Genomic DNA, 70,738 nt, shown 5'->3' with positions numbered 1-70,738 from the left:
TTTGTAATAGCCAGAAGCTGGAAACAACCCAGATGCCCCTCAACTGAAGAATGGATGTAGAAATTGTGGTACATCTACACAATGGAATATTACTCAGCAATGAAAAATAAGGAAATCATGAAATTTGCAGGTAAATGGTCGGATCTGGAAAGGATCATCCTGAGTGAGTTGTCTCAGAAGCAAAAAGACACACGTGGTATATACTCACTCATATAGACATACAACATAGGACAAACCCACTAAAACCTGTGCATCTAAAGAAACTAAGCAAGAGAGAGGACCCTAACTAAAACGTCCAATCCCCATCCAGAAAGGCAAAGAGGATGGACATCAGAAGAAGAAGAAAACAGGAAACAACCTAGGAACCTACCACAGAGGGCCTCTGAAAGCCTCTGCCCTTCAGACTATATTTTTCTTTTTAAAGATTTGTTTATTTATTATTTATGCAATATTCTGCCTGCATTTCTATCTGCATGCCAGAAGAGGGCACCAGATCTCATTATAGATGATTGTGAGCCACCATCTGGTTGCTGGGAATTGAACTTAGGACCCTTGGAAGAACAGCCAGTGCTCTTAACCTCTGAGCCATCTCTCCAGCCCCTATTTGTTTGTTTTCTAAAGAGAGACTGAAAAGATGTGGATCCAAAGGGAGGGAGGGTGGGGAGGGACTTGGAGGAGTAGGAGGAGGGGGAAATAATCAGAATATATTGTATGAAAAAATATTTTTAATGAGAGAGAAAGTGAGAGAGAAAGAGAGAGAACTATTTGAGAGCCCAGGCCCTCTTTAGTCACGGGGCCTATTTCTCAGACTCATTCACAGTGTCCAGGAGTGAGGATGTATTTGCTCATTCTTAAGGATTTCCGCTACTCAGCCCTGCGGATCCACAGCAGTGTGCTCACTGTTGTACTGTCAAGGTTCGCATAGGAAAGGCCCACCACAAGCCTGTGTGTTGAAGCCTAGCTCTCTGGTTAGTGCTACTGTTTTGGGGAACTGGATTTACAAATGCTTGTGGGTGCCATGTGGATGCAGGAACTCAAACCTGGGTCCTCTGGAAGAATAGCAAGGGCTCTTAGCCGCTGCTCTATTTCTCTGGTGTCACTCCCAATGATGTCCTGACACAGTTGAACAAATAGCACACCTGTCATTTCACCTAACCACCCTTTATTTTGTATGCGGTTTAAAAAAAATATATATATATAAACACATTCACTTAGCATATTTATAGTATATAATAATTGTATACAAGTACACAAATATCGCCCCTTTGGTAGTCTGAATAAAAAGTCCTGCGTAGTCTGAGCATTTGGACATTTGGTCCCAGCTGGTGGCTTTTTGGGGAGGTTTAGGAGGTGTGACCTTGCTGGTAGAAGTGTGTTAGTGGGGGGTGGGCTTTGAAAGCCTCACACAGCTCCTGCGCGCTCTCCTGCTTCCTGCTTGCATTTGGAGGTGTGAATTCTCAGCTGTTCCTGATGCCACGCCTAGTGCTTCTTGGCTGTGACAGTTATAAACTCTCATTCCTTTGGATCTGTAAGCCCCAAAGGAACCCTTCCTTCCGTAAGCTGCCTTGGTCATGATACTTTATTACAGCAATAGAAATGAGACCGTCCTCAGGCTGCAGCGTGCAGCTTCTGATTTCCTCACCTGAAAGACCTGCCTTGTAATATCTTTGACAAACACTTCCCCATTTTATTTCCCACTTCTAGCCACCCCCACCAACCACCATTTTATTCTAGTTTTATTTTTTTAATTTCAGATTCTGGATATTATTGAGTATGTAGGGTTTTTTTTTTTCCATGTCTGATTTATCTCAGTTAACATCATGTCCTCTGAATTCATTTATATTGTTGCGAATGGAAAGATGTCTTTTTGAGAGACTAAATAGCACTCTGTCTGTACAGAGTGCCACGATTTCTTTTTCCATTTGTCAGTATATCCTTAGCTTATTTCTAGAGGTTAAGCCCATTTTCAGTTGCCAGGTATATGAGAAAATACTTCTTTCATGTGTATGTGCATTTACGTGTGCAGGTTCATGTGTCAGTGCACCTGTGTGGGGGAGGGGAAGCTGACGTGGATGGAGAGCCTTCCTTGGGCACCCTCCATTGTATGTACTGAGTCAGGAGCTCTCATTTGGACCCAGAACACACCTATATGACTAGTCTAGCCAGCTAGCTTGCTCCAGGGGTCCCTTGTCTCTGTCTTTAGAACACTGGAATTACAGGAGTGCCCCCTCCTCCACGTGCCACCCCCCCCCACTTTTATGTAGGTCTGGGGATCTGAACTCTGGTCCTCAGGTTTTCATGGCAGATGCTTTATCCACTGAGCCATCACCCCCCCCCCCCCACAAATAAATAAATCTTTAGAGTTGTTTTTTTTAATCTGTTACTCCCCCACCCCATTAATTTACACCCACATGATTTCAATCCCACTTAACTTCAAAGGAAGGAGGGGTGACCTGTTGTGCTGAGGTCACACAACAGCAGCTTTTTGTTTTGCTGTCTCTAGTCAGGCCGGGAGCTCCTCCCTGTCGCGAAGCTGCTGGGCTTCTCTGTGATAGAGCCGGGGAAGCCTGGGACAGCTTGTTTTCACAGCTGTGCTGTACTCCAGCCCCTGAGCTGCCCGTCCCACTCCGCACTCGCTCGGAAAGAGGAAGAGCACAGAGTGTAGATCCGGCTCTTCTGCCGCGTGCCCAGCTCCCACCTCCCGTCTCACCCAGGGGCCTCTCAAGCTGGTTTGCATAGCGAGCCAACAGTCAGCATAACAGCTAGGTCTCTCAGCCCCCGGGGTGAGGGGCAAAAGGACTGTGGTGCGTGCAGGTGTGCCTGGCTTCTTACAATGAGGGCATTGACAGAACCTCAGACTGATGGGACCGCACGCTGATCAGGGCCATCGCCTCTTGTCATGGGAGAGCAAAGTGCTCCTCTCACAAGTTCAGTAAATAGGTGGTCTCCAAAGATGACTCCAGCTGTGACAGCATATGATTTACCAAGATGTAGAGACTTGAGATTTTTAAATGCCCTGTGGGAACAGTTCTTCCTGTAAACCAGAGAGTGCAAAGTGCTTGTCTTTGTTCTTTAGAGCAGCCTTTGGAGTTGGGCGGTCTTTCCCTGGCTCCACAGAGAGAGTCACCCCCACTTAGCAAAGCGAGCGCAGCTAGTGAGAAGCTGTCAGGCCGGGCATCTGGCACTCACACAAGGCTGAGCTTTGGTCACTTCCTAGGACCGACAGAGAGCTGATGAGGGGCAGTATTCTCCCGCACCCCCGACGTGAACGTGAGGGACTAGACTGCCGCAGCCTCTGGTTTGCGCGCTGCGGCCCTGCGCAGCATCTGCAGTCCGCAGGCTGGGGGTTACCCCGGCCTTGGCCACCGATTAGTGATAGTGAGGGAGCCGGTGTGCCACAGAGCACTTTCTGGAAACAGGGCCAGCTTCTCACAGGGGAGGAGGTGAAGGGTTCCGGTTCAAAGAACGCTCGCTGTTCCCAGATCTTCCCTTGAGGAAACTTGGGCAACATGCTGTCTTTATTTCTCTGCAGAGGTCTTGCTGGGTCTGTTGCTCATTTAATGAATGTAGGCCAAAGGGAGGCCCCACAAAGCCCGCTTTTACGCTGCTCTTCCTGACAAGCCGGCAAGCAGGCAAAGATCTGTTCCTGTGCTGTTCATTTGTCTGATACCTTTTCTCTGCCTCCCCCTCTCCCACGTTCCTTTCTTCTGTTTCCTCCTCTCTCCCAGAGCTCTGTATAGTCAGAGTACTGAAGTCAACAAATGTACCAACACCTCACGTATGTCCAGTTATCAGAGGTAAGTGTCCTAAATTTAGATCCTTCCAGGAAATATGTGGGCGTGGAGGACAATGCATAGCCAAATGGGTAAACGGACTGTAGTGCTCTACTCCAGTTAATTTTATTATTTTATTTCACGGTTTTACAAAGTTTTTTCTTTTTGAAACAACATTGCATATAGCTTAGATCAGCCTCAGACTCACCGCTTAGCTGATGACGACCTTGAATTCCTGACCCTTCTCCCTCCAACCTCTAAGTGGTACAAGTACAGAAATGAGTACCACCCCATCCAGCTGATGCAAAATTTAAGCAGTAGCCATAGGCCTGAGGTCAGTGGATGTTTTGGATATTCATTTGACATGAAGTTCATGAAATCTCTGTTTTATGAATTGTCAAGCTGTCTTAGTCAAAATCCTATTTTTATAACTGTTAGGAATTGTAAAAAGAGATGTAGAGGTTACAGAGGTTACACAGATCACACCACGAGATCGGTTCCACGCGGGAGGTTTATTAGGTAGAGGGGGGGTTACAGAGAGGGAGGTAGAGAGAGAGAGAGAAAGAGAGAGAGAGAGACAGACAGACAGACAGAGAGAAGGAGAGAGAGAGAGAGAAGAAGAAGCGAGAAGGAGCGCAAGGGGAGGGGCCCTTATAGGGGGTCCAGAGCATGCCCGGTGGTTCCAGGTGGTCAGCAGGTGGTCTGGGTGTCTTTCCAAATGCCTGATACCTGCCGGGTCTGCCAGGCCCCAGGGGCTGCCTGTAGAAATGCCTGCTTGCTGATCCCAACAATAACAAAATACATAAAGCTGTGTTTTTTTAAAGAGATTTATTTTTCTTATAATTACAAGGCTCAATACATGCTGACCTTGGCTTACCTGGCCTGAAGGCCTGCAGGTAGATATATATCACATGGGCAGAAGGATGTACAAGACAGGATGGTGTGGTGGGACGGGTCAAGTTCTCTCTTATAGCCACTGGTTCTTATGAGAACTTCCCAGGGTCCCAGGAGCCTTAATTTCTATCAACGCTGGTGTACCAAATGACCTATCTAATTTCTATTAGGTTCTCTCTCTTAAAGGTCACACAATCTGTTAGCATTTATGAACCTCTGAAGGAACAAATCCTACCCAAACCATAGCAAGAACTACTTAAGCAAAGTCCTTTTAAAGACTGATTTTTAAACTGTGTGTGTGTGTGTGTGTGTGTGTGTGTGTGTGTGTGTGTGAGTGTGAGAGAGCGAGTGAGTGTAGTACCTGAAGACGACAGAAGAGGGCAATGGTTTCTTAGGAGCTGATTTACAGACCATGGTTTGCTACTAAACGTTGAGCCAGCTCTCTATCCCCTAACCAAAATCTTAAAATTCCACATAACATACTTTTAATACACAGCTGGCTAGAATCAGCTTTCTGTTTCTGTTTTAGAATGCATTATGCCTGAATGTTTCTGAACCGTGTGTGTATGTCTGAATGTTGCTCTTGTTCTCCTTGTTTGCTGAGCACAGCTGTCCAGGACTACAGTGTGGACTGATAAGATTGGATCTCAGTCTTATTCTGTAATAAATAGCTGTGTAGCCTTGCTCACATATCTCTTGCTTTGATTTAAAAATCTTTTTCTATGAAATGAAGCTCTTGGGGAATGAATCCTTAGGACTTCTTCTACTTCCAAAATATCTGTGGCTCGAATTTCGTACTATTTTGTTTGTGTTTAACGTATCCAGACTGAGTACTTAGATTCCAGGCTTACTCTGTCTCCTGGAAACATAATTGGTTGTAAGTTTTAAAGAAATCTTTGAAGGATGTTTTTTGTTTGTTTGTTTTGTATTTTTCCAATAGGTTTCTTAGAAGGAGAGGCTAAATAACAGTCACCCTAAGATTGAATGCCACTATGAATCCCCAGTGGCAAATGCCACCAGGGATTTCATCTGAAATCTGGGGAGAGTGGAAGGAAGGATGGAATTCCTATCAAGAAAGCACGACAAGAGTTGCAGCGGTGTGGAGGGACTGAACCCTTAGCTGTCAGCAAGGCGGTACAGACACTTTCAAAACTTTGTCGGTTCTTCAGAATGTTAAGCACAGAATTACGACACGATCCAGCAGCTCTATCTCTAGTGAAATATGTGTTTTTAGAATGCCTTGTGCCCAAAAAGCACTACTCGTCGTGCCTCCAAGGCAGAAAAACCTCTGAGTCCTGTTTGAGTGAATAGAGGAAATGTGGCTGCGTGTGGTGGTGCATGTCTATAATGTCAACACATGGGGCTGAGGCTTATTGTGAATTTGAGGAGGAGTGAGTCTGTGGCTAGCCTTGGCTACACAGCAAGACCCTGTTTCAAAACAAAACAAAACAAAACAAAACAGCCAATTGAGGACTGCTGAGGCGGCTCAGTGGGTAAAAGCACTTGCTATACATGTCAGAAGACCTAAGTTCAATACCCAGAATGCACTGCACAAGGAGAACACTAATTCCAAAAGTTGTCCTCCGACATCTATCCATACTTTCCAATATAGCTAGCCTCACCATGCTCCTGCCAGTCAGTCTTGAAAGCCCGGGGTAATCTCTGCAGGGAAGCCTTACAATTTCATTGGTCCCTCAGGGTGTGCTAGGTTAAAACCAAGAAACCAAAGACAGATGGACAAACGGATGGATGGACGGAAGGAAGGGAAGGAAGGAAGTTAGGAAGGAAAAAAGAGGAAGGAAAAAGAGACCTTAATTCATGCTCAAGCTTTAAGCTCAAACCCCACTGAACTGCAGTCTTTTAGGGGATACACTGCATGGAATCTAAACCGTATCCCAATAAAGCTGTTTAAAAAGAAGTACAAGGATGAAAAAGAATACCTAAAAGAGGCAAGACATAAAAAGATAACGGCTAGTGAGAAACAGGAAGGAGTGCTATGGATAAGGAGCCTGGGCGCAGGGATGGGAGGTGAGAGCACTTGCAGTTGAATCCCCAGCACCCACATAACGAGCCAGGCATGGCTGTATACCCACTGTGACCCCAGTGTTGTGGGAGGCAGAGACAGCAGGACCGCCTAGGCTCCATAGCAGCAAGCTCAGCTCTAGGTTCAGCAAGACTGAGCCTCAAGGGAATAAGATGGAGAGCAGTGGAACAGGACACCGGCATCCTCCCTTTCCTTTGGCTTCCATGTATAAGTATGGGTGTGCCTCCCCCACCTGTGCTCACCCCCACGTGTTCACATATCACACACGCTCACCATTATTTCACTAATATATATATATATTTAGGGGTACCCAGTTTGTTTCAAGAGGGGGCTTTTATCAGGAAAATTGTGATCAGGGCAAGTGATGGTTAATAATGAGAAATGGTGATTTTCATTCTTGGATGTGGGCCTAAGTCCTAAACAGTTTTATTTTTCTGGGTATTTTAATGCAGTGTTCTGAAGCTCAAGCAGCCCGTTGGTCTGTTTTTCAGCTCCATTTGTTTGTTTGGCTGGTTTGGGTTAGTGACGAGAATTCATATGGCAAGGGACACTCATGACATCAGTACCAACAGAACTGCCAAAATTCTGCCAAGTCCCAGTGACTTGCCCCAGGACTTGAAAAACCAAAATTGCAAAATAGCAAGAGTGGAAGACTTGTTAGTTGGTGTTAAGTTAGGAGGAAGTTTGTTCAAGTGCCAAAGGTGACAACATTCTGGCAAGAAGTTGTTTAAATCGATTGCAAGGACAATTTCCGTGGAGTTGAAACCCAGGCCGTGTTTTGTTAGATTCACTGGGAGGAGGAAGTCACAAATAATTGAGCAAAATGTGGGCAGGTAAAGATTGGCAGCCCACTTACCAGATGGAGGGCTGCCCGCCTCATCTTTGGGGGAGGGGTTGCTCCTTGCATGCTGCCTGAGAGTGAACAGGGGAAGGGTAGCGTCGCCAAACAACCTGAGTTCTCAAAGGAAGCTGAACATAAGCAGACTTAGATATCGAAATCTGCCTTTTAAAGTGCTGCTGTTTAACCAGAATTTAAAGATTTATTTATTGACTTTGTGTATGTATGTATGTATGTATGTGCTCCATGTGTCTGCTGGTGTCTGTGGGGGCCAGAAGGGGACACAGATGCTCTGAAACTAGACTCACAGGTAGTTGTGAGCCCCCTCAGGTGGCACTATGAACCAAACCCAGGCTCTCCTCAAAGTAGCAAGTGCTCTTAACTACTGAATCATCTCCAGCCCTCTAATCAGAACTGGAAACGCAATTACCTTCAGCGGTTTACGGGAGCACAGACACAGCTTCCTGTGGGGATACACAAATGATGAATAAGCACATGAGAAAAATGCTAAATATCATTAGTGTCAGGAAAATAGAAATCACACCCACCAGGCTGGCTAGAAAAATGAGTGTTGGCGAGGATAGAGACTGGAGCCCTCCTGGTGATATTAGGAATGTGAAATGACCCAGTCGTCCCTGAAGACAGGATAGCAGTTCCTCAAGGAGTTAAATGGAATGACCATGTGATTAACATTTTACCTCCTAGCTATCTACTCAAAGCCATGAAAACATAAGGGCAAGTAAAAAGCTGTAGTGAATTTCGGTACCAGCTTTGTTACTTTTCTATTGCTATGATAAAATGCCGTGACCAAGGCAACAGTTCATTCAGGTGGAGGGTATCATAGGGATTGGATTCCATCGTGGCAAAGAGGCGGCAGGCCTGGTGGCCGGAGAGCTGAGAGCTCACAACAAGCAAGAAGCAGAGGAGGGCACTGGGAACTATGTGAGGCCTTGAAACTTACAAGCGTTCTTCCAGTGGTGAAAGATCATCTCCCATTACATGGGATGTTATTTAGCACATTTGAAAATAAAAAGGAATCAAATGCTGGTACATGCTGCAACATGGATAAGCTTTAAAATGCCATGTTAGGGTGTTCACAGACACCTGAAAGCCCAGCTCCAGGAGATCTGATGCCCTCTTCTGGCACCTGCACTAAAGTATACATATCACAACACAGACAGTTAAAGTAGTTAAAGTAAAACTAAAATCTTAAAAATTACATATTAAATTAAAAGGGCCAGTTAAAAGTCTCATGGTATCCAAATTCATGTACATGCAATATACATATGAAGCAAATTTATACAGAAAGATTAGGATATGGAAAATCTAGGTTATAGAAGATGAGGGTGGGGGATGGAAAGTGAATACAGAGTATGGATTTCTTTCTGAGAAGAAGAAAATTGCCTAAAATTGACTGTGGTGATGGCTGTGAATATTCCAAGCCCGCTGAGCTGCACAATGTAAACAGGCTAATTGTATGGTATGTGACTATTTCCTCAATAGAGCTGTTACATAGGAGCCCAGTAAGGGCCACACAGAACGTAGCGCGCAACTTCAGATTCTCCTCATAGGTCTTGACGGCTGCACAGGTCTAGAAGGAGTAGACCTCTCAGGGAATCGGGAAGAGAAGTGCTGCTGCCTGCTTTAAAGCTATCTCTCCATTCAGTGGCAGAAGCAGGGCTGCAGATTGTCTCCTGATCTCCTCCCCTTGGCATACTCTCCACAGCCATATGCTCAAGCCTGACCAGGAAGGGACTGTGTAAAGTCGACATCATGAACAGCTGGATATGCTCTCTTCCCTATCTCTTCTTTGGCAAAGGTTCTCCCTCCCTCCGCTCGAGGCTTCTTGAGAAGAGGATGAGGTATTGTAAAGAAGGATGCTCCCCAGAGGAACAGAAACACCCTCCTCCCCAGACCCCAGCAGTGTGGGAGGGTTGTGTGCTCCAGAAAACAGTGTTTGGGCCTCACTCACACTGAGCTCATCAATATGCTGTTTGCGCAACAGCCATTTGAAGTCCAAGGAACCCTGTGGGCCTCATAAGGTTTAAAATTTTTTTTATTTGAACCAGAGAGCTTAAACTTTGCCAAAAGCAAATGGAACTCAGATATCAAAAGGTCTGAGTTCAGTTTTCACTGAAGACAAAGGGTGAGTAGATTGTGAACTGAGCCACCCTTAATTTACAGTACATTGTTTTGGCAGACTCTACAATTCTGAAAGTTGGCTTTCTTTTCCCATTCCTCTTTAGGGTGTAACCATAAGCCTATCTTTTAGTTAAGTTTACAGAGAAAAAAAAAAAAGGTCATATTATATCAATTTACGAATCGAGGCGCTCACTCATCATAGTTCCTATAACTATCAATTTCACTAGAAAACAGAGAAACATTTGGAAAACTTAAAAAACTCTCCTCAAAAGTTGTATTTTCATTTGCATTACTGCAAATATTTCATTATCAAAGTCTCTTCACATGGGAGTTTATTGAAGGAATTCTGTTGTAGCCCACATCTCAGTACCTGTAGAATCACTATTTATTGGAATTCTTAGATTTGGAAGATGCAAAGTTCTCCCATTCTGCCTCCCAAAGAGGAGAGCAGAATGAGAGGTACTTATCTTTTCTTTATTTTGACAGCAATGGAGATTGAACTCAGGGCCTTGTGCACACAAGGCAAATACTCTATCACTGAGCTAAATTCTCAACCCTTTACTTACAAAAAAAAAAAGTCTAGGTATGTGTGAGCGAGTAGCTGAGTTGAGCGGAGGTCAGAGAACAGCTTAGAAGGGTTCATTTTTCCCTTCCATCAGGTTGAGCCCAGGGATCAAACTCAGGTCTTAGAGCTTTGAGGCAGATGTTGTCATGCTTGGTTCACAAACCCCAAAAGACCAGGAATAAAGAGACTCGCTGTAAATACATGAGGTTTTTTAAATTGTATACACGTTCAAACACGGGACACAAACCTGTGGAAACAGAAGAGGAATGCGGCTCCAAGGTCTAGGGGTACAGAGATTTTAAGGGAAAAAAACGTAAGCAGTGATGTACATGCTTTGGCATTATATGATTGGGTAAAGGAAATTGACTTTTGAAATGATTGGTCCACTTTAGGTGCCAAGACTACAAACAGTTCTGGCCTGGTCATATGGGCTGGTTTCCTAGCAACTGTATAATTGGAAGGCAGGAAAGAATGCAGTAAAATGAGTTCTTTCCCTCAGGGCATTACTGGACAAGTCTGCACCCAGGTAGCCTTAGATTAGGCCTTAACCTTTAATAATAGCTGCTAATTTTTAATCTTTTGGTCTCTCAATGTCTTCATGAACTATCTCTCCAGTCAGACTGCCAGACTGTCTCTCTCCTCCTCCTCCTCCTCCTCCTCCTCCTCCTCCTCCTCCTCCTCCTCCTCCTCCTCCTTCTCCTCATCCTCCTCTTTCTTTGAGATAGAGTTTCTCTGTGTAGCCGTAGCTGTCCTAAACTCACTTTACAGACCAGGCTGGTCTCAAACTCACAGCAATCCTCCTGCTTCTGCCTCCCTGAGTGCTGGGATTAAAGGCATGCACCATCATGCCCAGCTTTTTGTTTTGTTGTGTTTTGTTTTTGAAAATAGGTTTTCTCGGAGTATCTCTGACCATCCTGGTACTCACTCTGTAGAGGAGGCTGGCCCTGAACTCAGGGATCTTCCTGCTTCTCCTCCCCCAGTACTGAGATTAAAGGTGTGAGCCACCTTGCCCAGCAGTTAGGAGCCTTTTTGATGGCAACTGACAGAAAACCCATGTCAAAATGACTTACGAACAAAAGGTAATTTTTGGCTGACATCCGAAAGATGCAGTGGGAGATGTGGTCAATGCCCAGCAGGATCAGGGCTCAGATTGTCATGACGTCTGTTTCTCTCCTCTGCCCTTGCCTCCCTTTGCTGCCTTGCTACCAATGGAAGGTTGGATGCAGAGCCAGCAGCTTAGGCTGGCAGACAGAGCAAGGTCTCATTCCAGCCTTATCATGCAAACCTTACTGTGTGCACCAGTCCCTGAGCAATCTCTGCACCATTGTTGTGGTTTTGTGTCTGAGCCACACAGTCCTCTCGGAACTCAAATGTCTCACCTGGACCACACAGACTGAAAACGGAAGGAGGGAGGAGGGCAGGAATGACATTGGGTTCCACGGATAGCGTGGTTATCAGAGTGAATGGGGGCAGCCAAACACCCACTTAGACTTTTAGAACTTGCTTTATGTTAGTTTCCTAGAACTTTCATAACAAACTGGCACAAATTGGTGGCTCAAAACCCAGAAACTTATTGTCTCAATGTTTTGGATCTGGACTTGTAAGAGCAAGGAATCGACGAGGTCATTTTTTATTTTTTTCACTTGAGAGATACTCTGTTCTTACTTCTCTCTCAGCTGTGTGGTTTGCCTGCAATCTTTGTTCCTGGCTTGCAGATGCATGATGCTGATCGCTCCTGTCACGCTAGCATGGCATTGTCCCTGTTTGTACCATGTGTCCAGATTTCTTTTTTAAAAATAAGGACATTAGTCATGTCAGAGTAGGAAACTGTCTGTTCTGATACGATGCTGTTTTAGTTAATCATATGTCCAAATAAGATCAGAGGAACTAGGAATAATCTATAATTTTTTGTGGGGGGGTGGGCACAATTCAATTCAGAATGTTTTCATGCACTTATTGTTTCTGCTTGAGTCTAAGACTCATCTGACCTGCATTCAAATGCTACAAACCTGTTGCCCCCCTCTTTCCACTGAGAAGGCTAGAAGTTCAGATGAGGCCACTTCAAGGGTCCCTTACCTAGAACCTGGTAGTTCTATGTATGGGAGCTAAGAACATCCTAAGGCCAGAGTGTCTTACACTTTTCATTACATATGAGCTCAACAACTTTGGGGAATGAACTTGACCTCTGAAAACCTCAGTCTTCAAAACCAGTAAAATGAGCACAAGTAGTTGCTTGGTTTATTATTGGGTTGTTGTGGGCCAGACAGCATTCAGTCCATGTCAGTGTGTCCACCTACAAGGACACTACGTCTACAGAAAAACAAAAATCATACTTAACCCTGATCTCACCCTCTCACAATGTTCTCAGAGTTTCCTTCCTAGGATTTCTCAAAGACCATGAAGGATGCTTTGTTGTCTTGCAAATGGGAATTTAGTGTAGTTCAGGCACTACCCAGTGCTTTTCCTCTCCCCTCTAAGGCCGGTGACATGCATTTTGAGCCAGCTCCTGCTTTTTGGCAATTGCACTAAGAATTGCTTGCCGCCTTTTGGTTTCACTTACAACTCTTCCCGGTACTTCCAGCTTTCTCTCTTGTTATCCTTTTGGGCGTGGGCAGAAGCCAGTCACTTTGTTTACAGTCTCTCTCTTTTTTGGCTCCATAAACTTGAGGAAATGAACAGACCTGCTGTGCCACATACGTTCTTTTCCAGCTTGTCCCGGTGCTATCTCAACACTACCTGGGACCTTCAGGCCTCGAGGTCAACGCAGGAGGGGGTAAGGATCAGTGTTTAAAAATGTGGTCACTTTCATTTAGTGCCAGGTGTCGTTCTAAGTACTCTAGGGAACAACGAACAAGAGAGCCGCTGTCCCTGCTCCTGACAAGTGTGCAATCTGGGGACATTTCATTTCTGCAGCAAACGTGTGAGGAGGTACTACACGTCAGCTCGTTTTAAACAGCAAACAACTCCTTCACCGAGGGCTATGGTACGTGTGTGGGTTGGAGAGATGGGGCGAGATAAACTCTAAAATGATAAACTCACGGGAAAGAACAGTAAAAGCTGTGCGGGAAATTGCAGGTGCAGGGAGACCGAAACAGTTTCATTGAGGGGGTGACACTCGAAGAAGGGTCCTCAAGGCCAGCAAAGGCCAGCTTAGATGGAGTAAAGTGAATTTTCACCCTGAGTAAAATCGTAAATAAAATCATTTCCACCGATTTATACGGATGAGGATCCTCTGCCCAGGGCGTGGCTCTGCCTGCAGGTTGAATGGGCCTTCCCTTATTAATTAACAGTCAGGACAATCCTCCCAGACAGGCTCAGGGGCCTTGTCTCCCAGGTGATTCTAGAGTGTGTCAAGTCCACTACAGTAAACACCACAAGATAGGATAGGCTCGTTCTGGCTGCTGTGCAGGCGTCAGACAGGTGAGGTGTCACACAGGTGAAGTGATGATGACATCAGACAGGAGACAGTAGAAACGATAAAAAGTGGGTGGGCTAGGGATCTGTTTTGAAGCCAGGACCAAGCAGATTTTGGGCAGATGGGTCATAGAGTGGGAAAAAAGCAGAGATCATTTTAAGATTTTTGCCCTTAAAACATGGAATAGCCACTGACTGAAATGAAAAAGCCTTAGTTGGAAAGCGTTTTTGTTTGTGTACGGAGCTAGGTTTGGACACTTTTACCATTGAAGGGCCCAGTAGTTACCCAAGCGCAGGGAGCAGCAGGTGTTGAAGCTGTTTGGAAAAATCATTTGGGGGACATCTTTCAGGTCTCAGCAAGTTATATCCTGTCCCCAGTTATATCAGTTATACCAGTGTCTCCAGGACCCTATAATAGTTCTTACGGAGCTGGCATGACTCGTCTTAGCTGACCTGAAGTCTGGAACAAACCCAAGAAGCACGCAGCCTCGTTAGCTGGCAAAACTCTTTTTTCCTCTTACGGTGGGGCTGGGGGAGGGACGAGAAGTGCTGACGCCCACGGACACGACCCTGCCGCTTCCTAACCCGTTGCACAGGGCACCGCCCTCTCCAGGCAGCAGCTCCGAGAGGGTCGGAATTCTGAAACTCGGCCACGCCCCTTCTGCGAGTGGGCGGGGCCCACGCCTGGGCGGAGTCTCTGGTGACACGCCACAGAGGGGGGCGTGGCCTGCCAGGTGCGCGCGCCTTGCCGCGGGTGATCAGCTGGTCTGCGCTCCCCTGACGTGGGCTGGGGCACGTCACCGCCGAATGGCAGCCTCCAGAAAGCCACCGCGAGTAAGGTGAGGGGACTGCGCCGGCCGGCTGGCCGGCGTCCGGGCGCGCGAGCTGCGCACCCGGGAGGGCAGGGAGCTGAGGGCGAGGAGCGGCGGGCCCGCGGCCGTCGGGGGATGGCCACGGCCGCCGGGATCTGCCCGAGCGGGAGCCGGGGTCCGATCGGTGCAGCCCGGCAGGACTCAGCTCGCTTCCGGCGGGGCAGCGGGCACCTCCGGGCGGCCGGAGCCCGTCCCGGGTCCAGTGTGCCCGAGGAACTGCCGCGGCCGCCCGCGGCGGACGGCGATCTTCCATCAACCCGACCCTGAGGGAAGGCCCTGCTGTTGCAGGAAGTTGGTCCCTCTGGGATCCATCCCGGGTACCCAGAGGTGGTGTGTCCCTGCCCTCACCCTTCCTCCACCGCGGCGATATAAAGTTACACCCCTGACCATTCTGATGTCTGCATTTTACCTCTTAATTCAACTCCTCCACAGAGACCGGCAGCCGTGCGGCCCTCCCCACCCAAATGTTCTTAGGTGCTGTATCAGGAAATAGATTGACATAACCTTCCAGAAAACCCCACCAGAAGTCTGCTCTGGGTTCTCCTTGGACACAGGAAGTGAGGAGATAATTCTCAGACTCACGTTGAAAATGTTTTAGTTTATTTTCCACCAACAGCCAAGCACACTTAGTTTTATAAAGTGGGTGATGATAGGTACACAAAACCAGAATGGCAATCCACAGAGGGGGCTCACCCATCCTCTAAGACCAGTTGAGACTCGAACGAACACTCGAGGCATCGCAGCCCTATTTGTTTGTGGAATTCCGACCATGTTATGCTTGTTCTAGCGAGTGGACAGATCTCAAGCCTGCCTTGACCTGAACATGGTCTTGTGACGGCCTGTTAAGTGCACGTGGATAGCCCTTTCTGGAAGTTTTCTGCTGGGAGTAAGGTCAGGCAAGTGGATAATGATGTGATGCCAAAGCCGAGAGGAAGCTTTGAGGACCATACCATAGTCATTGCTGGATCCCTAGAGTCACAGTGTGGGGGGGTGGAGGTGGGGCAGTCTTTGAACTTCAGTTGGTAGGCTGAGGGAGGGAAGCCTTTTGTTCTGGGTGCCTTCCTGAAGTGGCAGAATTTCAGTGCCATCCACTGAACACATGAGGACTCTCTTCAGTTTAGAAGCTAAAACTGAACTCCTTGAAGGAGGTAAAATGGAGGTGGGTGTTAGTGAGGCTTGACAGAACCAATCCTGGCATCAGACATGTCTTCCTCTTTTTATTTCCAGCTCCAATTTGTTTCCCTCTTGCTTGGGCAGACTCTTCCCTCCTTGTAAGTGATGAGAGTTGTAGGCTGACAGTCTCATAGAAACAGCCCATGTCATGGTTGGAGCAGAGGTTAGATCTTATTCTCCCTGGACTGACTTGATTGTCAATGTTTTCTGAACTAGTTATGGCCAGAGGAGTGCACTATGGAAGCCTGCACCCACGATGGTACATTAGGGACAGGCACTCATCCTAAACCCTTGGACTGAAATGGATAAGGGGCTTCTCAGAGTGAACACCAAGGGCGGTCATCCGTCGGGAGGGGTGGGTTCTGCCTCCTTTCCCACCTTCCTCATTTCACTGGGCATAGCTTAGCACTTGGTTCTTACTTGGCTTGAGCACTAGAGATATGCGCTTCTTACCACAGACTGGGAATAGAGTTTTGACTGCAGACCTAGAATTCTGTTGGGATTTCTTTATAAAAGGAGAGGAGAAGGAAGGCAAATGTGTAGTTTTAAGTAGTTCTGGCTATAACGACCTTATGCAGATGTGGAGCAGGGAATGTGTTCTGCACAACTCTTCCACTTACATATTTCTTGGCTCCTCATGATCTGGAGAAGGTCTAGGCTTCAGAAGTTCTTGGGAGGGGTAGAACCCGGGGGAGGGAGAACTGAGGGGCCTGGACTCTGTTTCTGTAATGCTTTAACTGAATAGTTGAAAGACTTTAATAGTCATTGAGTTGTATGACCGTCACTGCTATCTAAGACATTTTATCCCCAAGTAAATTTTTTTAGAATATTTATTTTTTATTTTGTGTATTTGCATGCTTGCATGAGTTTTATGTGCACCACATGCCTGCAGGAGCCCTTGGAAGCCAGAATAGGGCCCTGGGTCCCCTGGAACTGAAATTGCAGGCAGTTGTGAGCTGCCATGTAGGTGCTGAGAACCCAACCCAGGTCTCCTGCAGAGAGCAGTAAATGCTTTTGACCCCTGAGCCATCTGTCCAGGCCCTTTCCCTAACCCTGGCTTCCATTCTAATCTGGTCCTCATCAGTACTTACTCTTCGTCTCCCCCAGTTCTGCATTCCCTTTAGCGCTTGGCAACTAAAAGTTTACTTTGTCTCTACTGTAGGTTTTGCTCTTTCTGGTCATTCATAGAAATAGAACCATATGCTGTGTGGTTTTGTGTGTTGCAGTTTTTCCCTTAGCATAATTTTGTCTTTCCCCTTTTTCTTTTTACAGTAGTGAGGATTGAATCCAGTGCCTTATGCATACTGCATGCTAGGCAGGTGCTTTACCCCTGAGCTATACCCACAGATCTGCGAACAAGTTTTTATGAGGCTGTTTTCAGTTTTCTTGAGTATATGCCTAAGAGTGGCATTGCATGGGTTGGATGACTATTTACACTTTTAAAGGAACCGACACGTCGTTTTCCAAAGCCACAGCACCAGTTTACATGTCCGCTAGGCTGGTGGCTCTAACTTTCTACATTCACATTCATACTTGTTATCGCCTGTGTTTTTGGTTATCTTCTTTTTTTATATTTAAATATAGACTAGGTATGGTGGCCCATGCCTTTAATCTCAGCACTCAGGATGTAGAGAGAGGTGGATCTTATGAGTTCAAGGCCAGGCTGGTCTACATAGTGAGTTCCAAGCCAGTCAGTTACATAGTGAAACCCTATCTAGACAAACAAAAAACACATTATATTTTATATGTATGTGTGTGTGTGTGTGCCTAAGTGTATGTATGTGCTGGAGTCCGCAGAGACCAAAAGAGGGTGTTGGCCCCCTAACTAACTGGAGTTAGAGACAATGATGTGGGTACTAGGACTGAGCCCGGGTCCTCTGCTAGAGCAGTAAGTACTCTGACTGCTGAGTCATCTCCAGCCCTGGGGCTCACCTGCCTAAAGGGTTAGAAGTAATAACCTGCAGTCTTTTCCCTTTTTCATTTTTCAGTGCAGGGGCTGGAACCCAGGGCCTCAAGCCTTTTGGAGAGCCATTTGTTTTCCCTGAGCTACAGCCCCATCCACCATTGTTCTGTAGACTTAACGATGCTGAATGATATTGAACATCTTTTCCTCCCCTGCCCCTAGGTTTTTGAGATGGAATTGCATACTTAAGTCTATGTTGGACTCAGATTCATGGAGTCCCCCTGCCTCAGCCTCCTGAGTGTCTGGATTGCAAGTGCAACCCACAATGCTCGGCAGTATTCAGCATCTTGTGTGTCTTTGACCATTTGAAGAAACATCTGTTCATATTCTTTTCTCATTTTCAAATTATGTTTTTTTATTGGTGAGTCAAAGTAGTGGGGACCCTTTTGGCTAATCTCAGTCCCTTATATTACTAAATTTTATGATCTGCTTGTCAATTTATGCATAGATGCCAGCTGAGATTTTGATGTTTAATCTGCATATTAACACATTTCCTTCCTTCCTTCCTTCCTTCCTTCCTTCCTTTTTTTTCTTATTTGTTTTTAAACAGGAATCCTCTGTATAGCCCTGGCTGGCTTGGAACTTCTGGTCTCTAACTAACAGAGATCGATTTTCCTTTGTCTCCAAGTGTTGGGATTAAAGTATGTGAAACCATACTTGGCAAATATTATCTTAATGACAGATATTATCTTAATGACAAGTCCATGAACATGGACTGTCATTCTGTATATTCAGGTTTTATTTAATTCACATCAAAAGTCTTTTGTATATTCTACAGTATACATTTTACGCTTCATTTGTTAAATGTATTAAGTATTTTATTGTTTTTGATGTTAGTGAATGTGGATTTTTTTAATTTTATTTTTTTGATATTGGGAGCAAGGATATAGAAATATAAATAATTTTTATATACTATGTCTTTGGTGAACTCAGTTATTCTAGTTTTCTTTTTTGTGTGTGAATTCTTTAGGGTTTGTCTACTCAAAGCAATGCCATTACAAATAGAATTTTACTTTTTTTTTTTTTTCCCTTTTCTTTACCATTTGTTTGTTTTCTTTTTAAGACAGGGTTTTCCTGTGTAGTTTTTTAGCCTTAGCTGTCCTGGAACTCACTCTGTAGATCAGGTTGGCCTTGAACTCAGAGATCTGCCTGCTTCTGCCTCCCAAGTGCTGGGATTAAAGATATGTGCCACCACTGCCTAGTATTTTACTTGTTTTCTAATCTAGAGGTTTCATTTTCTTGCCTAATTTTCCCAGATAGAACCACAAATGCAGTGTAGAGAGGAGTAATTTCTGTTTTGCTCCTTCCTCACCATAGGAATTTGATTTCATAGTTTGGTTTTCAAACATTTTGTAGTTCTGTTTATTAGGTTGGAGAATTTAAAAAATTACATTTATTTGTCCCTGTGTGTGGGACAACTTGGGTGAGTAATTTTTATGCTTCTGCTATGTGGGCTGTGGAGATTGAACTCGGGTAATCAGGCATAGCTCCTTGACCTGCTGAGCTATGTCCTGATCCTCAGGTTGAGAATTTCTCTTTCTAGTTTGCTGAGTACTTTTATCATCAATGGGTCAAATGTGTGTCCCATGTCTTGAGATGTTGACTTTGCTCTTTTTTTTAAATTGATCTGTCTTACATTAAATTTCCTATATTGAGCCAGTCTGTATTTCTGGCATAAAACAAATGTTTGCTCCTTTTTGTGCTGTTGCTGTGTGTTGTTGGTCATATGCTCTAACATCTATGAGATTACTTTGGACAACAAACTCAAGGCCTCCTTGTATCCTGTCCTCTGGTAGAGGCTTCATGGCCCTTTATTTGCTATACTTCTTTTCTGGAATTTTCTTCCTCTAGAATTGAACCTGACTGGCTTTTTCACTGTTTTTTGTTTTTTAAAGATCACTCTTTGCCAAAATGGCAGGTATTATCAGAAAGATCACCCTTAGCTGTTTCACATGGAACCAGCCTTCCTCTTTTCTCCTGGGCACCATTTCTCCTGTTTTCCTACCTTTGTAGACCAGTATCTGTTCTTCTCTCTCCTCTGGTCTGCCTCCTCTGCCCCATCATAAACAAGTCAGACATCTCATCCACCTTCATGTCTATGCTAAGTTCTAGATACTAAAAGGTTCTTAGCCCATTCTTGTGTGAGCTTGATAGAGAATTCTCAGGTACCACAAATTTAGAGGGACTTAGAGCTTGCCTAGGATGCTGGTGAGCTTAGCCTGGGAAGGTACCAGATCCACGTGGAGGCCTGTATGCCTGGGATCTAGGGTCCCCATAGCGAGGACAAGAAGCTCGGGTACAGATTTGCCTAAGAAGTTAATGTGAAAATTGAAACTGACAGTAATACTTGCATGAACTAGAACATAGCTTTTCATGGACAGTTTCTGGATAGATAAGCTTACCGAGGCCCCTCCCCCCTTTTTGAGATAACTGTTCACTGTGTAGCCCATGCATGTGGGCTCCTAGTTCCCTGCTTCAAGGGTGTGTACCACATGTCTGGCTAAAGAGTAACTTCATTTCCCTGAGGCCGGTTCTCAAGTATCCTAGGCTGACCTTGACTTTGAACTCCAGGCTTTACCTCTCAAGTGCTGGGATTTTGAACACGTACTTCCTGCCTGGTTTGTGCAGTCCTGGGGGTTGAGCCCAAGGCTTCCTGTGTGCTGGGCAAGGGTTCTACCAACTGAGCTACGTTCCCTCCCTTGAAGATAAACTCCTGATGAGCCACCAAGAGGGAGAAGCAGCAGATCCAAAGAACACAAGCATTGCTCTCCCAGGTGCGAAGTCTGAAATAGTGCCTAAATTGATCCTGCTGCTACAGGAGAAACCGAAACCAGAGAGAAAGAATAGGACGCCATGAAAAACGAAATAGGACTAAGTAGAACCTTGTACAAGTGAAAAAAAAAATCTAGTCATTGAGAACATAGTTACTGAAAGTAGATCTTAGTCTAGTAATGGGATTAGATGTCATTGAAGAGTATTCATGAAGTGAGGGTGAGCTGAGGAGGTCTGGCTGCTGTGGAGATGTTTGACAATGGCAATCTAATGTGTCCCACGAGGAAGTGCTCCCTGCACGGAGTTGGGGGGTGGCTTATCAGAAACCTGTATGCCATCCTTGAGACCAGGGTGAGAGTTCTGACTCACACTGGAAGACTGCCCAGCCGAGGTGATGCTTCTTTGATTATTCTCATCACGCTTCCTGGAGACAAAGTCTGCAGCATTCTGCTCTTTCTCTTTAAGGGCAAACCACCAAGATTTTCAGCTGAGAAATTTAAGAATAATTGAACCTAACGAGGTGACATCCTCAGGAGACAAGAGTGTGGAAACAGGTAACAGTAATTTTGCTTCTAAATTAGATGGAATATCACAATAGTTCCTGTCCCGGCCTCAAATTGACTGTAAGGAGGATAAGGGATCCTTAATTGATTGGCTAAGATGAGGATCTGGGAATTAAAAATCACAGTATTCTCTGTGTGATCAGTTACTGCATTTTGTATTTACCACTTAAGTTTATTGTATTTGTTTATTGTATATGAGTGTACCTGTCAGAGAACATGTACAGGGGACATGTCAGGGACAGCTTGTGGGAATTGGCTTTCTCCATCCACTGTGGGTCCTGGGACTGGAATACAAGTCAGGCTTGGTGGGAAGCACCTGCTGGGCCTTCTTGCTGACCGTAGTGTTTTTTGTTTTTTTGTTTTTCTTGTTGTTAATAAACAGAAAATTATACTTCCTTTTTTTCATTTCTTGTTCTTTTGGGGATGGATAGTGATGGTGGTAGGTGAAGACTGTTGTTGAAATGTCTTCTGGTTCTTCTAATATCAACCTTTATCTGTAATATAGACTGTTGATTATCTTAGAAATTAGCTTTCAACCTTTTGTCAGGTTCTTAAATGAGAAAATATATTACTATGCTGTATAAATTGAATATGCAATTAAGAATTTTTTTTTTTTAATAATTCTCAAGATCAGCCCTGTTAGTTATTCATCCAGTGGTTGCTAGAAAGGTGGCAAGGAACACATTGCTATATTCCTACCCTAGGGAAGCCTTGTTTTGTGGTGGCTGCCCTAGGAGAACTGCAGGGTGCTTTCCATCCTGTCTAAGTTCCTGGGGGAGACTAATGATATTGTGTGTGATTTTATGTCTAAAAGTAGAGATTACCCAGCTCATTTTGAGCTATATTAGGAAAAAGAGAGGGATACAGAGGAATTTTAATCCAGGAATCCCTTTGGCAAGGGGTCATTACATCCAGAGACCTTCTAGGTTTGAGTGATCTGGCTGGAATAGTACACACCTTTAATCCCAAACAGTGAAGGCAAGGTTAGTTTATAGAAGGAAGCAGCCATATTTGAAAGTGATGTTTAATTGAGGGGCAGACCAAGTGATGAATCAGAGATAGGATATGCCCAATTCTTACAAAGAAGAGGATAGGTAAGAAAAGGCTACTTAAGAGTAGCACAGAGAGGGAGAGGGAAGTTTTTTACTGAGAGTTTCTTACTGGGACAGTTTTACGGAGACAGGTTATAGAGAGAACAAGCTAGACATAGGTGAAGACAGAATGAGCCATAGGAGAAGGAGCCGGAAGATTAGAATATATTGCCAGAACTAGTTTGAGGCCAGGCAGAGCAATTCAGTTAGAAGCCAAGAGAAGCCAGTTTGAATCAGCTTGGTGAGGAGTTTAGGCCAGAACAGCTGAGTTGAACCTGCCAGTGAGAGTTCAGAAAGAGCTAGAAAGGCGTGGGAATGGCTTTCATCCCATCCTTTCATCTGAGGAAATAAAAACATTTACAGAAGAAAGAAGTAGGAAAAAGAGGGAGGAAGGAATAAAGGACTCAAATACTCAAATTTGGAGCTGGAAGAAAACTTCCAACTATATAAAGGAAGTAGAGTTTCCGGGAGCTAAGATGGTAGATGTGAGCCTGTGGTCAGAGCCTAAGGACTGATTCTGCAGGTTGTGTGTAGGCTCTTATTAAGTCCCCTAGGAATGTTGGCAATGACTAGAGAATTTCGTAGACCTTGGGTTCTTGCTCTTGATGGTTTAGCTGACTCAGGCAACTCCCTAACTCCTTCCAACCTCTGTTCATTTAAGTGGGAAATCTTCCTGGGAAGAATCGTAAGAATCAAGCACTAGTGTGTGTAAAGCCCTCCGCTTAGAGGGTGGAGACACGGTGCTGTCATAGTGGTTTTCAAGAGCATCTGGGCATGTTCTAGGATGCTTAAATTGGCGATATCAGCCCTTCTGTTCTTATAATCAGATGGGTGGAAATCCTAGCCAGAGCTTCAGGCCCAGGGTCACTTATTTTTTGAGCTCCTTCATGTATTCTTTCACACATGTTGTCATGTTTGGCGCTAACCACCCAGTGAGGGAAATGAGCTATGCCTTCTGTGGGAGCAGGGAAAAGCTTTTGTGATAAAGGCTTCAGGTTTGAGAGCTTATTTCATATGCAAGAGACTTTTCAATGAGTCATTCTCTTTAAGGCATGATTTAAAAATACCTGGCAGTGTAGGCTAATGTTACATCATGGACCGGTCTGTTGCTTTTGGCTTTCTACTTCCCTGCATACTGCTCAGCTCTTGGCTGCTGCTAACATTTCTAAAAAATAAAAGGATGTGGAGTGAGATGTTACAATACACCATCTTCTAAGTTCCTAGCTTTTTATCTCACTGTTCTGTAGCTTTTTCTGAAAAGATCATAGACACAACATTGTGATAGTCAGCCATCTAGATCTGTATAGTTAAGTACAGATATAGAAATGACGTGTTCTCTGCTTTAGTGAAAAGCAGGATACACACTTGTTACACCATTTGGCTTGTTGCATTTCTTCTTAGTTTATTCTGTATCAGACTCTAATAATTGCAGATACTCATAAAACACTTTTTATGTACTGTGTGCTTGTAATGCTTCTCATAGAATAATTAGTTTTCATTAAAACTACTATTTGAGACTCACCTCCTTGCTGCCTTTCCTCATGCTTCCACCCTAGTCCTGGGGTACGTAATTGTGCCAGTTTTGACCTTCAGCTTCATTCACCTCTTCAGCCTTTAGACACTTTCATAGACTGTTGTTTTTCATGGATATGGCTGTTCAAGCATCTTCCTTTTGTACTCTGGTAGTCTCTGGCTGAGTGACTGTTTCTGCTTCTACAAGCCCCTGACTTCAACCATTGTCTGATGTGTGGTCTTTACATTGCTGCCACTACCCTTATCATATCTGTTGATTGTACTTTGGAGAGGTTTTTCTTTTCTTCTTCTTCTTTTTTTTGAGACAGGGTTTCTCTGTGTAGCCTCGGCTGTCCTGGACTCGTTTTGTAGACCAGGCTGGGCTTGGACTCAGAGATCCGCCTGCCTCCGCCTCCTGAGTGCTGGGATTACGGGCATGTGCCACCACACCTGGCAAGGGAGTTTTTTCATCATGTGTTGTTGTAAATAAAAATTATGTTGGGTTTTATGATGTTTATTATTCTTAGCCTTATGATTATTATGGTGGTATTATTTAACCCGCTATTACAATCAAATGAAGACCAGACACCAGTAAATTTTATAATTGCCCTATTTACCTTGGGCTGGGCAGATATTTTACCTATGCTGTCTCAGTTACCTCACCATCTACCTCCCAGACCCCATCCAATGCCATCTGCCTTAACCATCCTTATCTGGGCTACTTTCTATCCAAAATCTTATAAATACTTGCTTGTATTCTTTATCTGGGCATTTCCACAACATTACTGGAATCCTTCCTCCAGGCCCATGGGATTTCTTCTTTATGCTAACCCATCATGGTGTCTTCCTTCCTCCTTTCTTCCCATCTGTCTCTTTCCCATGATTCTTCTGTTCCCAATGCCTGGGAACCTTAGCCATGCCTATCCCCTTCTGCCCTGCCCAGGTTTTAGGCCCTTCAATCAACCAGTCAGGTATAATGTCCTAGGCAGTTTTACACAACAAGAATAGGTGAATCCAGCAGTAACCAGATCTTGTTGGCCAGTAATTAGCATCAAAATACAAACATTACACCAATTTCCAACAATCGTGTTCAAGGATACAGATGACAGAGAAGTTGCTACATTTGACCCAAAACAACAACTGGTGTGAGGATACTGAAGGATAAGAAGACAGGAACAGGGGAAATATTGAGAATAGTAATGGGATCCAAAGATATGGTGGATGGAAGTGAATACACCGTTGTAAGAAATTGATGATGCTCATGATCCTACTAAGGCCTGACATGTCAATCAAAGAGAGGGATATAGTGATGAGGCGAGAAATAGTGATGAAGGCCAGGGGCTATGTGGGACTATGCACTTTGTTGTGAACCTGTAGCTGCTCCCAAAGATCAAATGTCTATTAAAGAGTGTGGTGAGGTAGTGGTGCCTGCTGTAAGATATGATGACTTAAATCGGATCCTTGGGACCCACACTGTGGAAAGAGAACTTTTCCTGCAAGTTGCCCTCTGACCTCCATGTGCACATGCACGCATACACACTCAAACAAATAAACGTAATTTAGAAATTTAAAGAAATACTTTGAGCTGGGTATGGTGGTGCATATAGTTCCCAGCACTCAGAAGTCTGCGCAGAATTTTGAGTTCCAAACCACATACTTGATGAGATCTCCAGCAACAACTGAAGTGACAGCAAAACAAACAACCCTTCCTTAAACAAATCCCTTATTATTCTGCTTTGACCCCTGCTGTTCTGCCCAGTTCACGAACCCCAAAAGACCAGGAATAAACAGACTCCGCTGTAAATATGTGAGGTTCTTTTTATTGTAAATTACAAGCTGCACCTTGGGCCCACACCCCCCACCGCCAAAGCGGTGGGAGCCGAGCTCGCTGTGCCCAGGTTAGTTGGGTGATTTAAAGATTCTGGTCCATCCCAGCATGCCCAAGGCAGGGGCAATTCCTGCCTGGCAAGCATCTGTTGGTCAAAATGCTACATTTTGAATTGGGTGGCTATAAGAAGGTCCCCAGACCATTAATGACCTGATGTCCCTCCCTAGGGGGATGGGCCAGTTTCCTAGCAACTGTATCTCTAGTGGATGGGGAAAGAATGCAGTAAGGTGGTCCTTCCCTTCAGGGCATTACTAGACATCTCCACCCACCTACTTCAGGTCTAAATAATAGCTGTTAATTTTTTAATCTTTTGGTCTCTCACTAGCATTCTAGTTATGTTTTATGCTAGTAATGCATGGGCTTGAGGGCCTTGTGCTTGACCACAACTCTGTGCTGGCCTTTTGTGAAGTCATGGGTGAGGTTGCTAGAGGACTGTGGCTATAAAGCCTCATCTATTTGGTGTTGGTGTCTGTTGAGAAAAGGGTTTTTTTTTTTTTTGAAGATTTACTAAGCAGCGGCTGGAGAGATGGCTTCATGGTTAAGACTCGGGCTACTCTTTCAGAGGACCCAGCTTTTATTCCCAGTGCCTACATGGTGGCTCACAGCTGGCCGTAAGTCCAATTCCAGGGACTGTGACACCTTCTAACCTCCAAGGGCACTAGGCATGCGCATACATACATGCAGACAAAACATTCATATACATAAACTAAATAAGTCTAAAAAAGTTGACAGTTCCATATATTTATATAATTAATTTTAGTCATTTTCCTCCCATTGCACTCATCCCCCACCTTCTCAATCAAGCCTTTCTTCTCATTAGTCACCCTCCTTTCATGTGTATATGATATATACATATATATCATATCATATATATCTTAAACTAAGTGGCTCACATACGTATGTGTTATGTGTGATCCACTTAGTTTAAGTGTTGCTTGCACCAGTATGGGTGAGATATTATTTATTGAAGCATAGGCAAGTATCAGTGGCTACGTCACTGAAGAAAATTACACCCTTCTCCCAGAAACCAACAGCCAGTAGTCTCTTGGAGGTGGGTGGGGCCTTGTTGACAGGCCCAGTCTTGTGTGTGTCTTCAGTGGATAAGCACAGCTGCAGTGAGAGAGTGAGTGAAACGGTTATGCCGTTCTGTGTCTCCATCCTCTGGCTTTTGTAGTCTTTAGGCCCCTCTTCTGTGATGTCCCCTGAGCATTGGAGTGGGTGATACAAATGTCCCATGCAGGGCTGAGCACTCACCATCACTATCTTGGCACTTTGGCGTCTCGGAGCAAGCCATGGGGAGCAAGCCAGTAAGCAGCGCCCTTCATGACCTCTGCATCAGCTCCTGCCTCCAGGTTTGGGCTGTGTTTGTGCTCCTGCCCTAACTTCCTGTGTTGACACACTTTGAAATGGAGCTCTAAGCTGAAATAAACCTGCGCTGTCTCAGGTTTCTTTTAGTCATGGTGTTTTATCACAGCAATAGAAACCCTAAAATTAAAATACCCCAAAGTAACCACTTATAACACATGGGTGATTGAAATTCTAGAAACTTTTCTGCATATGTACATTTTAAAAACAAGTTTAAAGTAAAATAATCTACATATACCCTTTCAAATATGCCCTTTGTAATTACTCACCAGGCCTAGATATCTTCCCAATATACAACCACACATACACCTATGTAATATTTTCCAAAGTCTATATAATTTTTAGTGGCTGCTCTGTATTATGCATTATAGTTCATTTAACCAATGATGTATCCTTCTGTTTCTTCCACAGCTATAAACAAAGGTTGACACCTATATTTTTATATACCTGTTTAATTATCCACTTAGAATGATGTTCTAGAAGTGAAAGATAATCAGGAAAGGAGTCTTAGTGACAAAATTTTTCTTGCCATCTAATGGCAGTTTGGAAGTAGCATTTAAAAACTGTAAGCAGAAGTATCCCTGGCTGCTTTGGGCTTGGTCTGGTGGTGGAGTGGTCAGTTTAAAGATGAAGCCGTAAGAGGATGGAATATGAAAGATGCCCTCCTTTAGCTTACTAGTCATTGAATTGCAGGGGCCAGGCCAGCTTTCTAACTAACTCTCCTGTTGTTGCAGACCACAGGATGGCTCCAAAGGTGACTTCAGAGCTGCTTCGGCAGCTGCGACAAGCTATGAGGAACTCTGAATATGTGGCAGAGCCGATCCAGGCCTATATCATCCCGTCAGGAGATGCCCACCAGGTACCAAAGGGAGATGTCAGAGGAGAGGACCCACAGCCCCCCTTCTTTTCAGCCTTCCCTCAGCTCTAACATGTTTATAGACTTCTGTTGGAAACCTGTAAGTGAGTGTGTCTTTGGGAATGGACGTAGGAGTGGTATCTGAGTAAGTCTCACTGAATGCTGGCTTCCTTGTTCCCAGTGAATTTACCAGCTTTCAGTAAATTGTGAAGAAATCAGTGTGCAAACTAAGGGCATAAGTTCTGGAACTTTCCATTGCTGATCCCACTGCTCCTGCCAGGCCCTGACCCCACTTCTCTTTTGCATCTCTCAGCTCAGGCAGATGGTCCCACACCTCTAGCATTGCTGGGAGCTAGTTAGAAAGCCACCATAGAGCTCCATCTTAGCCGTAATTAGTGGATCCTAGGGCTAACTTGGTGTGGGCAGGTCAGAAGGCATGCGCCTGCCCACCCTGTGCCATGCTACTCAAGGGCTGCAGAGATGAACCTGGAAGGCTGGGCTCCTGCTGGCACCGAGGCTCTAGTTCAGTGGGAAAAGAAAGGGTACAAAAGTGTCTCCCTGAATAGAGGCTTCTGTGAGTTTATTTTTCCAGCCTTTGCTTATGTGCAAGGCACTACCTCAGCCGTTGTGTCTCATGCCAACAGGAGAATTGATTTCTGCCTTAAGAATCAAACAGTTTAGTAGTGGGGTTACGTTGTATGTGTGTATGGAGCTGGCGGGATGGCTCAGTGGTTAAGAACAGTTGCTGATCGTCCAGCAGAATGGAGTTTGATTCTTAGTGTCCATTTTAGGCAGCTCACTGCTGCCTGTAACTGTAGTCAGGTTATCTGATACCACCCCTTGCCTCTCTGCAGGCACCCTTATGCATGTGTGCACAGTCATCCAGAGACATGCGCACATTTAAAAAGAAGTGCATGCGTGTATCTTCTGTAAGGGAGAATGCTCTAACCACAGTGGAGGAAACTTGATCAGGCCGTGGAAGAGCGGGTGATGGTGGGGGATTTGTGAGACAGGCCAGCACCTGCACGGAGCTCGAAGGGTAGACAGTGTGGGAAGTGGAAATGGGGGTGGAGAAGGGAAGGGCTCCAGGTAGGAGGGTTAAGAGGAACAAACCCAGAGAAGCAGAAAACTTCTTAGAAGTAGCGTGGCCGGTTTCCCTGGCCAGGTAACAGGGAGGTGAAAAGCATTAGTGGGAGATAGGGCTGGGTGTTAGGGTTCCTCAGTTGCTCATGGCAGAAATTGCTCCCGAGGCTCAGTGGACAAGAGAAATGCTTTGTGAGGGTTCAGACCAGTGGTTCTCAACCTGGGGGTCGAATGACCCTTTTTCAGGGGTCGCCTAAGACCATCTGGAAACACAGATATTTACATTATGATTCATAACAGTAGCAAAATTACAATTTTAAAGTAGCAAGGAAAATAATTGTATGGCTGGGGGTCAGCACAACAGGAGGAACTAATGAAGGGTCACAGCGTTAGGAAGGCTGAGAACCTCTGCTTTCGAGGCAGACACTGCGCTGTCAGTGCCCGCTTCTCATGCTTCCTTCTGGAGTTACGCTGGCGAGGAATGCTGCTGGCTGTGGGCAAGAGTGGGGGAGGGGCCAGGGAGGAGGGATTCTGCTTTTAATCTACATCATTCCCTCCCCCCCCCCCCCGCCAACAGGCAGGTTACAGAGCAGGTAGTATAATCTGGACAAGTGCTATGCTTTCATTGCTTTATCAAGACACCTGACTGAGGTTCATCCCGGGTCCAGAGTCTCAGGTCTGCGTATGATTGCTGTGGACCCTTGCTCTTCCTCTCTTGTGGACACTCAGGCCCCATGTGGAACAGACACGTGACTGGGACCCTGAGAGAGCAGGAGGCTAGCGAAGGTGTGACTGTACCATGCTAGATCCGACCTCTCCTGTGGTAGAAGACTCTCCACGTGCGTTCTGAGCTGTTCTTGTGTCTTGTAAGAAGTTGTTCAAACGTGTATTCTGTGACTTCAACAGTGAACTGAGCTGTAGTATCAGAGTCCACCAGCATGATCATTTAGAATGTGTAGGCCTGTGTTTTTAAGAATGTGTACACACCGCTACACAGCAGGTTTCCAGACGTTTTCCATCTTGCAAAGCAGATAAGAACTTTGCCTATTAAAGGGCCTTTCCATTCCTCCCTGCTCTATTACCCACCATTATATTTCCAGTTCTAAGAGTCTGACCACTTCAGATGCTTCCTGTAGCCAGAACTGTATGCTTGCCATTTATGACTAGATTGCTTTGCTGACAGTGTCCTCAAGGCTGTAGGCACATGACAGAAGCTGACAGATGTGGGTGATAGGGTTTCCCCAACTCTCTCTTGCTTTTCCCTCCCCCTCTCTCTTTTTCCTACCATTTGCTCTCCTCCCCTGACCCGTCTCTTCCTAATACTTGTACTTTATTGTGAACCTTGACCTCTAAGGGCAGCCTGGTACAGAAAGAGCTGAGCCTCACCAGTTAAGCCGAAGTGCGTGGCTCAGGCCGTGTGTCTGTGCGCTTGGGTTCTGTTCCTGTAGCCCAGGGTTCGGCTATACTCTGTACTATCTGTGTGTTCACTGATAGACAACATTCTCATAGCTTATCTCAGCCAAGTTTATCTTGGTGTTCTTAATCTTGGTTCTGTTCATGAGACAATTTTTTTCCCCTTTACTACAACCTGTTTTTTCTGTGCCCCATTGAATTTTACATACTTTCAACTTTGCCATTAGGTGTGGCCCCATATACCCCCTGGGAATGATAGCAAGGCTGGCCAAGGACAGGCTGCTGCAGTTGACTCAGCCCTTCAGTGATGATCCTGGAGTCTCACTGTTGATATTACTCAGTAAGGAGGCTAAGCCTCAAACCTCAGGAAAATGGACCATTTAGCAGCATCCTAAAAACAATAAATCAGGCTTGCTTAGTGCTAGTCACTAATTGCAGAAGTTGCTGTCTAGAGTACACAAATATATATATATATATATATATATATATATATAAAACAAAGAAAAAAAATATATAAATTTCTTAAAAAATTATTTATTTATTTATTTATTTTTATTGAGACCAGGTCTCACTACACAGCCTTTGCTGGCCTGGAACTCACTATGGAGCCCAGGCTGGCCTTGAATTAATTTTTAATTATATGTGTTTGTATGTGTGTGTATGAGAGAGAAAGAGAGAGAGAGACAGAGAAAGACAGAGACAGAGAGATGTATGTATGAGCATGTGGGTACCCACAGAGGCCAGAGGCCCGAGGTGAGATCCCCTGGAGCTCCAGTTACAAGCTTGTGGTTGTGAGCTGCCAATTGTGGATTCTGGGAGTTGAACTCAGCTCCTTTGCAAGGAGTAGCAATCACTATTAACTGCTGAATGGTGTGGCTAGTCCTGGTCCTTGATCCTCAGTCCTCTTGGCTTAACCTCTGGACTGCTGGGATGGCAGGGCTGTGGCACCACGCCCAGTGTGCTCCTGTGCTTTGCTGTCCTTCCATCTTCCCACCCCTCTGCTGCTGTTCTTTCATCCTTAACTGGCTTTTTCATTGCTGTAACTTAGCTGCCTGTGATGGATTTGTAGGGAAGCTGAGCTTTGTTCTTTGCCGTTTCTACCTGCCTGCTCAGGGGCTGACCTGGACAAATGCAGGGACAGGTAGCTCCCATGTGGGCCTGGGGGCTGGTCAAATGCTTGGATGCCAGATTTCCCACTTAACCAGTTGCTCAGTTGTTATTGTTAGACTCTGAGTCTCATCTTACCTGGTCTAAGGGGACAGTGACATGGGAGTCACAGGGCTGCTGTCAGCAAGTACTTACAGCAGGCCTGCCTTTTAGGTCTCATTGTCTGAGCTGCTTCTATTGTTGTTATTATCAGCATTACAGAAGCTAATGAGAGTTCCCTTAAGAGTAAAAAGTAGACAAGCCACAATCAGAGATGTGAACACAAAAGTTGCACATGTTGTAGGAAGGGTTTAGCTAGCACCATCCAGGAGAAATTTGTGAGGAGTGTGTAACTTTAAATCTTTAGTCACATTATAGTAAGGTACACATGCATACTTAATGGATTATTCACTACATTCTCACATATCAGTGTAAGGACTATAGAGTACTTTTTATAGGTATGTTTAAATGTGGTACTTTATGTTTAGAAACACCTCAGTTTGAATATGTGGGTTTGAGTATTTGGTCTTTATTTACTTTTCATTAGATTCATAGTTGACACAGTAGACTCACACACCCAGGCTGTTCTAAGAATCTTGACTATTGGTTTTAAAATTATATTGCATTGATTAAAGTGAAATAGAATTAAGTACTTAAGTTTTCAGTCTAATAGGTAGCTAATAGTAATAAGCTACTTTTTCAAGTAGTTCTATGTGGCTAGGAGCTCCTGTCATTCATAGTGTTAGCTTGTATAAGTATGAAATGCATTCCTACGTGAGAGAGACTTTTAAGACAGCAGGATTAAGGAAGGCTTCCTTGAAGAAGCCCATTTTTAAAAATAAGTTTATTCATTTATTCATTTTACATCTTGATCACAGCCCCCTCCCTTCTCCAGTCCCACCCTTCCACCTTTCCCCCCTTTCCTCCCTCCTTTTTTCCTCAGAAAAGGGGAGCTCCCCCTTTACAAACCCACCCTGGCCCATCAAGTCACATCACGACTTAGTACACCTTCTATTGAGGCCAGACAAGGCAGCCCAGCAAGGGGAAAGTGATCCAAAGGTGGGCAACTGAGTCCATGTCAGATATGACCCATGCTCCCCTTGTTGCTAGGGGACCCACCTGAAGACCAAACTGCCCATCAGTTACATATGTGTTGTGAGCTTAGATTCAGTCCATTCATGCTCTTTGGTTGGTGCTTTAGTCTCTGTAAACCCTATGGGCCTATGTTAGTTGACATTGTTGGTCTTCTTGAGTGGGTCTTGTCCCCTCCAGGACCTTCTATCCTTCCTCACACTCCTCCATGATTCCCCTAGGTCTGTCTGATGTTTGGTTGTGGGTCTCAACAGTTGTTTCCTTCCCACTGCTGGATGGAACCTCTCTGAGGACATCAGGGGTTGGCTTTCTCCAGTGGGGTGGGTCTCAGGTTGGGCCAGTCATGGACTGGCCATTCCCTCTTTCTCTGCTCCATCTTTATCCCTGCACACCCTGTAGGCAGGGTAGATTTTGGGTCAAAGGTTTTGTGGGTGGGTTGATGTCCCTCTCCCTCCACTGGAAGTCCCACCTGGCTAGGAGGTGGCCCTTTCAATCTCCATGTCCCCTGAAGCTCGGAGTCTCAGCTAGAGTCACCCTCATATCCTTCCAGGAGTTTACTCTGTTGTAAGTGTCCAGCTTGTCTCAGAGATGTCCTCCCCCCTGGTTTCCCTTCTTTCTCACTGCCCTCTTGCCTCCCACCCCATCACATCTGATCCCCAAACTTGTTCCCTTCTCCCTCTCCCTTCTCTTCCTCCACTTTTGACATCCATTCTGTTTCCCTTTCTGAGTGGTTTTGGGTCTGTGGATTGTAGCATGGTTATCCTGTATTATATCTACTTATCAGTGAGTCCATACTATGCCTGTCTTTCTGAGTGTAGGTTACCTCACTCAGGATGATCTTTTCTCAGTCCATCCATTTGCCTATAAATTGCATGATTTCCTTGTTTTTAATAGCTGAGTAGTATTCCATTGTGTAAATGTACCACAATTTCTCTATCCATGAAGAAGTACATTTAATTGGACTATGGGCTGTTAGATTTTGGATGCATGGAGAGAGATAGAGAGGGAATGGTGAGAGGGAGTGGGAGGAAGAGAGACAGACATTTATAAAAACCACACCATGGGCACATTTAGGCCAAGGCCGTTTATCAGACATTCGTTCCTGTTGACCCCCATAGTCAGGAGTTTTTGTTTTTTGAGACTATTGTCCAAACTTGGTGCTGTAGTAGACGATAACTTGATGCCTGATCCTCCTGCCTCTGTTAGGATTGCAGTGTACCACCATGTCTGGCTGAGCTGGGGGTTTCTTAGCAGGAACTCAGTAAGGATTTTGGAACAAGAAAGTAACATGACCAGTAGGGGTGTTATTGAGCATGGATTGGAGCAGGAAGACACAGAAGTGGGAACCCTGCGGATAGACCAGGGAATGCAGAGTCTGGTAAAGAGGGTCTGACACTGAGCAGTGGTTGCAGGATTGGGAGGGGAAACAGCAGGCATGCTTTATGTGTGAACCCTGCAGACAGTCGAAGTGTGCAGTCTGTGCGTGATTGCGATGGCACCAGCAGAAACGTTCCCTGCTTCAGTCCCCGTGGAGAGGCACCACACAGTGGGGTGACTCCATTAAGTGGGGTTCTGGGTCCTTGCCAGGACTTTGAGAACTGGGAGGGTTTCTTTGTGTGTGACTTGTTCAGCAGCCTCCTCAGCAATAGAGAGGCTCTGTTCTCTGCGTCTCTCGAGCCTAATTGTTTCATTTTAGCCTGATTCAAAGTTGTTGGAATTCCTTCTAGGGGTGGAGAAGGGAGGGCATTGGAGAAGTGGAGGGGAATCTTGAATTTTGTCCTTTGTGTACTTTCCAAAATACGGATACACCCACACACTGTTCTCCAGTGGAGATGAAGCAGACAAGCCTCAAATGCACAGTTATGCAAGGACCTGGCACTTGAGTGGTCAGCCTCTGCTGGCCTCTCTTGATTTAAGGGGTTCTTTTTAATACCAGAGCAAGGCCCAGGGGAGCTGTTACAGTGGTAATCTGACAGACAGTGCGATTCCTGGGCATCACCAGCTTCAAGCCAGGACAGTCACTGGATGGGGCCAGGGCTCATCCTTCTCATCTGAAAGGCCCAAAGCTCTGCTCTGTGGCTCGGTCAGTCAAAGGGTCATGTTTTGTCATAGTGATTAGGCTAGTGTGAGTCTTTGTGTGTAGTTCTCCTTTTGGAAGGTATGAATCAGGCTTTCCTGAACTCTCTATTTTTTCCATGTTTCCTGAGGTCATCCTCCTGTTTTGTTTTTTTTTCTTGAATTAATTCTGGGACAGAGTAGTGATTTCACCCTCTGGTTCATCAGAGGGTGATGTGGTGTTAATGCATTGTAAAGCCTCAGGGGCCTGGTGCTCTGAGGTCTTAAGTCGTCCTCCTGTAGTACGGAGTTCTTGGTGGGTGAGGGGCTTGACCCGGACTCTTTTTCTAGCTAGCAGAGGGAGAAAGAGTATGGAGAGAACATACTTTGAACTCTTGACCCAGCCGTTCCTTCCCCTTTCGTGACTTACCCAGCAGCCGTGCTGCCTGGGAAGTGGAGTCCTGGCTGGGGAGCCACTGTGCTGTAACCCATCTACACTATGGCAGGAGCGGTTGCCTTTGGGTCGCCATGCACTTTCCTCACAGATGTGGACTCCCTTCCCTTTAGGAGAGAAGTGCCAAAGCCTGGGCATCGATTATGTTAGCGTTTGGGGATAAGCAAGGAGCTATGTGTCTGTGCGCGGTCTGCATGTGGTATTTTCTGTGTACAGACGTCCAGCCATTCACTTTCAGTTTTTTTGAGAACTTAATGTGTATGAAGCATGTTCCAGATACTTGGATTATGGGAGTAGAGAGTCAGGGAGGGGGCAGAGATGCCCCCAGCGTGGCCTCTAGTAACTTTAGTCTTACTTGTCTCAGCGTTAATTGTCCTTGCCCTGTTCCATGTGACCATGTGACAGATCTTAAATCCCAGCACTAGCTACCACCCTATCCTCAACCTTAGTGTTTCTCTGGGGCTTACAGGATAGAATGCAAGCCTTTCAGGGTGGTGTTTGGGCCTCTGACTGTTTCTTTAGACTGTTCCCAGAATTCTCTGCTGCAGCCTCTGTTGTCAGGCCAGTTGGCTGGCAGCCTAGACCTTCTGTCTCTTGCTTCTGGCCTTCCCCTTTCTCCGGATTGTCCTCCCTCTGCTCCTCTGTCCATGGTGGCACAGGTTAAACCTCTGAGTGTGGCCTGATGGGGTAAAAGGCAGATCTGAGCAACCTTGAATCTAGAGCAAGCTTCATACCACATATTTGGCATACCTTAGGTGGCTTAGCTCATGTTTCTTGGGATGCCTATCTCCTGTGGCTGGCCAGATTGCCTCCTCTGAGAAATCTGCTTAGGTTCCCTGAGTCTGGCTCACTGCCCAATGCAGAGGAGCTAGTGCTGTTCCTTGTTAGTGCTGAGCACCCCCTCATTCCCAGCCTTTAGTGTGGGCATCATCTTCTCCCCATATCACAGGTGAGCGAGTTGAGCCCAAGGTTTATCCAGCTAGTAAGTTGAGTGCCAGGCTTGGTCATAGGCTTGGACTGTCAGTTGTGTGGTTATTGAAGGTTGAGGACTCTGGAGCATACTTTGTATTCCTTGTTCCTTCTCAATTTAGAATCCGTTTGTACTGTAAGTATTATACACAGTTCAAGATGGGAAGTTGCTTGGCAGCATAGCAAGGATGAGGGCTTTTAAAAGTGAGGCCTGAGTTCAAATTTCTCCTCTACTGTTTGTTGTGGTGGTACCGTGGGTGGAAGGAAGTAATTGACTTCTGTGAGCTTCAGTTTTGTTTTTCCACCCGTAGCTGGGGAGATGGTTACTTCTAGACCTGCTGTGGTATTAGCATTGGAAGAAATTAATATAGCTGTTGGCAACGAAAGGGATTAGAGCCTGACAGATGTGGGAGACCTCTGAAAGCTGGGAAGTGGGGTGTTAGAGGGGTGTTGGAGCTGGGGTTTGAGAGATGACGAAGGTTCTTTCTGTAGTTCCTAGATGTGCTTTATTTACATTGTCTGAGCTAGATGCCAACAGTTAAAAATTGAGTGGCTCCTCGGAAGCAGAGCACATGCATGCTCTGCTCGAGTACCGAAGGCTGTGGGAGTGAGGAACAGCTGCTGTCTGCAGAGGATGCCCCAAGGCCTCCTGCCTTGCTGCCAGGTGGTTGGGTTTGTAGCCTCAACTTCAGATGATCTCTTCAGGCCCTTTGTTGTTTCCTGTCATGCTGTCACAGGTCAAGCAGCAGAAGTATCCCCTCCACAGCTCAAGAGGTCCCCAGGTCTGTAGGGGCCAGCAGGGAGGACCCTGGCTTTTGGCTGCTCTGGTGACCTTTGTTTCCTGGCTGGTGGTCTTTCATTTTTATACAGATGGATAAGGTTCCCTGGGTCCAGGGAGAGGTCTTCCAGTTATTTGGCACATGTTGCTTGAGGACCTATGGCATGGCATCTGCTCTGTGCACAGGGACAGTTGTGGCCACTCTGACCTCACGGGCTGCTCTGGGGGAGGCGTGAAGGGCCAATGCAGGAAAAGTGTGAAGTGTTCCCTAAGAAAAAAGCTGCTTCTGTACAGAGCGCCCAGAGTGGCTGGTGCCTGTGCTGTTTCGGTAGCTGAGGCAGCTCTCTGTGGAGATGACATTCAGCCTGAAATGTCCTCATGAGAAGGCGCTGGTGGGATTTGGGGTTGGGGGATTTCAGAGAACAACAGGGCCTGATGAGGTAGTAACTAGGGGACTGGGCCAAGATTTGCATTTGATCTTAAACATGACAGGCAAGCCTTTCAGGGTGGTGTTTGGGCCTCTGAGAGGGTTTGAAGGAACATGGTAATAAGATGTTGATGTTAAGAATATATGTGTGTTTGAAATTCTCAGTGTGTATGCAGTGTGGATTTCAGGGCTGTGGGCAGGTGGAAATAATGAGGCTTGGCCTGAATCCTCTTATGAGAAATGCAGAGAATGGGAAATTTTGGAGGAAAAGCCAGCAGCTGTGTCTGCGTTTTTGTGCGTTTTCCTCAGGCTCTGGGAAGACTGTCCCTGGGCTTTGCCAGCTTCATGGCTGGGGAAGAGCATGGGCCAGCACTCAGTGCTTGTCTGGCCTTCAGTGTGGAGGGAATGATGCTGTCAGCTCCTCTAGCGGTGTCTTTCTGGCTTGTTGACCACTGAGGTCATGTCTGGTTCTTGCCCCCGGCCTTGTCTGGGTCCCAGGCTAGACATGATCATCTGCTGCAGAAATCTGTCCCCTGCCTTTCTGGTGGGGACTGCATGAATCCTGTGGTCTCCTGTTCTTCATCCCCACGTCCAAGCTCGCCCACAGTGTAATGGGGTCACAGTGGAGACCTCTTTGTCATTAGCATTGTCTTGTCAGGGCATCATTGCCACGTCACAGGTAGGAGGGCCACATCCAGGGAGCCATGTTGTCAGTGGAGAGCATCCTTGCTGAGAGGATCTGTTGCCTTTGTTGCCCTAATCCCTCAGATGCTTTCCTTAGGAAGATGGGTTTAAGATCGCTTTCATGTATAGTTCTTCTTCCAGGCTTCTGCCGAGGTTAACAGGTTATCTGTACTTCCCAGTAGTTCCAGGAGACAGATGTTGCTTCTCTCCAGCATCTCTTTCTCCTTAACGTTTTTTTTTGAAACTTTTGAGGCTTTTTTTGATTTTTAATTAAAAATTTTTATTAAGATGCCCCGGCTGTATTTGAACTTGTTCAAGGCAGGGCTTGAACTTAAGATCTTCCTGCCTTGACCTCCTGAGCATCTGATATAGGCCTGTGCCTCTAGACTGATGCACCCCTGTCTTTCTTTTGAAAGTTTTGTATGGAGCAGTCACTGGGTTAACAAACAAGCGTTCTGGTGGCCATTTCTTCTTGTCTCTGTAGGTCTAATGAATTGTCTGTATGTCTTATGTGCTCTTTGTGGGAATGACACACTTTAGAGATGAGGAACTGGGGTTAGGCCCCGGTGTGGTCTGCAGGTCCTCTTGCTTCTCTTCTCCCAGCAGGTACTTTGAGCACTTTCCTACTGTCCCCAGGGTTTTGGTGAGGTGTAGGTCTCCGTCACAGCAGGAATGGAACATTGGGTACTTTGTCCCTCACTGACTGCTTCCAAATGCCCTGGGCTCTGGGAACAGGTTCCTTCCCTCCCTCTAGGGTCTTGCCATGTGGACCTCGCTGTTTCTTGACTCATGATTCTTCTGCCGCAGCCTCTTCAGTTCTGACATTGCAAGTGTATGCTACCATGCCTAACATTCTTTATGCTGGTCCTTCAGCTTGGGGAAGAAAAACCTACTGAGAGTGGCAGTGGAAGGACACTCAATTCTGGACACAGGCAGAGCTGGCCTTGGATCATGGTCCATTGTCGGCTTGACCGTGGGCAAGTTACCTCAGTTTCCCTTAGAACCTTAATGTGTTAGTTACTTGTCTTTCTGCAAACACATCTGACAAAAACTGGGTAAGGAAGGGAGGGCTTGAGGGTGCACTCCATCGTGGCCGGAAAGGGGTCCCCACTGGAGCTTGAGTGGCTGGTCGTATTGTCTCCATAGCTGGGAGGCAGAGAGATGAATGCTGGTGTCAGAACACTATCTCCTTTCCATTCCGTCTGAGACTCCAGCCCAAGGAGTGGTATCACCCACCCACAGTTAGAGGGCTTCTACCTCAATTAGCCTAACCTGGAAAATCCCTTTAGGGTGGGCCATTCTCCCGTAATAAACCTAATCTTAATATCCCCACAGACCTGCCCAGAAGTTTGTTTCCTAGGTGATTCTAGAGTCTGTCAAGTTGAGAGGATTAGCCCTTACACTCAGTTTCTAGAGTCCCGGGGATGAGAGGTACCTAATGTGCTAGAAGGCAGCCTGGCATAGGCGTCAGACTTGAGGGTCTGGGGCTGACTGCTCAGGTTTGAATCCTGCCTCTGCTGTTTGTGCACATGAATACCGCTTCTCTGGCTGCTCTATGGTGGTTTCTCACATCCTGCTGCCCTTCCACCTTCTAACATGCGAACTTCTTTCCTACACAGAGGTAGGGGCATTCTCAGGAGAAGAACCTGGTTTTTCTGGAGCCCCCTGGATTGGAGGAAGCGTTTCCTTCAATTGCCTGACAGGAAGGGACAAGCCTGTGTGGGAGACTGATGCCACCATGGAGGGGACTCAGACAGGACATTCAGAAAGAAGCCAATGTCTAAAGAGATTTCACTTAAAACAGAAATGCAGCTCTACTTTTCAGAAAAATAACAGATGCCCAAATGTCAGAGTAGGGAGGGAGAAAGCTACCAGTGTTTGTAAGATCTTATTGAGGAAGCAGTTTTGAGCCGCTTCTCTGGGTTGCTTTGTTCTCCAAATGGGGTTGGGGAGCTAAAGGGTGTTAGCTCGTAGCCTTTAATTAGACTTGTTTACAGTGAGTGCTAACTTTTTGTTGTTGTTTTGCTTTTTTTGAGGCAGGATGTTGCTGTGTAGCCCAGGCTGGCATCAAACTTGAGATCTTTTTGCCTCAGTGCTGGCATTACAGATGAATGCCACTGTATTTGGCTATTAAAAAAAAAAGTTGGTTTCTTTTCTACCTGTTCCTTTGGCTTGACCAGTGAAGGTACCGGAACCCTCCAGCCGTTGTAATGCGCGTAGGCTTCAGCACAGGGTGTGAATAGTTACGGTCCAACTCTCTCATCTTTGTTTTCCAGAGTGAGTACATTGCACCCTGTGACTGTCGGAGGGCTTTTGTCTCTGGGTTCGATGGCTCTGCAGGTGAGTCACTAAATTGTCTGTTTTCAGTTTGTCGTTGTCTTTGTTCCCCTCCCAAGATAACTGAATTGTGTTTCAGCCTATGCTATAGAACTAAAAGTAAATGCAAAGTGGACATACCCCAGCTGAGCCTATGAAGGGTGGTGTGGGATCTCATTTCCCGGCTCATCAATGGCACCTTTTAGTGACTCTGTTCTTTTCCATGTTTTTGCTGTTTTAGACAAAGCAGAACAACCTTGAATTATAAAGAACAGTCTTGAGCTTTGCATTGCTTATGGCATACACACAGGAAGTAGTGTTATTGAAACTGAGCCTGGCTTCCTGGCTAGTGCTCCAAACGTGAAATGGGCTTTTAATAGCTTATCTGTTTTCCTATTTTAGTTTTCTGAGGACTTGACTTTTCGGTTCTTCATTTTCAGCGGTGTCAGATAATAACGGATGATGTTGGGCTTTTGGTGTTATGCCCTACGTTTTCCAAAACTGTTACACCCTTGACTTTTTGGGTGGTTTCCCCTTTGGGTCACCATTCCTTGAACAAACTCGATGATGTAGGAGTCCCTCTTTACTTGTGGTTCACCTCTGCTTCCTTTGGCTTAAGTGCTTGTGTTGGTTGGCACATTTGGGTTGGTTTTGGCCACCACCTCTGCTGAGAGCCCCAAGGTCTGCCAGAGCTTGGAACTAAGGGTGAATAGAGGTGGGAGGCACAGACTCCTGCTGGTGCCTGCTGAATCACGATGGTCTGGGTTGCCTGCTTCTGGGGGAGGAGGAGCAGCTCTTTGAGGGTGTCTATTGGAGCAGAAGAACCTTCCCCACCCTGTCTTTCTGGTTATGAGATTTGGCCATATGGTCCTTGGTTCTGTCCCTAACTGAGGCTACATGTATGCAGAGACCAGCATCCCGGTAGTCTGGGCTTCAAGACTGCTTCCTACAGTCTGACTTGCAGCCGCTGTGACATCGTTTCCTAAAGGTTTCCTTGAAGTCTAAGACTACTGGGAGCATGTGCTCCTCACTGCCCTGGCCTGCCTATCACCATTTCTTATACAGATTCTCAGTGGTAGTCAGAAACCTTTTCTTGCTGCTTTGCTCTAGGCACAGCCATCATCACAGAAGAGCATGCAGCCATGTGGACTGATGGGCGCTACTTTCTCCAAGCTGCCAAGCAGATGGATAACAACTGGACCCTCATGAAGATGGGTGGGTAGAAGCATAGACCAGCCACTGTCATTGGCCTGCTCTGGGCAGGGGTGGTGGAATGCTTCAGGGATCTAGGATCTTAATGCTTTTCCTGACATCTTGGATCCTTTGAAAAGCCACAGAAAAACAAAAAAGTGGTGTGCTTCTGTGTACACACCATTGCACACTCACTTTTAGAGGTTCCAAGGTTCAAAAAATCCCAGGTTTATATTGCTGAGAGAAATGGACTTTGGGGTCCACAAGCTAAAGCTGTCAGGTCTGATAGCACTATAGGGTCAGAGCAATAAACCATGAGTCCTGTCTCCTGTTAAAGCAGGAATGTCAGTGCGATGGGTGGTGTGGATCCTTCTCCCTTCTGAGTGCTTCTCCCATGTGCTGTCTGCATTCTCTCAGGTGTGCTGCTCTAGGGAGGTTCTGCGGACTTCTCACTGCCCATGAGTGACTCAGTCCTGGGGTTTTGCCAAAGGTCTGTTTGCTAGGAAGTGATATGACTTCATCCTACAGAAGTTACACCAGGAGTTCCAAGAAAAACTTTTGTTAAGAAAGTGGCTTATTTAGTGGTTTGTTAAAAAAAAAAAAAGTGGAAATAATTGAATAGCAAAATAAAGCTTCATGCCAGCCTGTAGTTTTTAAGGACCAGGAGTCTTGAGCTTATAAACCTTTGAGCTTCCTGTCTGTCAGAAGTCAGCAGAGAAAACATGAATGCATGAGTTTTTATTCTGAATAGGCACACATGTGCCAGGCTGTTGTTAACTGTTCAGCAAGAATCTCATTGGTTTAAAAACTATATCCCCAAAATACTGGCTTGATTAAAGAAAAACTGACCTATAGACATGGTTCTAGTTCATTTTGGAGGTTGTTTAGTGCCTTTTCAGTCTTGTGGAAGCAAGAGGCTGTCCTCTGTTTTGGCTGGAGTTCCAGGGTTACGGTAGGCTCCTGTGTACATCACTTGGAATCCCCAAAAAGACTGTTTTTGTGGCCAAGACCTAGGCTCAGTCCTCTGGTCAGAGACTGACAGTGAGCAGGGGCTTTGCTCTGTGGTCTTGGCCTTGTACTTAGCAGTCCTGTCTTCCTAGGTCTGAAGGACACACCAACTCAGGAGGACTGGCTGGTGAGTGTGCTTCCGGAAGGATCCAGGGTTGGTGTGGACCCTCTCATCATTCCCACAGGTGAGTGACTCAGTCCTTTCTGGCCTTCTAGACACCTCTGTATCCTCCTTGTTTACTATGGGGATCTGGGGCATTTGGGGCTCAGTATGACTTGGTGTCTTGATAGAGGCTCAGCTAAGGAAGACATTTCTGGGACAGAGGCAGGGAAGGCCATGTGGTGAAGTTCTTTATTCTGCATGCCTGGCACTGAGGAATGCCTTTTAGAAGGGCCTGGCCCAGGTCCTGCTATTTGTCTTAAATGAAATGAGAGTTCGTTTCATGGCTGATCACATGGTTTTCTTCAGATTACTGGAAGAAGATGGCCAAGGTACTTCGAAGTGCTGGTCACCACCTCGTGCCTGTGAAGGAGAACCTCGTGGACAAAATCTGGACGGACCGGCCAGAGCGTCCCTGCAAGCCCCTTCTCACACTGGGCCTGGATTATACAGGTCAGAGCCATAGTGGTGACCCTAGACTTCTGCTTTGCCAACCCATCATGTCAAAGTTCATATTAAAGACCCTGTTATGGAGTTGGTAGGTCACACTGTGTGTAGCTTTGTCTCCAGCACAGGCCTCTGATGCCTCTGTGCCTTACCTGGTGTAGAGGGGCATTTGACAGAGCAGGACTTTGCTGCCTTACACTTTTGCCACCTGCTCGCCACTTACTTAGGCTTAGTCTGTTGTTGCAGAGCAATTCTGGTGGCATTGTGGGTGCTGGTGGGGAAGACTGAAGCTTTTCCCTGGCTGCCAACTGCTACTCTTCTGGGTCTGGTGGTGGGTGCAGCATCTTGTGACCCTAGTTTTGTTTCCTCTATGCTGGTACTTGTAGGGTTGCCTTCCAGGCCTCACTCTCTTGTACCTTACACTGTGAAAGTTTAGATGTGGTTGTTTCCGTGGCCTGTGAGAGTGGGTGAGCTGCATGTGTTAAACCTTTCGTGAGAGAAGGAAGTGTGGATTGATGAAGACAGTGAAGGGTAGAGGGAGGAGACTGGAGGTGGGGCTGCCAGGGAGGGAGCCTTGCTGTAGAGACAGGGAGGTAGATGGGGGATGTCTGGAATGTAGGCAGATTGCCAGAGGGGTCCTGGGAAGCAAGTATCACAGCTCAGACACCCGGCCAAGTTTTAAGCAGCGTTCCCAGGCTGATCTTCAGAGCAGTCTGTGGTTGTGGGCAGCCCCAGGCTTGCTCTCCTGTGTGACACCCTCACTGGATGGTGTGGTTGCTTGGGGAGGATGGTACAGCCAGTGGCTAAGGGTCAGCTTAGTATTTTCCATCAGCATGGTTGAAATTGTTCTTTAACTGAAACAGAGCCTCTGACCTGTTGCTGTAGAAGAGATCTCAGATATTGCTGCCAAAGTTTCTGTTTTGCAAGCAGTTGCATGCTTGCAATGGGCAGGACAATGAGCTACATACAACATTCAGGTGTGTCTATCCTGGTCATAGGTAGCTAGTGATCACCTAAGTTACAGATGTACTGTGGTGAGGTGACTTTCTTTGGTGCCATATTGCATTCTGGGGAGCAGCAGGGAGGCCGTGGCTGTGCCTAGCAGACCAGATGTGAGTTTGCAGTGATGCTCCCAGTGAGTCAGGCTGCAGGGGACTCTTGGGTCTTAGCCTAAGTCTTGGGGGCCAGGAACTATAAAGTGAGTTTCATGGGTGAGGTCTTCTGTTTGAGAGCCCATTCATATAGCTCATTCAGTTTCCTGAATCACACCAACCTTTATAGAATAATGCACTTAATTGCAGATCTAATCGTGTGCGTTGTTTTGTAGATTGTGTGTCCAAAGAGGGAAGGACTGGGTCTGTTCAGAGCCATAACTGTGCTGAGCAGCTGGACCCCTGGCAAGCCTAGCTGCTTCGTAGGCATTTGTGGATAGACATTTTACTGGTGAGGCAGTCGGGACTCATGACAGTCAAGTGACTTTGCAGAGCCTCTTCTGTAGGCTTGACTCAGCTGCCTGCCTGTGCAGGCTGCACGCTTGCTGTGAGAGCTGCTTCTGTGAAAGAGCGTTTGGCCTTTTCGCTTGGCTTCCGACTTCACAGGATCACAGCTGAAGTCAGAAGCCTGTTGTTTCTTGCAGGCATCTCCTGGAAGGAGAAGGTTGCAGACCTTCGGATGAAAATGGCAGAGAGGAGCATCGTATGGTTTGTGGTCACTGCCCTTGATGAAATTGCATGTGAGTACTCTGGGTTCACTGTGCAGGCATTACCTGATCTCCTCCTTGGGCCTCTGCGAATCTGCGTGTTCCAGCCATTCAGCTTTCTGAATGGTGAGGGAATTTGTAACAGACAGTGTCTCCAAATAAGAGAGCAAATGCCAGTTAGCACAAAGGAGAAAACATGACCATGAGTTGGGTAGGGGATGATTATACAGCGAGGGGCTCATTGTGAGTCCATGTGTGATGCCTACCTTTGGCCCATCTCTTAAAATTGTGACTTATCTGAGGAAGAATATTTCTCCTAAATGTTTCCTGTGTCGCTTTCTTTATGCTTACATAGTTTTCTAAGATCTTCACAGAGAGAACATTCTGGTACAGTTTTTATCTCAGGAAACGTAAGAACTGAAACTTCTTTAGGCCCTTTTCTTTAACCTTTGATCTCCCCCTACTTATGCCCTATGCGGTTGTTCAGTCTTCTGTCATCTTCCAGAATCTGAATGAATCTTACAAAGTGTTCCCTCCTGTCTTGTTCTGACTGGATTTGATTTAGGGAAGTTACTTCTGCATTTTACCTCCCTGCTGGAAGAAGAAAGCCCATTCCGTAATGTCCTGCCTCTTCAGTCTTCCAGACTTTGACAGACCTCAGTGACTGCTGTCTCTAATTAACCCCAGCAAGCAGAGGAAAAACACACACACACAAGTGGCTTCTCCCTTTGAATATAAGACAACATGTTCCCATTTTGGAAAACCTGTGAAGTGCAGAGGGAGTAGAAAACAACAGCAAAAACAACAAACCAAAACCCAAGATCAACCACAATCCTGTTACCTAGCAACAAGCATTGTTGACATTTCTGTGTATCTGTCATCCGCCTGGTTTTCTAAACCTGTCAGTGTTCTGGGAGCAAATATAAACATAACTTAGCATTAAAAATTCTGTCTAATGGTTATCCTTCAGTTTGCCTAACAGTTTCCACATGGATGGCCTTTGGGCTACTTCCAGTTTATCCATAGTTGATAAGATCCTTCCATCAAAATCGTGGCTCATACACGATTTAGTTTCTGATCATTTTTCTCTTCCTATTTCTGCTTGACTTTGGGGTTAGTCTTGTGAGTTTGTGTGTGTGTGTGTGTGTGTGTGGTAGGACTTTTGATCCAGCCATCCTGTCATGCCTCACCAGCTTTCAAGTACCTTCATTTTGAAAGGAGGTGGTAAGCCTGATCTGAGGGTACATGCCTTTAACCCAGCACTTGGGAGGCAGAGGCAGGTGAATCTCCATTTGAGTTTGAGGCCAGTGTGGCTTACATAGCAAGTTCCAGACCGTCTAGGGCTATACAATAAGACCTTGTCTCCAAAAAATAAAGAATAAAAAGGAGTTGGAATGAGAGGTTAAACCTTTCTACTTTGCTTTGAGGAACGATTATTTTAAAATAGGGGCAGTGACTTTTTTTACTTGGCCATTTTGCTCTCTTATTTTTCTGAGAGCAAGCTTTAGAGCTGGCAGCCAGGACCATAGCTGTACTGTGTGCTTATCCATCATGCTTCTCAGATGTTCGGTGACCTTATCAGACTCTGGCCCTTGCTTGAGGCAGATCCTCCATGCAGCCTGTAACAGCCCAGTGTGCTGAGCCACAGGCTTGTGACTTGCTGCTTTTTTTCTGCCTCTGATGAGAAGCTCTATGTCCACTGGGCTGAGCAGGGTCCTTATGCTCCTCCCCCCAGTTCAGTTTTTCTGTCCTAGGTGATTTGCCTTGGAATAGAGAGAATGCTTCTATCCTCCTTATACTAGGAGGTGCTAGGGGTTTGTATGCAGCAGAGCTGAGCTTTGAAGGTCCCCACAACTAGGATAGCTATTTCAGCTCTTTGGGGGCCTCCTCGGCTTGCTTCCTGGCCAACTGGGAAACAGTTCTGGTGCCATCAGGTGGTGGACACCAGCAGTTGCAGCTCAGTCGTGTAACCCTAGGAAGGTCCCTCACCTTTCCTGAGACATGGGGAATCCTTTGATAGGACCTTAGTTCTTTTTTTTAAATTTTTATTCTTTTATTAATTACAGTTTATTCACTTTGTATCACCCCTGTGGCTCCCTCCTCCTCTCCCAATCCTACCCTCCCCCCCTCACCCCATGCCCCCCCCCCAAGTCCACTGATAGGGGAGGTCTTCCTCCCCTTCCTTCTGATCCTAGTCTATCAGGTCTCACCAGGACTGGCTGCATTGTCTTCCTCTGTGGCCTGGTATGGCTACTCCCCACTTGGGGTGGTGATCAAAGAGCAGGCCAATCAGTTCAAGTCAGAGGCAGTCCCTCTTCCCATTACTATGTAACCCACTTGGACACTGAACTGCCATGGGCTACATCGGTGTGGGAGTTCTCTGTTATCTTCATGAATAGGACCTTAGTTCTAAGCAGAAGCTCTTCCCTCCCCCAAAAGCTACCTTTTAAGCTTGATTTGGGAGCCAGATAGCTGACAGAAACCATTTTTAAGAGAATGCTTTCCTTTTTAGGGCTGTTCAATCTCCGAGGGTCAGATGTGGAGCACAATCCGGTGTTTTTCTCCTATGCAGTCATAGGACTAGAGACGATCATGTAAGTGTTCCCTCCAATTTACACGCCCTCTCTGCTCAGCTCCAAGGGCCCCAAGCCCCCCTTTTTAGTCCTCACTCTACTGTAATGGTGTGTGCTTCCTCTCTCCGGAACTTCCTCCTTTGTCCCTTTGTCCTTGTCTGCCTTAACAGGTGTTTATTTTTATCCTGCACCCCCTCTAAACCTCTCAATGTCTTGAAATCTTCAAAAGTATTTATAGTAACATGATAGAAATAAGTAGATGAGACCTTCAGAACAAAGCTGGGATGAGGTTCTTCATGAGGTTCCTGCTGTGAGATCATGCCCAGGCCACGCATTTGCTTTCCGGTTCTCTAGAAGGCAGTGCAGAGGCAGTGTATAGGCTCCAATGTGTGGTTCTGGCCCTGTCATCTTAAAGGTCAGCAGTGAGAGGGGAAACCCCTGCACTTTGCTCTGTTGATTTGTCAATTTTATCACTTCAGAGCATTGCTTACAGGCTTCCTGTCATTGTTTTTCTATTGCATGAGGTTCCAGTTTTTTCTCTTGTGATAAATAAAACACTCCAACTAAAAGAAACTAAGAGGAAGAAGTGACACACTGACTTACCCTTCCTAGCCTCAGTCCATTGCGAGGGGAACCAGGTGGGAACTCAGACAGGAGCTGGAGGCAGGCTCTTGCTTCCCTGGCTTTCTTATGCAGCACAGGACCACCTGCCTAGGGAATAGGGCCACCTGCAGTGGGCTGGGCTCTCCTGTATCAACTGAAAACCAACACAACCCCCTAAGGGACTTGCCCGCTGGCCAATCTTTTTGCATAGTCCCTCAGCTCAGATGCACTTCTCAGATGGTGGGAGTCTGCGTCAAGTTGACAGTTAAAACTAATTAGGACAGGGGCCAGACAAGCTGGCACACATCTTTTAGTCCAGTTCTTGGGAGGCACTCAGATCTCTGTGAATTTGAGGTCAACATGGTCTATATAGTTCCAGGACAGACAATGTTACAAAGGGAGACCCTACCTCAAAAAACAAAAGAAAACAAAATACTCCCCCCCAAAACCAACCCAACCCAACTCCCACCCCCCCAAAACCAAACCAAACCAAACCAAACCAAACCAAACCAAACCAAACCAAAAATCTAATGAACCAGTTAACCAGTCAGCAGCAGCAACAGAACCATACTTACTTTCTTTTTTACTTAACATCTAAAATAGTGGGTATCATGATACCATTTTTACACATATTTTTCATTGTACTTTGCTCATGTTTCATGTCCCATTTGTTAAGTGCAGACTGTGTTAGAGGTGGGTATTAGTGCTAGTGTGAATGACAGGGTCCTGGGCTGGAGTTGAGAAGCTGAGCGCTCCTTTCTCTGAAGGATTCAGGCATCTGAGTAGGCACAGAAGCCCATTAGGCGTGGATATATGTGCACAGGAAGAGCTAGCTTAGACTTGGAAGCCGAGATAGTTGGAGAAAATCAAATTGAATAAAAATGAAGGACGGTGAGTGGGGGTGGGACAAGGAGGGGCGGACAAGGCCGTGCACACAGAGGGAGTGGCATGTTCAGAGGCCGTGGGAAATGTGCAGTGCGTGGGGCCCGAGGGTGAGCGGGAAGCAGAATGAAAGGCGCACAGGGCAAACTAGGACAATGGGAAGTTACTCATTGACCTGTTCAGAAGGGGCCACACAGTCATTAAACTAAATCATAAAAAAGGTGGTGACTGAAAATAAGAAGGAGGAAGGAATTTGGAGGCCAAGAGGTGGTGTCTGGGTGGTGATGGGCAAGCCCAGACAGCTGGGCAGATGTGATGGAGATGGGACTGCAGGTCTCAGACTGTTAAGTGGGGGTGGGGGTGGGGAGAGGGGACATCAGAGACAATGTGCCAGTTTCTGGCCTAGAGAATTGAATGGATGGTGACAGCATTTACAGGGTCAGCAAATGCAGTTGGGAGGGCGGGGTTTGGGCAGGCAGTGGAGAAAGAGAAAGAGCTGCTTGGTTTTGAGAGCCAGAAGATGTGAGCCCGGTGTGTGTTCTCACGCATGGGCCCTCCTTTTCCGTGGTCCACCCTGGCCCCTGCAGGCTCTTCATCGACGGGGACCGCATCGACGCGCCTAGTGTGAAGCAGCACCTGCTCCTAGACTTGGGCCTGGAGGCAGAGTATAAAATCCAGGTGCTTCCATATGAGTCCATCCTGAGCGAGCTCAAGACCCTGTGTGCTGACCTCTCCCCGAGGGAGAAGGTGTGGGTCAGTGACAAAGCCAGCTATGCTGTGAGCGAGGCTATCCCCAAGGTGAGCGGCCTCACTCAGTTCTGTGAACGTGCCTGCGCCCTGGTGGTTCTGACATCATGCAGAGCTGACGTCATACAGGCATAGCTCCGAGCTGTGGTCTCTGAACGAGCCCAGAGGAGGAGCCTAGAGTGGAATATCTCAGGCTCTTTAACCTCGTCAGGTCCCTGTCTTCAGGGTGGGGTGTGAAGGATGATCTTAGGCAGCGCACAGCAGTACTTTGCCTTATTAAATATATGTTTTAACAGCATTTAGTGTGACTGAGAAAAAAGCTTTCAGTAGTGTCTGAGACAGTGCTGCTGTGAAAGTTCTTTCAGATAAAGTGCAGAAGGAGTAAGGTTCATGCAGGGGCTAAGCAGCCGGGGTGAAGGCACACAGGAACCTGCATTTTGGGATACATTTTCCAGCACGCACCTGATCTCTTTCTTTACATTTGAGAGGTGGAGATTTGAGGCCCAGAGAAGCCAGGGAGTGGAGGATTTGTCTTAAGATCACATGGTAGTGACAGCCTTGCCCTTCAAGAGTCCTCGCTGGGCCAGGGTAAGCAACCAACGCCAGTTGTTGAACTTCAGTTAGAAGCTATGGCAGGACTGGAGCCCAGACCCCTTCAGAGGGGTTTTCTGCTGTCAAGCCCCAGACCCTGGGTTGGCAAGTGGTCTTTGTCAAGCTCAGCAGTGGACTCTCTAGGCAGGAGCCCAGACCTGGCTCATCAGCAACCCTGCCACAGAGACACTGTCTCTGCCCCACAGCTCAGCTACTCGGAGCACTCCTATTTTCTCTTGTTATGTGAGGGGTGTGTATGAGGAGCGTGGTGGGGGGAGCAGAGAAAATGTGCACAGTTGGAGAAGCGTCAGGTGTGTGGAACCCTTTCCCAGTCACCCAGGGCTGGGCTCTGACTGCAGTCGGACAGCCCTTCAGTCTCTAAGATGAGGCAGCAGCTGAAGGTGCTCACAGGGAGAAGTGGGGAGACAGCAGGAGTCCTTTCGCAGGTCACCTGCCCCCTCTCATGGAGATGAGGTTCCTTTTTGCAGCAAGAAAGTTGTTTTGGTTAACTCTAAAGGGTAGTGAACCCCAGCCAGAGCTGCAAGGATTGGAAAGCAATCCTCTGCTGTGACAGACGGGCAGCGTCAAAGAGCGAGGCCTAGAGGAGGATGCCTCATTTGACGTATTTATCTTATTTTGGGTGAGCTCAAGCTATGTTGAACATGCTCTGGGCATCATCCGAAATGACAGAACTCCAGGCTCCAGGGGACAGCTCTTGGGTCCTTCCTGGGAACTCTTCAAATAATGCCCCAGAGTGTGTGTTTTTCAAGCCATTCAGCAGGATGTTTCTCATCTTCCTGTGCCTTGCCCCAGGATCATCGCTGCTGTATGCCTTATACACCCATCTGCATTGCCAAAGCCGTGAAGAACTCAGCTGAGTCGGAAGGCATGAGGCGGGCTCATGTGAGTAGAACAGTTGGTGTACGAAATAGGATGGGAGGTGGTCGGGAGGGTCCAGCTCTGTCCTCATATGTGTAGCCCTGGGCCTGGCACAAGTTGAGAATCTCACTGAGCCTAAGCCCTTCGGGTTTTCCAGAGTCAACGGGAGAATGATGTCGCTGTTATATGGGGCAGTTAACTGTTATGCAGGCCTGCAATCTCAGCTGCTTGTGAGGCTGGGGCTAAGGGGATTGTGAATTGGAGGCTAATTTCAGGTATATAGTGGGACCTGTCTCAAAGAAGAAAGTCAGTAAAATTGGATGTGTCAAATTTTTATGAATTATAACACAAATACAATGAAAGGGGGCTGAAGAGATGACTCAGTGGTTTATGAGCACTTGCTGCTCTTCTGAGGACCCAGTACCTACATGCCATCTCTCAACTGTCTAATTCTAGTGTCTTCTCATCTCCGTGGGCATTAGGCACACATGGTGCATAGCCACCCACGTAAGCAAAGCAACCACAAATGTCTCTCTCTCTCTCTCTCTCTCTCTCTCTCTCTCACACACACACACACACACAACACACAGGCATTGGTGATGATAGTGTAAGAAACAGATTGTGCTTTAAGGTAGAAGGTGAGGCCAGCAAGATCTGAGGTTGACAGAAGCTGACTATGGCCCATTGTTCCTGGTATATTTGGGTGGGAATTCACTGGTGAGAGGAGTTGCCAGTGTGCTCAGGTGTTGGAGGGCCCCTGACTGTGCCTCAGTTGATGAATAGCTGGGCAGCCTTTTTCGCTCCCAGCAGTGGGAAGTGCTACACAGAAGCTGAGTGCTGCTGGTGGTTGTGGCCACAGGACTGGGATCTGAAGCTGATCACCTGACTCTGTTTGTGCAGATTAAAGATGCTGTTGCCCTCTGTGAACTCTTCAACTGGCTGGAGAAAGAGGTTGGTTGTTATCCTCATAGACTATGTGACTGTAGAAGACCCTGAGCTATCACCACTCCTTGATACAGCTGGCCCCCCTGGGCTCTTGTAGCCTAAAGCTTTAGTTGGATTTTGGTGTTCTCTGTGGCACTGTGTTCTATAACTTTGTGCATACATGCATTGATAAATCTGTGAGGAAGAAAGAAATTCCATCATGGTAGCTTCTCTGTGGTAGAGAGTGATATTGAAGTGGAACGCCAGGAGAAGAAGTGGCCCTTCCTGGGCTGCAGGCCACCTGGGTACATGGGGAGGAAGCTATCTTCGTGTGTGATTTTTGTACTTTAAGCCTTGAAACTTTATATTAAACTGGCTCTTGGCCATTAATTTCTTGTCTATACCTACCTGGAGTTGACAAGAAGTTAGTTTCTTTGTGCTGCTATTAAATAGAATCGCTCTCCCTTTAAAGAACTAGAAACAACAGTTGGAAAAGGGATTATACTCATTTCTTCTAGTATGACCATTTTTTCTCCATATTCCAGCTGTTCATCTTTGTAAACCGTCCTAGTTTTCCTTGTGCTATACAGATAGGCTTTTGTGTTTTGTTTTACTCTTAGGCTCAGGTAGTGTGAACACTGTCCATGTGCTTTGGTGACTGCAGTGCATCCAGTGGCCAGATTGTCTTACCTAGTCTTCCTGTTTGTGATTGATTTCCTTGTCTTTCTTTCCCCACTGTTACAGCCCTATAATAACTTTGCACTTACCCTTTTTGTTCCTCCGGGGTAATTGGCTTTAGGTTGCTTAGTAGGAGATGCTTTTGAAATTTTAAATTTAGATGCATTACATTTTGGAAGGTTTGGGGACATAGTGCTGTGACAAAAGAGTCTAGTGAAAATAGTCCTTCTACTTTAGATAGCTGTGCTGAAAGCCTGCCAAAGTTCCCTCCCTATTAGAGAGGAGACACACTGCACCCTTTGTGGCCTTTGGGGTGGGCCTTTGGGGTGTGGGAATTGAGGACAAGTCATGTGTCTAATGTACTCCCCTAAATATGTCTGAAGCACGTGTGAAGAGCTGATGATGTACAGGCGCTTTTTGGTTATAGGTTCCCAAAGGTGGTGTAACGGAGATCTCAGCTGCTGACAAAGCCGAGGAATTTCGAAGGTAAGTGTTTGTTGAGGAGAGCCGGGAACCTTGTGCCGATTTCTTGGTGAGCTGAGTGGGCTAGGAGGGCCCTGATTTCCAGCTCAGCGAAAACCTTCCAGTGACTCTGCTCGTCTCTGTTCCAGGCAACAGGCTGACTTTGTGGACCTGAGCTTCCCAACAATTTCCAGTACGGGACCCAACGGCGCCATCATTCACTACGCGTAAGGCATGCGGACAGAGGAGCATGGGCCTGGCTCTGCACCCGCTTCTGCACAGGAGCCTGAGCAGGGGAGACACAGTTTCCCAGAGGCCCCTGCCCACCCCTGTGTGTCTGGAGACTGAAGTAGGGGCTTAAGATCCCAGAGGCCTCATTTCCTCTGAATCCTCAAGCCTCTGCCTTTTAGACGTTTCCTCTTGTTTGTTGTGATTATTATTAATAGTTTTTTGAGATATATTCTCATTCTGTAGCTCAGACTGGTCCAGAACTTACTACATAGCCTAGGCTAGCACCAGCCTCATGGTGATCCTCCTGCTTCATCCTGGATTACAGGGATGAGCTACCATACCTGGCCATATTTACTTTCTGAGGCTCAGAAACTCAGAACCCTTGTATCTTGACTGGAATTCTGGAGTGCTTTCTTTTCTTGTAGCAGTAGACTTCTCGATGTCCTGGTCTGGCCAGTGTGAGCACCAATGCCAACATGCAAAAAGTATACTGCTAGTTGGGGCAGCTTCTTGTGGGTAGAGAGATGGTGGGTAGTAGGAGATGTAGTTAGGTCAGGCATCAGCTCACCTAGCTCAGCATCTGTGCTGTTTAGGACATTTTGTACTTGTGCGTCTCTGTCTTCCATGTGCAGTAAAGAAAAAGGCACTCAGTCTGTCTCTTTAGGTTACAGTTGGGATAGGTTTTCTCCCTATTAATTAATTGCTTTTAGAACTGTTAGTCTGGGGCAGATTCAGAGCTGTATGGGCAATAGTCATACAGATGTGCCGGTCCCACTCACTGACGCTCCTGTCCAACATACAGACACCAAAGGGATTTCACTCTCACTCACATGGTAGATTTCATGGTGGATTTTTTTCATATCATTAGAGCAATAAAGATTTCAGAGCCCTTTGTTCCTCTTTTGATGTTTTGTATTGGAGACTGTCAGAGTCTGCTTAGAGACCTGGCCAGTATCTGAGAGTCTCAATATTGCTGGAGAGGGATTGGTCCCCGCAGAGTGGGAACTTAGAACGCTATCATCCCTTTGGGCATTTCCAGCACAGTTGTACTATCTAGGATCTAGGATGGGGAAGGTGGGTCACTTTTCACAAAGAGCCTCCTGTTCTTTGAAGAGTGCTCCACCCAGAGGCAGTTCTCCCATTCTGCGGGGAAAAGAAGGTAGGGTCTCTTAGCACAGAGATAGATGCTTGGATAGAGATAGATGTTTGCAACCCTGAGATCAGTGAGACTTTGGCTGTTTGCATCCTGTCCCTGGAACCCAAGCTTAGACTGATGCTTCTGTCAGGTTTTTAATGTTGTCTGTCTGTCGTTTGAGATAGGGTCTCACTGTGTAGCTTATAATCCTCCTGCTTCAGCCTCCTGAGGATTACAGCCACTTTGGGCTCTGTTGATTCTCAGTTTTATTGCTTTTACAGTCATCTCTCAAACACTCTGTTCTAGATGCACAGTTACTCCTGCTCCCCTGTCTTAGTTGGGAAGCTAGGTTGCAGAGTCTTTGAATAGTGTGAGGGCAATGCTTATAGCTTATTGGCTAATTTTTTCTTTCCATAATAATTTCAGACAAATATGTCTTAGGAATAATACACAGGGCTGGATATAGTGGTGCATTCTGAGAGGCAGAGACAGTTAGATCTCTGAGTTTGAGTCTGGCCTGGCCTGCAAAGCAAGTTCTAGATCAGATAGGTCTACACAGAGGAACCATGTCTTGAAACACCAAAAAAGAAAAAATAGTATGCAATATTCATACCTGCTCAGATTTACCAACTGATTATATCTTTGGAATAACTACTTTTTATTTCCTTTGTTAGGCCGGTCCCTGAGACAAACAGGACCCTGTCCCTGGATGAGGTGTACCTCATTGACTCGGGTGCTCAGTACAAGTAAGTGAACCAGGGCTGCTGCGGGACTTGAGACTGAACTCAGGGCCCAAGGTTGAGGAGGAGAACAAACTGCTCTAGCTGAGTACGCCCAGATGCTAGCCCATCCCTTGCTGGCTGCTAATGGATGGTTTCTGTCTTGTCTGCTTTTTGACATCTCATTGGAGAGGGATGATGGAGTTGTGTAGTCCTGGTAAAGTATGAAATAAGCAACTGAAGGAAAGTGAGCTTTGGGAACCCTGTGGAACTTTCTGCTCCATCCCAGAAAGCTTTCTGGCCTTGGAGCCTGAGGATGAAGGGTTAATTTTGAATGTATGGTCTGAAATGAGGACCAGCCTTTGCCTCCCCTTTCCTGAGCCTGTGTTGCCACTTTTACAGCTTTCCACGTCAGGAGAAAGGCTGAAATTTGCCTGGCTCTCATTGCCGAACCTTGAGAAGGAGCCAGAGTAGATACTGTGTACTGTGTGCGAGCCCCCACCCCCGCAGTTGGGAGCCAGTTACAGGAGCTCATCTGGTTACCTGGTTACCGGTGACACAGCCTGGCCTCAGGATATGTGTGGATCACTTGGTCACAGTATACATTTCTGTCTCTTCTGAATTTCATAGGAAGGCTCTGGAAGTTATATTTGGTGTGAACTGGTGTGTGTTGAGAGGTACCTCTGGGTAGTTTTAGGGTCTGTGTTCAATAATCCCTTTGTTCTCCAGCAGCAGGAGGAGGATTTTGGTTTTCTTGCTACAGCTACTCACTACAGGCCTCTGTATACTTGGTCTTCTTAGTTGTAACCCAGTGACAGCTGCCTCGTGGCGTAGCCCTCACTGTATGGACAAGGGTAGTGTATTTTAGGGCTGAATCCATTCCTGTTCTATCAAGCCAATTTTGCATTTAAACCTTGCATTATTTTTTATAACAAGTTTATTGAGTTATAATTTACCCACTCGAAGTAGAAAATCAGTTTGTACAGTCATGCCACAGTTAATTCATGTGTGAGTGTTTGGTCAGACACACCTCTTCAGTTTTCTCGGACGTGTCTAGGAGTTGGGCTCTGGCTCCTATGGTTGCTATGTAACCGTCTAGGGAAAACTGTTCTCCTGTGCTGTTCCCAGCAGGCTCTGTGTATAGTTTTTCCAGGTACCCTGTTTCATGGCTGAGAAAAGGTTACTGTTTGTTTTCTCTACCTTGGAAGGGACGGAACCACAGATGTCACCCGGACCATGCACTTTGGGACCCCTACAGCCTATGAGAAGGTAATGTGAAACAGAGTCTGAGGCCCTCCCTGTCTGCCTTCTTAAAAAGACCATTGCTTTTATCAAGGGATTGCATAAATAAATAGAAATTATAAGCAGGGTAGTAAAACACTCATTTTTGTGGAGTCAGGCTTATCGGTTTTATGAGATCTGTATAATTAATTATTGGAGGGTAAGACATTTGGAGAAAATTTAAAAGCATGCTGTTAAGGTCAGAGCAGCTCAAGTTCAACTTCAAATAGCTTTGGCCTACTCTTGCAGGGGGAGAGGGTAGTAAAATGTATGCGTTATCAGCAGTGTCTAGATTGGATTCTGAGAGCTACCCTCCTATTTTTCAAGGTCAGCATTCCTTTTTACAGCTCCCCTCTCAAGGGACTTTGTGGAATGATAGACACTGTTCAGTTTCTGCTTTGACCTGTTAGAAAGGTAGCAAAGAGTTGTGAGGTAGAGAGATATCTTCCAGGGGTCTGGAACCCTGCCTAGATCCCTGCTGTTGCTGACTCTGGCCTTGAACAAGCTGTTTCTTATGTGTAGACGTGGGCACAGCAGTGGCCACCTCCCTGGCCCCATGAGGCTATAAGCTGGGCACCTTGATATCATTCTGCTCAGCTGGCACAGGCTGAGGCTCTGAGTGTTCTGTGTGTCCGAGGGAGAGGGTCTTACAAGATGTGCTAGTACCTTTCTTGGTCCTGCGGCTTGACTTTGCCATCTGCAGCCACTCCTACCTCGAAGGTTTTGGGCCTTGGGTGCAGGATCCATTTGCTGCGATCAGATGGAAGAGTCTTGGGTATCGGTCCTTTGTTGGCCCTCTGGCAAGCTCTTGGCCTTGTCTGGGTAGTAAGCTGACTCTGAGGACAGCATGGTGGTAAGGACACCAGATGCTTAGGCCTGGCTGCCAGGCCAGATCTGCCACCAGTGGCTGGCGTGGTGCTCAAGTGCCCTTGTCGTGAAGGTTGACACAGGGTGTGTTGTGTTTCCTGGGCTCCCATCTTTCTAACAGCCTGTGGCAGAAGCTTCAAGGGAAGGCCTGGTGGGTCACCTTTCTGCTATTGCTTTACGTTTAAGTTCCAGATTTCCTTGGCAGTTGATACGTGGCTAGGCTGTGAAGGTATTTTTTTGTTTTATTTTGTGTTTATACTTCACTCTGACATTCTCCGTGATATTATTAGATACTTTAATAGGCAGGCTCTTCTGAAGTGCTTAGAAGACTGTGTAGGGTTAAAATACCTGTCTCCTGCAGCCACCTTCTGGGTTTTCTTTGGCAGGAATGCTTCACATATGTCCTCAAAGGCCACATAGCTGTGAGTGCAGCTGTTTTCCCGACAGGAACCAAAGGTAGGTGGTTTATTCTGTCATGTGGCAGGCTCAAGGCTCAGAGCGCAAGCATGTCTTAAGTGTGGGTAGAAAAAAATGTATCCTCCATTTTGTTTTGTCAGTCTTGGTTCAGTTCTGGCCCAGCTAGGATATACAGGATACTCCATGGAGTAAGACCCCTCTACCCAGACCCCCAGCTCCCATGGAACCAAGAGCCAGGCTTAGGTTGGTTTCCAGTGTCAGTTCTGACCTCTGACAGAAGTGGTTGACACATGTTGGGGCAAATTGGGCGCAAAAGCCTCAGGGCTGGAGCGGAAGTTGGGGTAGCCTCCTGTGTGTCTTCAGCATGGGGCCAGCACTTTTGGTGACCACTGCTGGATTTTTGTTTCTGGGATACTAACTGGGGATGTATTCTGCTCTGAGCATTGGATGAGGCATTAGGTTACAGGTTGCAGACTCAGGCCTCGACTCTGGCAGATGGGCATGTGTTCATCTCCCTTAGACTTGGTCTTTTTATCTTTTGTGCCCACCAGTCTGCTTGTAGTCTGGTAAGAATCTCGTGCTTGTAATTCTGAAACCTTAGGGTCCCAGATCTGGTAAGGGAATGTCTTATTTTGTAGCCTTAATCTGTAAGTAGATGTCTGTCCCCTAAGCTGCTGCTGAAAATGATCCCCTGGCTTTAGACTGAGCTCTGACTGTCTTCTCATGTTTTCTGTTGTTAGAAAGTTCTTCCTTGTGCTGAGCTTAAATCTGAACTTGTTGGTAGCATTTACCTTTTGCTTTGTTTGGCCTTCTGAAGCCAAACATAATACACCTAATCTCTAAAGCACCGTTTGAATATCAAGTGTCCGTTTGTTTTTCAGGCCACCTTCTAGACTCCTTTGCACGGTCAGCTCTGTGGGATTCTGGCCTAGATTACCTGCATGGAACAGGGCATGGCGTTGGGTCTTTTTTGAATGTTCACGAGGGTCCTTGTGGCATCAGTTATAAAACATTCTCTGATGAGCCCTTGGAAGCTGGTATGATCGTCACTGATGGTAGGTATCGTCATGCAGAGGGTAGTTCTTTGAAGTTTCTTATTTTTCAGTTATTTTAAAGGAAATTGGTAATAAGTTCCTTCCCCTGTCATCTTGAATTGACAACAACCTTTTTCAATTATCAGAGTGATTTGGGCTCATTTTAAAACAAGTAATATATGGATAAAAATGTAAAAAAGTAGTTTTTTATATGTGTAGACATTTTGTTTGTCTACAGGTCCTGCTGGCCACGCTGTGTTCTGGTATCTTATATTGCTCAGTGTTTGTAAATAGGCCTCAGTGCTGCCTCACGGTGTCCCGTGGATACACAGTGTGTCTCATGCGGCAGATCCCCGTCACTGTACTCTGCCTTGTGGTCTGTTTTCGGAACCTTAGAGCCTGTCTTATACCTCAAATGCCTTTAAGACTGGGGCTAAGTGGGAGAAGATGGATAGAGCCCCCCTTCTGTTTTTCAGCGTGGGTGGCCGACCTGGCTGGAGGCATCGTTGGTGGAGGCTTCCTTGTAGGCTGCCTCTAATTTGGAGTTTCTTGTTCTAGAGCCAGGGTATTACGAAGATGGGGCTTTTGGGATCCGCATTGAGAATGTTGTTCTGGTGGTCCCTGCGAAGACCAAGGTACGTGTTCTTGTATTTGCTTACAAGTTTCTTTCTCTTATTGTGTGTGTGTGTGTGTGTGTGTGTGTGTGTGTGTGTGTGTGTGTTTGTGTGTGGCGGGGGGGGGATGGATATTCTGTCTTTGGAGCCAAAAATGTGCCATAGTGGGGCCAAAATGGGGATTCCTTCCCCTCATACAAGGATTTTACTGTACGCTTCCTCCCTTTGTAAAACCGTAAAGAGACAGAGGATATAGCTCAGTGGTAGAGTCCTGGCTAGACGCAGGCCAGGGCCCAAGTTCCATCTACAGCACTATCAAAAACAAACAAACAAACAAACAAATAGAAAAAAACAGCGCTGCTTTTCCAGACTACTTGAGTTCTGTTCCTAGCACCCATATGGCAACTCACACCTGTCTGTAACTCCACTTCCAGGGGCCCTGAGAAAACACCAGTTTACATAAAATAAAAATAAAATAATTAAAAAAATATCTAGTGAGTGGATGAGCTTGAGATTTGAGCTGGGTGGGTAGAGGCACCTGAGTGTGATCCCTGGGACCCACATGGGGGAGGATTGTCCTCCTACACATACACAGAACTTAAAAAAAAAGCCTAGTAAACAGGACCACATAGGCCACATGGCTAATAGATTTGGATGGTTTCTACCCCTGTAGAATCTTAGGACCCAAACCAGACAGTCCCCAAGTCCAGACGCCCTCAAGTCCTATCCTCACCTCTCAGTCACAGCAAACATTAGCTTTGTGGAGCTGACAGTGGGCATGCAGAGCGCCACCGTTTGCTCATTTCTGCTAACTCCGTGTGCCCTCAGCAATGCTTGGGAAATGGTGTCTGCTGCGTTGTGCTTCTCGTCTGAAGACAGTACCTGGTGGCTGCTGCCCAGCTCCCTGAGGGGTGCCAGGCTTGGGGAGGAACGGCAGCCACTCACTTAATCTGCTGTTTCCTCTCTTCTGCAGTATAACTTCAATAACCGAGGAAGCCTCACCTTTGAACCTCTAACTTTGGTTCCCATCCAAACCAAAATGATAGATGTGGATTCTCTTACGGATAAAGAGGTAACAGGGAATCATGGGGTGGAAGTCTGGAGGAATGTTAATAGGGGTGGAGACTATTCCTTCTTCCATTCCCTCATTTCATTTAGAGGTCTGAAGTCTCCTGTGGGACCAGTAGCTGTTCTTATGTATGCTGGGCCTTAGCAGAGCTAGCACAGTTCTGTAGGCTGTAGGGTACACGCAGTAGGCCATTGCTTTTCGAGAGAAACAGTGTGCACTGAGAAAATGTATCAGTTACTTTTGTGTCCACAGAGCTGACAGGAACAGCGTGTGGGGAAGGTTTGCTTTCGCTCAGTTTCAGATTCACACCAGCCTTGTGGGGAGGGCACGGAGGAACAACAGCTCCGTGAGTGTGAGGAGTGAAGCAGAGTTCATGACAGCTGGAGTGTGTGGCAGTGGTTTGCAGGTCACAGTGCACCAGGAAGCAGTGAGAGAGACTAGAATCAGGGACCAGCCCGTGACCTTTGAAGACCTGCCCTTAGATCCACTCCTGCCCGTTCGTGGACCCCACCGAAAGGTTCGGAAGCCTCTGAAAGTAGCACCACCTACGGGGGAAAACTCTCAAAGCAGAAGCCTGTGGGCTGCATCGCAGAACGGAAATGTACTAGGCCTCCTTAGCATACACGGATCCACTTGTCTGTCTTACAAGAAGCCAGGCTGGTGTGGCCTCTTGACCACTGCACATAGCAGATTGCTTGGAAGCCTTATGTCCCATAGGGACCTCTGCCTCTTGTAGCATCCTTTGCCTACACACCAGGTCCTTATCAAGGGGCTCTGAAGCCAAAAGCTATAGTTTTTGACCAGTAAGTAGGTTACAGTCACCCTGACTGCAAATGAATCAGGAGGAGTTTTCCCAGGTGATGCCCCACTTTATTCAGGGAGGGCAGTGCACGAGGAGAAATTAAGCAGGGCTGTGTTTTTCTTGAAGTAGTTTTGCTAACAACGTTCACAACTTAGCCTGTGACACTGGACACAGCCACAGGGATCTGCCGTGTTCAGTAGCTATGACGACACCTTGCTAGGCCAAGTCACTGAAGAGTTATTTGGGACAACTGCTCTTTCTTTGGTCGTAAGCAAGTTTCTGTGGACAGTAGGAGACTGTGTGACATACCAGGAAGTACTGTCTCAGTGTTTTAGCAAAGGTCCCTTATATAGCACCTCATAGGCCAGGACACATAGTTTTCTGAAGGAACGGTAAAGCACACAACAACTGTACTTCATAAATACCTGCTGATTGTACTTTCACATCAGTCTGTTCTTGACAGTTCGTTTAGCGGCTGTTTGGGGTGAGTCCACCTTTTGTCACCAGATGGCAGCAGAGGATCACAGTCTGAGGTGCCATCAGGGCCATGGGGTACTGCCTCAGCTGTGTTTAGTCAGTTTACACTAGCCTCTCATCTCAACCAGAAGGGCTTTGGGAATGTCCCCTTGGCCCCAGGGTTACAGCAGGCCGCCACCTTCACTGCTGAGCTCTTTCCACAGCTGGCAGCCTTACAGCTCTGTGTAGTTTCGCTGCTAACACAGACGCACAGCTCCTCACAAGCTTTGACACTACCTCAGCTGTCACTTCCCCATTTTGTAGCAGGGCTAGTTTGCCTTTTCCAGTGGGCATTTGGGCCTTGGCTCTGTCAGAGCCTGCTGACAATACCCCACCGTCTGCCTTTGGTTTATATGCCCTTCTTGGTCGCTCAGGTAGGCTTTGGTTCCTGTTGCAGACTATTCCTTTGAAATAACACAGCCTCCCTGTGCTACAGCCAGACCAAAGGCAGTGGCAGTCTCCTCAGCCTTGGTCCAGTTAGGAGTGTGGTCCTATCCACCCTGTGGACATTGTCCTCACATCACTTCATTTCTTTTTCCCACCACTCCCAAAGGGAGGGGTCCCCCTTTTGTACCTGTCATAGGCCCCTTAATATCAGGTCTGGTGTTATCAGTTCCCAGACACCAAGTTCTGTCAGCATCTACTCTGGAATCCTTTTTTTTAATTGGATGTGGTGGCATATTCTACAAGGGGCTGAAAGTCAAGCTTGTTTCCTCCAGCCTTGCCCCAAAAGACCATAGTCCTTGACCATCAAAGCTTTTAGATCCTCTATACAACGGTACAGACCAGAGCCACCTGGGCTTGGTGGAGCATCATTTATTCAGCTTTAGTGGCCATAGAACAGAAAGCTGAAGAGTGTCAGGGCTCAGCAGATGTCCTTAAAGCTCTCACGCCTTGGTTAGGTCGGCACTGTCCTAAGGGAGTTCAGGGTTTAGGGAATGAGTTCACATGGCCTGGAAGAAGCGTTCAGCTTAGTGATCTCGTGCCTTATAATTATCAGTGGGTGTGGCTTCCAGGCATCCTGAGGAGAAGCCCAGCACTCAGGGAAGCCCAGTGCCTGGGCTTGCTACCACATTATGTTTGGTTCCCTCACAGTCATTGCTAGTTCAGGTTGGCATGCTGCGCTCTTCAGGGATCATCTCGGCAGAAGCAACGCAGCCTGCCTGTTCCCAGGGAAGCAGACAGGAATCTAGGAGCAAAAGGACAAGGTTTTGTGTCTTTCCTTTCAGCTATGACTGTAGCATCTGGGCTCCTTGCTGTTGGCTCGTGTAGCTTTCCTGAAACCACATGGTGTCCTTTCTTTCCCTGTAGTGCGACTGGCTCAACAGCTACCACCAGACCTGCAGGGATGTGATTGGGAAGGAACTGCAGACACAGGGCCGCCAGGAAGCTCTCGAGTGGCTCCTCAGGGAGACAGAGCCTATCTGCAAGCAGCACTGATACCATCCTGCACTTGTTTTAAGGATGCTCTGGGGAAGGAGGAAGCCCGGCAGATCCCTGACTTCTTTCTCCTTTCTCTTCCTCCCAACTCCCCTTTTTAATTTTAGACACTAAGAAGAACTGAATCTCTTCTTATCCACTTTGATATTTTCTTGCAAACAGTCTTTTATGAATTTTTAATTGTTGAGAATGAGCCAAGAATAAATAGCTACACCAGAAGGAGGGTCCCCACAAAGCTGAAGACTTGACAAGGGGCGACACCCTGAGCCCTCTGGCCAGTGACGAACACTGACTGCTCCATGATGGTCTCGTTCCAGGTGCTAGTCCATCAGTCACGGTCACCTTGATGCTCATGAGACCCTCCTCCCATCAGAGAATAAAAACATCAAAACTCTGCTTTGTGTTTGGCCGTCTCTTTCCCCAAAGTGCTGTCTTCGTCTAAGTTTGGCAAGGGATCTCCATGGCTGATGGCCGAGAAACACATACACAGCACAACCCCTCCCCAGCACCCCCAAACATGAAAATTAAACAAAGACTGGATAATCAGGAAATGCTGCAGACAAAGCAAAATGACACAGAAAGTGTACAGAACACCATTGAGTTCATTTTGTGTTGGCCAGGGACTCTTGGGCATGTGACCTGCCCTGGAGCGTGGTCACTATACTTGACGCTCAGCTAGAGAAAGCTGATTTTTCCTTTCCCAGCTTGGCATCAATTACAGATAACTTTCTTGTTGGGGTGTGTGTGTGTGTGTGTGTATAAGCCCACCATTCTTCCTCCTCTTGGTTCTGGGACCTCATCTGGCTTGAACCTGTTCAGGCATTGTGCATGCTGCCACCGTTCCTTTATCAGACTGATTAAAAAAAAGATTAATGTAGAAAAAAATGAAGTCAAACCATTGTTAGAGTGACCCAGCTTTCACAGTTGCCTGTGTGCTTCACTGAGTTCATCAGTCTTTCATGGGGCATCCATTTGCTGTCTTGTTCTTTTATCATCAGGATCCCTTAGGCATTTCTTGCGAGTTAGGTCTAGTCTGTCTTTAAACCTGGAAATGCTGTAATTTCTCCTTTACTTTTGAAGAACAGCTTTGCTGCATGTCAGTTTCATGGTTGACTCATTTTACTTTTAGCACTTAGGATATGCTGGCCTACTTGCCTTCTGGCTTTCAAGTTTCTCATGAGAAATGTACAGATAATCTTACTCATAAGTCAGCTTTCCACTGATTTCAGCTATCTTTGTAAAGATAAGCTTGGGAAAGTGATAATAATGTGTCTTAGAGTCTCTGAGTTACCCTACTGCAATTCATTGACTTCTTAGATTATAATGACTTATATTAATGTCTTTCTTTGAGTTTGGAGATTTTCGAGACACCACTCTTCAGATATTTCCTCCACTTCTATCTTCCGGAATGGATCAGAGTGCATGTTGATCTGTTTGAAGGTGTCCTGTGGGTTTTTCTCAGTAATGTCCATCGTCCTCTTTGTTATCTCCATGTCTGCTTGCTCAAATACAGCGTCAAATCACACTGGTCAAGTCTGTAATTTTCACCTCCAGAATTTGCTTTTGGTTTCCTTTGGTTTTCTGTGTTGCCGTTTGCATTTTGTTCAAGCATGCTTTTCACTTCACATTTTCCTCTTAGCATCTTAAGGCATTTATTTTAAAGGCATGTTGTAGATCTGCCATCCATTTTTGTTTTGTGTTGTGTTGGTTTTTGTTTATTTGTTTGGATTTGTTAATTTTGTGTATTTTTTTCTTTGAAAGTATCACACTTTCCATTTTCTTTGTATATGTCTTATGACTTTTTTGTTGGAAGTTGAGTTTGGTCTCCTCCCCCTTGGGGCTTCCTTCCTTTTCTTACTGCTGATTTTTGTTTACCTTTGCTTTAGGCTTTAGGCCAGGAATCACCTTGGCCTAAATTTAAAATCTTGAGTCTGTTTTGAAGGAACCTGGGCTTCTTCCTGGACATATGAATTTGCCTTCATATTTGCCTCATATTGCTGTTGTTTCTAATTTCTGCTTTTGAGAAAAACATATTTCTATTATTTGAAAATCTCATACATGCAAATTCATGTCTTTGATCATATTTACCCTGTGCTTCTCCCAAAGTCCACTCCCTCCCTCAGGGTTTTAGTTTTTAATGGATGGTTCCCAAAAGGGAAAAAGGAAAACGAAGGAAAGGAAAAAGATTACTGGCCCTTTAAATCTCTTAGGAATTACTTTGAGGGAGGAGGCCTTTTTGCTTCCTGGGATGTGTGATATAGCTGCATTTTTTTTTTTTTCCAGAAGCAGCAATTAAACACCAGAGCACACCCCTTCATCTAAACCAAGATCTGTCTTGCTCACTGTAGCTTCTCCAAGCTCTGCAGTTTTCTCCAGGAACATCTATGCACGGCTGTCTGCCAGTGGGGAGGGACGTTTGTGGATGAGGAGGGGAGGGGCCAGGTAACTGCCACAGGGCTAAAGGCTGAAACTGACTAAAGTCAATTTCAATTTGCTGTCAAGCCCCCTGCAAGCTGCAAGCTTTCCACAGACACTGTAGTTCCAAAATGGCCATGTCAGATGACTGTGCCAGTGTAGGTGTTGTGTAGGTGAGAAGGCAGACTCTCAGAGTTCCCTGCTTTGTCGTCATTCCACAACTCTCGCTATTAAACCACACCTTTAATTGGAGTGGCACTGACAGATGTACTTGCCATTCATCAAAGCATGGGGGCCAGTGTCCATTATTTTGTCTAACTAAGGGAGTGGAAAATAAAAGAGTTAATCAATATTACCATTTAGAGCTAAGGTGTTAGCAGGGACAAGTTTTCCTAGGAGAGCCTAGAGTACCCACGAGCTACCCAGCATGGTTGGCTTTGTTTTCTTAAGAGTGCTTGGTTCCAACCTGCCTTTTGGTGGGAGCAAGATCTCCTCAGGTCATTTTGTAACAAGGTCAGTAAAGTGTAGGCAGGATGCCAACGAGTGGCAGGATGTATCTGTGATCCCAGAAGATGACTTCTTAACTGTCTCTTGATATTTCTAATATGTACCACAAAGTGAGGCTTCTCCCCACAGGATAGAACGGATTAGGCGTGTTTCTCATCCGTCATCCCTCTGGGAGGCAGGAAGCATACCCTTAGGACTCTGTCTGTTGTCTCCCGATATCCTGAAAGCTTCCTTATCCGTAGAAATGGGAACTGTGAATCACAGTTGATTTCAAGTGTAAACAGACCATAACTCAAGTGTGACGGCAGCTCCACCACTCGCATCAGGCTGTTAAGCCTGTCGCTTCCAGAGGCAGCCTCAGAGCAGTGTAGCTTAATTGGCTCCAGCTACACTGACAGGTGCCGGGTGCCGGGAGCCTTCTGTTTGCCCTGTATTGTCTTAGCTTTAAGCCTGTGAGACCTAAACTAGGGGAGACAGTTCCATAAAGACAGGACCGGGATACAACTCTGATGTGCCAGGGCTGGAGGGAAGATGGTGAGAGAAAACTGTAGAACAAAAAAACCAGTTTAAATAAGTGGTAGATGCTGAGGGGAGAAACAGCATTAAAACTCCAAGGAACATTATAAACTCCAAGGAACCCAGTGTCATTCCTCTGTTTTACCTGCTCTGTTCCTTGGTAGTTTTATGGACAAGGTACTGAAGATTTGGGAATGGTGCATACGCGGGGTTTCTGTATCGAACACCCCGGGGACTGGCCTCTGTGGTGCTTTTCAGTCTCTGTTGCTTTTGTGATACTTGCACCTGGGAGACAGCCCCCCTCCCCTCCTCCGTGATCTCTAGTCTGGTCGCTTGGCTGGGATCTAACTGCCAAGCAACAACCTTCAGTCGTTTCTCATCATTCCAGATCTGGCTTCTGTAAGTGATTTGGAGGCAGGTGTGGCTTTGGGACTTCCAGCTGCCGAATGTTTACTAGTGACCTAGAGACTCAGCATAAAGTGTCTTGTTTTTCTCTGTGTTGGGACACTTTGCTTCTGGTCAGATTAGTACTGGTTCAGGAAGCACTCGGGATAGGAGCAGCTTTGTGGCCATTTGTATTTTGTGTGTGTTATGTATTCATATTATATATATATATGTTGTGGTATATGAAGGCCAGAGGTTAATGTCCAACATCTTCCTCTATTGCTTTCCACAGTAGTCTTAGAGATGGGGTCTCACTGAGCCTAGAACTCCCAGATTCAGCTAGACTGGACAGCCAGGCAGCCCATAGGACCTCCTGTCTCTGCCTTCCAGTACAGGGGTAGAGGCATGTGCTGCCTTGCCTGTCTTTTGACGTGGGTCTTGGAAATCCAAACTCAGGTCCTCATGCTTCTTCACCAGCTGAGCTGCGTCCTCAGCTCCTGCTTGGTAGTTTTAAGCCCAGGCAGTGGTCACTAGTTGGTCAGAATACAGACACTGAGACATTCACAGGAAGTGGGGCATGGTGGCATATGCCTTTAATCTCAGCTCTGGGAGGCAGAGGCAGGTGACCTCTGTGAGTTCACAGCCAGCCTGGTCTACATAATGAGTTCCAGGACAACCAGGACTGTACAGGAAGATTCTGTCTCAAAATACTCAAAACAAAAACAACCCCCCAAACAAACAATAGCAAATAACCAAACCAAACACAAAACCAAAGAAACAAATTCACAGGATCTTAAGTTATTGCAGGTTCTGACTTTTGCTATAGTTTTGAATCTCTTCAACTCACTATAAAAATAGAGAAGCTGGGATAGTAAAACTGAAATGCATGGATGAGATTTACAACAGGAGATTTATCAACAGGAGCAGGAAGCTGTTCTCTCCACTTCTGTGTTGGAGGCAGATGAGGCCAGGTGCTCAACCAGCCTGCAAAAAGACCAGGAACTCAGCTTCCAAGAGTGTGATCAAAACAAGGAACCAGTTGCACATTACTGTCCTGTGGGTTTTGTGGAAGTGAGGCAGGAGCTGCCACAGCCAGTATCCTAGCAACCAGCCCGGCAAAGGCTGGAAGCAAGGAGAAACTGCTGGAGATAGACCCAGACAGGAGACATGGCTGAGGATAGACCCACACAGGAGACACTGCTGTAGGTGAGCAGTTAGAAACATTTGAAAACTTGCAGAATTATGTGCCAAGAATGTTGACGCGGCGAGAACAGATGGAAAACATTTCAGAGCCACAAGCTCACAAGAATACAAGAATGAAGAAGCAAAGCAGATAGTATCTTAAGCAAACAGAAAAGGAACGAGGAAAATGCAATAAGAGGCGGGAGATGGCTGTCTCTAGAGCCTGAGGATCTGAGTCTGGAGTCTCAGAGCTCACCTTAAAAGCCAGGTCAGGCAGGATGTGCCTGCAGGTCAGCTTGGGAGGCAGAGAGTGGATGATCCTGACAGGTGATGACCCGTGAGAGACCATACCTGAAAAAACTGAGGCAGAGAACAATTGAGGAAGATATCTGATACCAACTGATGGCCTCCATGTGTGTGCACATACAAAAACCATGTAAAGGTCACACACAATGAATAAAAAAGCACTGAGAGAATGTGACACAGATGGACAACAGATCAAACATTTGTACAGGTTTCTCCAAAGAAGAAAACAAAAGCAAAGGAACAGATCGAATATTTGAAAATGTTCTGAAATGACACGCTGAAAAGGTACACCTCACAGCTCTATAAATAAACCAATGATGTCCAGCAGTACAGAATGTGGTCCTGCTGGAATTATACAACAGAATTGTACAGTCTGTGCAACAAAGGCTGTACAGAACTGTTGGACTTAAAAAAGAAGAGGAAAGCAGTCATTTGGTGTTTAAACAGAGTACTCAGAGAACATATACAGGGGGGAAGGTACCAAACCTCTGTCTTAGGCTTGGCGTCTGAGCTAAAAAATTATATATATATTTGAAGTAGCACTGGCATTGAGCAGGTTGTCAAGATACCCGCGTTAGTGCTGGTGGGTTGGTGCGGGACGGGGGAAGGAACAGGTGTCCTACAAAGTTGGAAGGCGCTGCTGTCTCCAGCTGGTCTGCCTCGAGGGGGCTGAGTGGAAGAGAGAAGATACAGTTTTAAGCACGAGCTGAAGCGGCGTGTGTGAGCATGTGAATGTGAATGGTGCTCATGTGGCAAATCCTGGCTTTTAAGCATTTGTGTGTGTGTGCGTGCAAGTGTGTGCGTGCGTGCAAGTGTGTGCGTGCGCAAGTGTGTGCGTGCGCAAGTGTGTGCGTGCGCAAGTGTGTCCGTGTGGAGGCTTGAGGTTGATTTCGGTACTTTTCCCCTTTGGCTTCACCCACCTTACGTACTGAGGCAGGGACCCATAGTTTGTGATCTGACTAGAACGACCAGCCGGTTTGCTCTGGGAATGTCCTGTCCTGGCTTTCTGAGGGCTGCCAGGCCACCTTGTCTTTTTGTGGATTTCTGACAATTTGTGCTCTGGTTTTCAGGCTTGCAGATCAAACTGTTTAATCGCTGGTTCCCCCACCTTCCCAGATCCTAGTTTTTAAGCATTTCTGTCACTCCACAAGAAGCTGCAAAAGATACTACATCCCTTGGTTAGGGGTCTGTTGCTGTAATCCTTACAGGGGAATTTAGAGAGTTTTTGTTGTTTCTGACAAAGGAAGGCTGTGTGGGGTCCAGTCTGACAGCTGACACCCACACTGCAGCAGCCCCCCGGGGGCCTCAGGTCAAGGGCTCAGAGGGTTGCCACCTACTCCCCAGCACCTGTCCTGCAGCAGATGGCACAAGCGCCAGCGTCCCTTCCTGGAGTTCCCTCCATAGCTTCATCCTTCTACTCCCTTTCTTTTTCGAGAGCCTCGCTCAAATTCTGCATGTCCTTCCCCAGAGTCCCCGGGCCAGCCTTCTATAGCATTCAAACACTGAAAGAAATATCCTTTTCAAAGCTGAACTTTCCCAATGTCTCTCCCGCTAGACTTATGGCTTCCTGAGACTCAATACAATCTGTGGCCACAACCATGAATGTAATCACTAAAAGTAATTATTTATTGGCATGACGGGTGAAGATATTTCAAACAGGTTTACAGATGACAGGATAATGGGAGTACAAAAGGACTCTCCCTACTGCCTTCAGAGTTGGGCAACTTATCTGTTTTCTCTGACCTCCAGTCTTGTCATTTATAAAACAGAAGCAGTAATGACCTCCTTGATAGCTTATTTGTATGGATGAAGTGAAACAATGGTCGCAAATCACAGCCTGCTGTAGGACACCGCAGCACCAGCCGACAAAGCAGTCAGGGCGAGGCGCACATTCTGCATTGAATTCTCTTGCTGTTGTTCTGCAATCCTTCCTCTTCGTTCCTATATCTTTATTTTAAAAACCAAATGTCATTGGGGGCTGCACAGATGGCTCAGTGGTTAAGAATGCTCGCTGCTTTTTCAGAGGACCTGAGTTTGGTTCTTAGCACCCAAGTTTGGTGGTTCACAACGACCTGTGACTCCAGCGCCAAAGGTATCAACGCTCCTTTCTGGTCTCTGCAAGCATGTGGACCCATATGCACATGTTTCAGGGTCCATACACATAAATAAGAAATATACCTCAAAGAAACCAAAAGTTTTTAAAAACACTCTTAGATGTACTGTGAAAACAGTACAGAGATTTCTTTCTGTCACAATGAACAAATACTGATGCATTATTAATAACCAGAGACCATACTTTTCGTAGTGTTAATCTGGT

At 46.3% G+C, this 70,738-nt stretch overlaps 1 protein-coding gene across 3 annotated transcripts; it reads left to right on the top strand.

Moving 5' to 3' along the window:
- The first annotated feature begins 14,385 nt into the window (after window positions 1-14,385).
- Xpnpep1 (X-prolyl aminopeptidase 1) lies at window positions 14,386-63,505 on the top strand. Of its 3 annotated transcripts, XM_021653055.2 has the most exons (21): window positions 14,395-14,509; window positions 20,916-21,004; window positions 27,604-27,728; window positions 40,103-40,166; window positions 41,253-41,357; window positions 42,434-42,526; window positions 42,811-42,954; window positions 44,585-44,680; window positions 47,160-47,241; window positions 49,293-49,503; window positions 50,857-50,946; window positions 51,823-51,873; window positions 52,952-53,010; window positions 53,136-53,213; window positions 55,027-55,098; window positions 56,280-56,340; window positions 57,606-57,675; window positions 58,518-58,691; window positions 59,229-59,305; window positions 60,258-60,356; window positions 62,983-63,505. In XM_021653055.2, exons 1-21 carry the CDS (start codon window positions 14,478-14,480, stop codon window positions 63,109-63,111), a joined length of 2,001 nt encoding a protein of 666 aa, XP_021508730.1. In that variant the 5' UTR covers window positions 14,395-14,477; the 3' UTR covers window positions 63,112-63,505. The 3 variants fall into 3 exon arrangements, with proteins under 3 accessions (XP_021508732.1, XP_021508730.1, XP_060246959.1); XM_021653057.2 differs by lacking the exon at window positions 20,916-21,004 and having other exon boundaries at window positions 14,386-14,509; XM_060390976.1 differs by lacking the exons at window positions 14,395-14,509; window positions 20,916-21,004 and adding an exon at window positions 26,012-26,115.
- Window positions 63,506-70,738: the final 7,233 nt, after the last annotated feature.

This window comes from Meriones unguiculatus, chromosome 1 (genome assembly GCF_030254825.1).
Source record: "Meriones unguiculatus strain TT.TT164.6M chromosome 1, Bangor_MerUng_6.1, whole genome shotgun sequence".
In the NCBI taxonomy this organism is placed as follows: Eukaryota; Metazoa; Chordata; class Mammalia; order Rodentia; family Muridae; genus Meriones; species Meriones unguiculatus.
Note: the sequence above shows the minus strand (reverse complement) of the source record. Positions and strands in the feature narration are given on the sequence as shown.

Excerpts from the sequence above, each read along its gene's own strand:
- Xpnpep1 (XM_021653055.2), top strand. The coding sequence starts at position 14,478 with ATGGCAGCCTCCAGAAAGCCACCGCGAGTAAG. Across the intron at positions 27,729-40,102 it reads CGTCAGGAGATGCCCACCAG|AGTGAGTACATTGCACCCTG; the intron begins GTACCAAAGGGA and ends TTTGTTTTCCAG. Across the intron at positions 44,681-47,159 it reads TGCCCTTGATGAAATTGCAT|GGCTGTTCAATCTCCGAGGG; the intron begins GTGAGTACTCTG and ends TTTCCTTTTTAG.